Source organism: Prinia subflava, chromosome 1 (genome assembly GCF_021018805.1).
Source record: "Prinia subflava isolate CZ2003 ecotype Zambia chromosome 1, Cam_Psub_1.2, whole genome shotgun sequence".
Lineage (NCBI taxonomy): Eukaryota > Metazoa > Chordata > Aves > Passeriformes > Cisticolidae > Prinia > Prinia subflava.
Window position 1 is genome coordinate 90,989,276 of NC_086247.1, and position 65,431 is coordinate 91,054,706.

At 39.8% G+C, this 65,431-nt stretch overlaps 1 protein-coding gene across 5 annotated transcripts; it reads left to right on the forward strand.

The window, feature by feature from the left end:
- Positions 1 to 20,657: 20,657 nt before the first annotated feature.
- Positions 20,658 to 50,022, forward strand: RNF182 (ring finger protein 182). 5 transcript variants are annotated; one of them, XM_063403078.1, is made up of 5 exons: positions 20,658 to 20,877; positions 34,496 to 34,689; positions 39,404 to 39,467; positions 41,350 to 41,430; positions 46,862 to 50,022. In XM_063403078.1, the coding sequence occupies exon 5, from the start codon at positions 47,069 to 47,071 to the stop codon at positions 47,804 to 47,806; it is 738 nt and encodes a 245-aa protein (XP_063259148.1). In that variant the 5' UTR covers positions 20,658 to 20,877; positions 34,496 to 34,689; positions 39,404 to 39,467; positions 41,350 to 41,430; positions 46,862 to 47,068; the 3' UTR covers positions 47,807 to 50,022. The 5 variants fall into 5 exon arrangements, with proteins under 5 accessions (XP_063259148.1, XP_063259139.1, XP_063259120.1 ...); XM_063403069.1 differs by lacking the exon at positions 34,496 to 34,689; XM_063403050.1 differs by lacking the exons at positions 34,496 to 34,689; positions 39,404 to 39,467.
- Positions 50,023 to 65,431: the final 15,409 nt, after the last annotated feature.

A 65,431-nucleotide genomic window follows, 5' to 3' on the forward strand; every position in this document is an offset into this window, starting at 1 on the left:
AGGCATACACTGACACCTCAACAGAATACTCGTCGAGCCTGAAAAGAGTTAAGGCAACTCCCCCCTACTATGTGTAATACCTTTGTGCCTTCACCAAACTGTCTTCTCACCATATGCCTTCTTTTCCATTTCATTTATAAATAGGTTAAACAGCAGGAGCCCAAGAACAAAACCCCCTCAACACCACTAGAGACCTCCCTCAAATGTGGACGATGGCCATTTACCCTCCTTTTATAATGGATTATTCACGTGAAGGCTTTTTAGGAGTCCCATGGTGCCTTAATTTCTTTCACACTCCTTACTGATGGACAATTTCTGATATCTTCAGAAATTGTTGCTGGGTTTCTATATGGATGACCTTGTTCTGGTTTTCATTTAACTTGCCAGAGTTTATGATCCTTTCTATTTTCCATTTTTGGACACAACTTCTATTTTGTGAAGAAAGTCTCCTGCTTCTAATAAATTCCTTTATCCTGCTGTTAACTGTGTCAACTTTTCTTTTCCAAAGTCTCTGTCCATACACAGAAGAGAGAGAAAATGTACTCCTACATGCTATGTTTAAATAGCCCCTAGGCAAACTTTTAGCCTTCAGGCATCCATTTTAGCTTATTTTTAACAAAGTTCCTTGCTCTTACGTAATTCTATTGCAGTTTAGGCTTGCTTCTTTTTTTTTTTTTTTTTTTTTTTTCTTTTTTTTTTTTTTCCATTTTATTTTGCCTTTCCACCCCGCCCTGTTTTTTCCCCTTTATAATTTTTTTTATTATTATTCCCTAAGTATGTTGAGCAGCAGCATTTTAAACCAGGTTCTGCATGTTGCTCTGGGCTAATATACAAGTTCCATCTTCTTTTGTATGCTCTTTCATGCAGAAACAATATTTTCATTTTATGCAGCATCAATCCCCTGGGTGACGTTTATCCAATATACAAGTAGGAAATTGATACCTGCTGCTATTGTTGTATTTCTTGCTCTGTCAGCAACTCTGATCTCCCTCAGCATGTAATAGATACAGACATTTGATTTAATACTGATATGATATGGCATATTTCTGACTTAGGCCAGGAATGTCAGGCTATATAGGTTTTGAGCTGTTTGTAAACAAAATTAGCATCTTACTTTGATTTGGCACAAAGGTTTCTCTAATATATGTTACCACTTCTCTACTGCTTCTGCCTCCTGTGTCTCTTTTTTATGCTTTGTACCCCAGTTCTAAAGCATCTGATCAATTGCCTTCTTCCCATCAAGTTTCTGTTTAAAGTCATCTTGTTTGTTAAGCCTCTAGCTTTCATAAAAAATGCATCTTTTTTTTTTTCTTTTGCTATACTATGAGATTCTTCTTGTTTGGTTATTCTTCGTTCTCCCTTTTAAAGTTTCACAACTTATTGTTATTCAGCGGAGGATAAAGTTTTCCTGATTTCCTGCTCTGAATATGTGCCATCCTGAATCATGTTTTAGCACTTGTCAGCTTCTCCCTTCCTTCAGTCTAAGAAAAAATCTCCTAATATCTTTTTAGGTGTCATCCCTGGTTTTATTTTAGTTTACCTGAACCTGACTCATGCATAATAGAAGTTTTCCCTTTTCCTAACAAGTTCAAATCCTTTGTCTTCAGCTAGTTCTTAGCCAGTCATTGACAGCTTGTCTCTGCTTCTCCCAGTTCAGCTCTGCTCATCATATTGGAAGCATTTCAGATGAAGCTACTATGGAGCTCCTGGCCTCCAAATTACCATCTGACTGCACCCATTTTGTCCCCAAAACTCCCTCTTCCCTTCTTGGGCCTTTGCTCCATACACTGTGTCTGGAGAGCTTCTCAAACCTCCTTGAAAAACCTGCCCAGATTTTCCACATCATCCAACAAGCAGGTATTGCATCCAGCGGTCTAATCACCATGCAGCTCTTTTTGGTATCACAGAACCACGTGGATGTATGTCTGATAGGTCACATGGGGTCCTCTAATTACTGCATCTTCCTGAAAACTCACTGCAAAAGTGAATGTGGCCTCCAGATGAGATCATTTCTGTCCCTCCCCCAGATAAGACTGCCACTCACAGAGCCTTCCCCCATCTCAGCAGCTTGGGATCAGCCTGGAGATAGGTGAGTGATGATCCTAAAGAGATTGTCAGTGCATCTGTGTGTCACCACGCAATCCTTAGTTCAGGTGTCCCGGCCTAAAGGCCCGGGATGCGGGGCTAGCTGCACTGGATGCACATTGCTGTTACCTGTGCACGGAAATGATTCACACTGGAGCAAGTGGGGCAAACTGAGAACTCCTTGCCCACTCATCCTGTAAACAGCCACTGCTGATTTACATTAGAATGGGTCCGATGGGCTCCATCCAGCTCCAGGCTCAGATCCCTGGGGGAGGAGCCACAGGCAAAATTCCCCTGGCAGATCTTTTATCTCACCCAGCGCCACTGGTCTGGACTTGCTGTGATCCCATGGCAAATCTTTGCTGTCTGTCTTAATTCCTTGTCACTGACATCCAGAGAGGGAAAAGTGCAAGGGATGCTGGAATATACTGGTACATTGCTTTGGCCTCTGGTACATTTTGCATCTTCATTTTTTAGCTTAGAAGGACATTTTTACAAACACTTCCATTCAACTGCCCTGAGCAGAAGCATTCCACAGGAGTCAGAAATGGTTACTTGGAAACAAGAGACCTTATACTATAAGCACTGCTGGGGGTGAAGTGTGTTCATTCCTTTTGGTTACATTTCTTCTGTATACTGACAGTTACTCCTTCATTCTGTTTTAGCTTTCAAGGAAACATCTACTACCTGAGAGCTCCACACTCGTGGAAGAAACAACACCCAGCAAAATGGAGAGCAGCAACAGCCAACAAAGACTGTGAAGCACGGTGTGTGTGGTTGCCACTGGAACAGCAGCTTTGTGGGAGGTAGCCTAGAATGGAGCCTAGCTTGCCTGGAGGTGAGGGACAAGGACATCTTGACAAGGGAGCACACTCGTGAGAGTTCCCATAAAGTCTTCTTCAAAACAGCAGGACACTCTTCCAGACACTCAGCTCCTACACACTCCCTCATTCCTTCAGCCTAGGGCTCTGCTCACAAGCTGTCATCAGCAAAACTATTGCAACCCTGCTGGTGCAGGGATGGAAAGGGGAACCACTCTTTCTTGAGGGGGAGGCTGAGGAAACAGGTGACGACATGTCGTGGGAGGATGAGCAGTGAGAAATGGAGAAATGAAAAATGGAAAGTTTTCACTAGAGCTGTGACAAATACAACTCCTCTAATAGAGCTAGACTGCAGAGTGGGCAGAGACAACTTGAAGGCCTTTTAGAAGAGGAAGGAGTGACAAATACATGAAGATACTGAAGTAGCCTGTGTCCTGGGAGCCCTGACTCTCAGGCCCTGGGGGTTCATTCTGAGGTGATTTAAGAAGTTCCTGGTCCAAGTTGCTCACCCATTACCACAGGTTGTTGTCCTGTCACTGACTAACCAGAATTAGTGGTGTTCCCACACCATATGCACCAGACTGATATATTCACATAACTGAGGTGTCTGTGACTAATTCAGTTTACTAGGAGGTGGACGGTGGTGGCCAAGGCATCTTCCTCTTGATCTCTATCAGGTCTGGTTGAATAGGTGACCAACTGAGGTCAGAAACCTCCGGAGACACCATAGCCTAACCAGACAAGTGACCAAGAGATCACCAGGAGAGCCTTGATACAAATTAATCCAATTTTCTTGTCTTTAGACATCATTCTCTCTGCTTTTCACTAACTCCTTTGTTGCCCCTAGCTTGCAGAAGGCATTGGAGAATGTTTTCAGAAGCCCTGTAAAGTTGTTCTTGTGGTGTCTCCTTTCCTCTAGGGAGCTGAATGCCAGACTGAGTGGTACAGGTGGGAAGTGATTCCATGACACGGTTCAGAGAAGAGCACTGGTAGTTTTATAGAGTGGCTGTAAGGGTGCAACGAGGGGTGGGTGGGGAAAAATCCTAGCGTGGCAGCAGCAGGGTAGCCTGAGGAGAGGCAGCCCCAGCCCCAGGCAGCCCCAGCCCTGGCCCCAGGCATCCAGCATCTCCATGGGGATGGAGATGGGCCTGTGGCCAGGCATGGCAGAGCTGTGGGGAGCTGGAGACTGGTCCTGCTGTGACATTTCTGGGGCAAAGATTCATAGTTCAGGGTCCTGGTCTCTGGTCATGGTGGGGTAGAGCCCTGGAGGAATTGAAATGGGGTCCTGGCCTCTGGTCAGAGTTGGGAGAGCCCCAGGGCAGTTGGAGCACAAGCAGGGCTGGTGGTGCCCTTGGTATCCTGACAATGTCATTGGCCAAGTCTGACACTTTGGATCATCTCTGCTCATATTAAGGAACTGGAGAAAAACCTACTCCAGCAAATGAGTTGCAAAATAAAGCTTAATTCCCTGTAATCAAAGTCCTCATTGTTACCATGGTCATGTTCTTTGAATATCCACAGAGCAAATGACCACTGCAGAGCATAAAAAGATGTCAACCTTACAACTTGTGCCAGCTTTGGACTGCTTCTGGAAATTTGCTTTTCTTCTGACTACAGCAATCCCTGCATGTGCTGGGAGGAGCAGCTAATAAATGGCAAATAGTCCCATGAGAATCACAACTAATGACTGCTGCTCAGTGAAATAATCACCCATTTAATGAAGGGTGAGCTTCTACATCTGCACTTCCATGGGGAGCATTAATCCATTCTTTTCCCTTCCTTAGCGACTTATTCTCACAAAACTGGTAGGAGTTCAATGTTTTTGAGACCACTCTTCCTCTATTAATCATAGCTGAAATTGCCCAATGGATTCAGAAGTTATTAGAAATAGCTAGTTGGTTGTACAAATGTTGACAGAGAGAGATAATGCATTATCCTATTAAAAAAGCACTTGGGTTTATAAAAACACAGATTTTTAAATCACATTAAAATCAGGGAAATGTGTACTCTAATGAGGATTGTGTTTCATCTCTGCACAAGTCTGCCTCACTAAGAGCCAGAGAAGGTAAAGGTGCTCAGAAGGAAGTGGCCATTGCTTAGACTTTATGCCTTGATACTCTTCTCTGAGAAGGAGTGATGGAAGGGTCAGGATTTGGCAGGAGGACTTACATAAATATTCTTTAGAGATTAAGGGTTTTCCTTTGCACATCCAGTGCTAGATCTTTCAAAGCTGCAATTACCATCTTTCTCTACCACAACATTTTATAAATTAAATCCCCTCTCACTCTGTCTCTTTCCCCCTTCTTTTACTTTGTGACTTGAATGTGCATAAGTCACTAGTCTTATTCATGCTGAGGTTCTCAATAGCAAAAAAGCCTTATTGTTTGATGAAAGTATTTGTTTCTCAGGCGAGTTCAAGGTTTAGATATAAACATTTGTGAGTAATTTCTCTTTAGGACTATTTAAAATGTAATGAGATCTACATTTTTTATTGATTTTGGTTTTGTCTTACTTGTTCATACATTTTTGAGAAAGAACAGATGCTGCTTGAATGTTTCCTATGAGGCAGATTAAACACACTCTAGAGAGCACACCTGAGCCAAAGGTCAATCTTCCTCAGCAAACCAGCCAAACAAACTGCTCCATGAGTTCTCAATTTTGATAATAAAGGCTTATAAAATGAACTGTAATTATATTTATTTTAATTAAAATTTTACAAACTACTAAAATACAAGTTTTGAAAAAATTTGCTTTGGTGGCCTCCAGAGGATAGCAGCTGGTTTTCTACATACAGTAATGTATAATTTGTAAGATTCCAAGTCTTCCAATAAATTGGTCTGGCAGTTTTCAGTGCAGAATTACAAGTTGAGTGGTTTTCACTACCAGCCATGCCTACAGTTCTGCCCTTCTAAGAAGTACATTTCTCACAAGACTTAAGATTCTTTCCAATTAAAGTCTGAAATGGCTTTGTCGTATCTGTGGGTCACTGCACTCTTATTGTAAAACACCTCATTTAACTAATCTCACTGCCATTGGCTTTAAAATTATGGTGTTCATGACAAGGACAAGAACTCTCTTTCTTCCTTGGGAGGTTTGGTTACCTCAGGGAATTGTGCCAATTATGTCAGTAAAAAATCCTCCCTTCATAATGCTCCATGCTGGCCTTGAGCAGAAGAGTAAAAACAGATCGGTGAAATAAAAGCTGTGATCTGTCACTGTGTATGGCTAGGAGGAATTACTGAAAAGCTCCTTGTGCTCCCTGGTCACCCTGTGAATTGGTCTGGGTGTTACAATTTACTCTGTGTATTTCAAAGGCAGAAGAGAAACTATTTCACAAGGTTCAAAATTACAAAGCCACCCTAACAAGCAGTGGATGTGTGATTTGTTTGTGATGATCTCTCCTTAGAGATTATTCCGTAAACTGTATCATAAACTAAAAATTTAAGTCTGTGGGTTTTTTCAGCAAGAGAATGGGCAGTTTGAGAGGGGATGAAGGGAGAAAAACAATGAAATGCTTTTTTTCCTTTTTTTCAGGAAGAGTTTTATTGCTATTCATCAAAAGATTGAGCAACATTTAGCTAGTCAGTGTGAGTGGTTTTCTTAAATGAACATGGGGAATTACAAGTCATAGGAAGCCTGGCCCTATTTACAGGAGAGAGCAGAGTATTTCTCTACAGTGAAAATGTCAACTTCCCTCAGCAAAAAAGCAGAATCACATGAATATAAAAATATCGCAAATATTTCAGTACATAGCTTCATATGCCGTGACTGAGACATTTCTTCCTAGTGATGGAAGCAGAATATTTATATTATAAATTATTTTTGATAGTTGTGAGTGATAAATGTCATTAAAAAGTGATCCCAGCTGGCAGAATTCTAAATCTGCTCTGAAAAGCATATTCAGCCTGAAGAAATTGATGAAACTAATATTTTTCATAAGTCCTTGGTTTTCTACTTTTATCTACAGTTTCTCAATACAGATCTGTAATATTTTTCCCATGCATTTGGAAACTCATCCTGAGATGACTTCCTAAGTTTTTCACCACCACTTCACCTTTATTATTTATCTGTCCTGCTAGTTTACCTTTCTAAAGTTTTGAGTCAAGGAGTTTTCTTTGTGAAATGTCTGGTCAAGCAATTATAGATTACAAAAGTTCACTTTTGGAGCTCTTTTTCTAGTAAAGATTATTAAAAATGGACACAAGAGAGAGCAGTGAGAATAATACTGGAATCTTCATCAAAATTCTGTTCAGTTTCTGTTTTCCAATTAGTATGTGAATAAAATGAAATAAAATAAAGAAGTGAATAAAGCTGATTTTGTTTCATAAGAGTTTTGTTGTCCAGTGTAGAAGTGGATGCTCTATGTACATAAAAGAAGGGTTGTAAATGTGCACATGTTGTTGAACCTTCACTGGGACTTTATTTCCCACCAGTTTCCATCTCCACACTTCATTTCCTTCCTGACCCTGTGTGACCAAAAGCAATGATATGTGAGCTATTTGGTTTGAAGATAAAAAAGGGGAGAGGGATGGGATGGGATGGGATGGGATGGGATGGGATGGGATGGGATGGGATGGGATGGGATGGGATGGGATGGGATGGGATGGGATGGGATGGGATGGGATGGGATGGGATGGGATGGGATGGGATGGGATGGGATGGGATGGGATGGGATGGGATGGGATGGGATGGGATGGGATGGGATGGGATGGGATGGGATGGGATGGGATGGGATGGGATGGGATGGGATGGGATGGGATGGGATGGGATGGGATGGGATGGGATGGGATGGGATGGGATGGGATGGGATGGGATGGGATGGGATGGGATGGGATGGGATGGGATGGGATGGGATGGGATGGGATGGGATGGGATGGGATGGGATGGGATGGGATGGGATGGGATGGGATGGGATGGGATGGGATGGGATGGGATGGGATGGGATGGGATGGGATGGGATGGGATGGGATGGGGGTCCTAGCTCCTGAGTATCCACCAGCAAAGCAGCCCAACACCTCCACATTTAGCCTTGGCACAGCATCCCGTGCACTTGTCACTCCTGAAATAATTGGTTTGATTTAAATCCTGGTTAACTGAACAGGCCAGAGCTGTGCTTCCATCTTCAAAGGTCAAGACTCCTGAGAGGTGCAAGTGGTCTCTCTGCAGACCCTGATGAAAGTAAGGCTACAGGCTGCCTTACTCCATTCTCCATAAATCCACATAGAGGTAGGCAACTTCTTGGAAACACTCCTCTATGTTTTTTAGATTTTGGATTTCGGGTTTTTATGAGTGGGGTTTTTTTGTACTGGAAAAAAAAAAGGGCTAAGTGACAGGGGGATAGGAGGTATCTGGGTATGTTGGAGGATTTCTTCTGCTTTAAGCAGAGAGGAAAAAAACAGAGGCAGAACTCCTGTTTTGATTAACTGACTCTAGGTGGCAACAACACCCTGTGTAGCTTTATTAGAGGCTAGTCAGGCAAAGACTAATGCTGCTTACAGAGAAAAAAAAGTAGCATTTTCAGTACTGCTTCTAGAAAATTTTACAGCTGATCACACCAGCTGCTCATTGCTAGAAACATTTCCAGATTCTGCCAGTTTTCATTGTAATAGAGGACTTGGTTTTCAACACATAATTTGAATAAGATGCTGCATGTTTCATTTTGTAGCCATAATACTGCAGGTGTGCAGAGGAAAATTAGCAAATTATTCTCTTTCGGTTATCTTGCTTGGATGGGCAATCTCAGGAAGCATATGTATCATCCTGCTTTGTAATGATGCCTGTAAAAAGTGCACAGATGGATAAGTACAACTTCAGTTCTGTAGCATTCACTAAGGATGTTCCCGAAATGCCACTTCACCACCTCGTCAAGAAAACAGCCACACATAGATACCTATGAAATGCTTGACACATATTCAGTGCAAAACACTCTATTATCTGCCAAGAGATTTGTAATGCCCTATGTCGTTCCATCTTCACTACATATCCAGCCTCCTGGGTTTAGGAGTAGCTAAGCAAACACTTGAACAATATAAAAATTCTTACAAGTATGATGGCCTGCAGTATTATCACATTTTTCTCTAAAGTCAGCTTAACTCCACTGACCTTGAAATATTTTAATCTCTTATTGATGTATTCACAGGCAAAGGGAGAAAGCAGAGAAAAAGATATTAGCTTTGATTATACCTTGCAGAAGAAAACCCATCATTGTAACCACTCTGTATACTCATAATGCTCGTAGAAAGCCTTTCAAGTGTGATTACAACGTGCTTGTAGCAGGCCAAAGTGTCTGATGGCACCTACAGGATATGATAAACTTCTTTATTATTCTGTCAAAGTGACAAAGCTGTAAGCTCCTGTGATTAAATCCGATTGTTTGTGTAATTGACCCATTCACCTGCATGTTGTCAATTAATCTCCTCTGGAGCTACCTCCAGTATTTCAATCCTCTAAGCTGTTTTCAAAGATAGGAACTGTCCTTTAAAATGTTAAAATGCGTCTCCTGAAAGCAATTTCTTCCTTTCTTACCAAAGTGTGGAATTTCCCTTTAAATTATACTGGATCAGATTTCCAGATTCACAGATCTTAGGTATCAGATTGATATCTAATCAATATCTTATAATACTCAATAGCCCTGTAAGGCTGTTTTTTTTAAATATAGATTTATAAATGAATCAGGATTTATTCTTACTAGGAATATATAAATATATATATGTCCTATCCTATCTAGGATAAGAGTGCCCTAAAAAAGGAAAAATAGAATTCACTAACCCTTATAGGTACTTTATGTCAAGGTACATTGTGTGATGCCTGTTTTTATTAGTTGTTTTCTTCCTTTCAATTAAGCAGTAATTTTATTATAGGTTTTTCAAAATGTGGGGACATGATGGCAAAAGTGGTGGAAATGCAGTTAGAAAAATTGGTTGCATCTATGACATATTGTCCCTCCTCCTGTTTCTTACTTCCTCCTCTTTCAAGACATCAACATTTTGAACACACCTGGCATATGAGGCCAAAATAACAAGAGTGGTATATTGGGACTAGCACGTTTTTCTGCCACCAGCTAGGCTCTTTGGAAGCTTGGGAAGTGCATTGTCAGTGCCTATGGCAAAAAAGGAGGAAGGTGTTGCTTGCTGAGAGCCCAGTGGGTTTCCAGCTGGAGCTGGGTAGGACATATGCCACAGTCTTACCCAGTGTTGATACAGGCAAAGTCAATGTGACTACAGGCAGTGAGAACTCAGGTGTAGGAACCAATAGGTATTAAATCATGTGTTCTCTAACTCTTCCGTATAAAATTGTGTGGGGGTCTGTTTCACCATTCCTTTACCCTGTGGGCATCCCTCTGCTTTGGTTGTCATCCACATCAGTGAAACTTTCCCACTGATGACTGAGATGTTCCCTGAAACCTGCAAACCAGCGCAGTAAGCAAAGTTTGTCATCCACCTAAGCTAAAAGTGCCATGCATGAAGTTGTAAAAAATAGCCATGCCTCTCCAACCAGCCAGTGAAATGTCAAATCCATAAGTGACATGTCAGATGCCAAATTATGTTTTAAAATGAGGCATCCTATAACAAATAATTTTCAGAACTTGCTGTTATTTGTTGTAGTTTGTTAATTTTTTTTCTCAAATAGGGTCAGACATTACTTTGTATAGATTAAAGCATTCTATTTTATAAATTAAACTGTTTCACATTTACAATGCAAGAGTTTGGGTGTGATATGGAATGTCATTCTCTACCAGCAGTTCCAGAGAATCCACACAGGAAAAAATACAAGATTTAAAACAAAACTAAATGTCCATGTGTCCCATAGGTGTTCCTTATTTTTGACCCACCTAAGGGAAGCCACTCCATTCTCTGTTTATCCTCAACAGCTGTATCCATTTCAAAGTAAGTTTTGTTTGGCAAAACAGTTATCACCTTTTCAGAGGTTTGCCTCCTACCAGGTTTACCCAAATTTTATTTGGTAGAGCACCACAAGCATGGAATAGAATAGCTGTCGGTGGCAATGGCACAAGTGTTAGGAGATATTTGGCTGTTTGCATGTGGTTCTATTTCAAACAGCTACTCTCTTCTTCCTTCCACATTACAAGTCTCCACTGTGATTTACAATCCTAAATACAACCCTGGTTACTGAAGATGAGTTGGAAAGTAAAACCACTCTATAACTGATCTATACTAAACTCTCACCACAATCTGTAGAATAATGAAGACCAGAATAAATCAGTCTTAGGCTTTTATTGATTATGCAAATAAAAACAGATTTTATGTTTCGTGCTTATCAGGTCAATTAGAGTGAAGCAAATGTCTTGGTTTGGAAAGACAGGTATCTGTCAGGGAAAACTGGAGTTTCCCTTGAATGGAGAATGTAAAAACCCCCTCCCTCCAAATTTTTACAGTTTTGCAATTAGGAGCTTTCAGGCAAAAATATGGGAATAGGAATAACAATTCTTTACTAGGAATATTAAAAAAAATACCAATGCGGTAGTACAAAAAACCAAGCAAACAAAATTCCTAGAAAACCCTGACAGAGTCATTGATATGAGCTGACACCCTGTTGTCAGGGTGTTGGAAGCAGTCCAGATAAGTCTTCCTGGAGTAACAGATGTTGTTCTGTGGAGATGATCCTGTAGAAAAAAAGGGTCCAGTGCTGCCTAGATGGGTCCAGTCCTCTTCCGAGAATTCAGTGGAAAAACCAGCTGATCTGGGGTCCCTGTGTCCCTCTTGTATCTGGGTAGGGAATGGTTGGCTCCTCCCACTGGGTGGAGCATCTCACAATGGAATGAGGTGATGTTATCAGTCCTGTGAGAGGCCTTAAATGGCCCATTCACAGGTGATATCCCTCTGAGCAGGGTGGGTGGAGGAAGAGATAAGAAGGCACTGCCTTATCTGGTGTTATCAGGTGTCCCATTAACAGAGGGCATCCGCCCTCTTCCCCCCCTAGAGTAACAAGAGATAAAGAATAATATCTCCCAACTGGCTTCAACAGGTGAAAATAGAATACACATTTTTGGTTACATTTTTCAACCCAAGACAGCAAAACTCCAAATTAAATGTAGATCGTACCAGTTGACTTCTTTCAATGATAAATAATATTTGAAAACTTATTTTTCCCAATGAAAGCCTATCTTTCTGAATTGTTTCCCTTTTAGACAAGTTCCCTTCAAATTCTGGAGTTACTTTCTCTTCAAACAAATTTATTCTGTTTGCATTTTTTACTTTGGCTCTCTAATTGACTTTAACCATAAGATAATTTAAGGTTTGGGTTTTGGGTTTTTTCTACAAAGTAAGGAACATTTCACGTAAGATTTATATTTATTATATGCAAATTTGGTTTTAAGACAGTAATCATTAATTAATGGTAAATCATTGATTCAGATATTGAAGTTACTATTGAGGCTTACAGATCTTAGTGATGCAGGAACATTAATTCAACCCATTCTGCCTGTAGCAGCCTTCTTGCTGTATGCATCATTAATTCCTTTGTGTTCAGTTAACCAACAGACAAGAAAATAATATATTCAAAGTAAAGAGGAAGTTGAAAGGAAAAGCTATAGTGTCTTCCTTTAACTTCTAATTTTTGGAGGCTTTAAACCTAGAAGCTGCAGTGTTTTGTTTTCTTGGTTTGATTTTTTCAAACTTTACAGAATCACAGAATAAACAAGGTTGGAAAATAGCTTTGAGATCATCAAGTCCAACCTGTGACCTAACATAATGTGAATGCTATCACTGTCATGCTACTGATAGACACAGAATCATATCCCAAAGAAAGCTGAGCTACTACTAGATTGCTGTTTTCTTCCTTACTATTGCTGAGGCAGGGGTGGGGTATGTAATGGTTCATCAACATTTTTATGAGAATTTGTCCTGACTCTAAAAAGCAACAACAACAAAAAAGACCAAAACGTTATACACATAGTGTTGATGGCAAAAAACTATTGGAATGTAATTGTTACAGTTTTCTGCCATTGCTTTAGCTGTGCCATCACAGTTTGTGACGTGGATGGGAAATGTGAAGGGGAACAGCCATTGCTGGTATCAAATTGCTGCACAGACTCAATCTGTGAACCAGCAATTGGGGGTTTTTTTATGTAAGGCAAGAAAAGATGGGCACAATTTGAATCTGTTGAAATGTAGTACAGTTTGGTGAATCTATTGAACAATTCAGACTGGTCTAACACACAAATAAGCATTGAAACAACTGTGATTTCCACATACTAAACAGAGAGCTTGAGCCTGAGTATTTGCTTGGATGATGTAGCTTATAAAAGAGTGAGAAGGTGTCGTGGTTTAGGAATGTATTCTCCAATTTAGTATTCCCACTAAAACCACACTGCCACTCACTTCTCCTTCCCTTGTCTCTGAATGAAAGCATGGAAGGCAAAAATCATGAGTTGAGGTAAGAACAATTTACTGGAAACAACAATGAAATAAGAAAACAAACAGTAACAGCAACAATATTAATAACAAAAGTTATAAGACAATGAAGCTATTTACATGGAAAACCACAATAAATACTGACCAGCTCTTCCAGACCCTGTTTCTCACCCAACTGGAAAAGGACGTCCTTCTCCTTGGAAGCAAAAGAGATTCCCTTTCCCCAGTCCCTGGCAATGATGTGAGGTGGTACCAAAAAATACTAGGGTCTGGCCATGCCCCTCTCCAGATGACTGAAAAAAATTACCCTGTCCTGGCTGAAGCTAGGACAGAATGTCACAGGTGTAGTAGAGCTCTGTCCTGCATCAGAATTCACTATCAAATTTAAGCACAATTCATGTTTATATATAAGTAAATCTCTGTGAGAAGTAGTTTTCAGTTGGCTGAACATCTTGGGATATGAGTGTTCTTATCACATTGTCATCTTTCCCAAGATATATGAAGTCCCTGCTCTTTTTGCCAGGCACATTTAGCATGTTGTTGTACTGAATATGAAAAATTTATATCTAAAATGGGTGAATCTATATTATTATGGGGAGGAAAAACCTCTCTTAATGTCTCCAGTTGGGAGTTTTGTGTTACTAATGACTGCAGGTCTTGAAGCAAAAATTTTGTTGACTGGGGATTGTAACATATTTTTTAAAATGGAAACATTCTGCCTCTGAGGAACCTGGCTTCTGTTGGTTTTCACCTAGTAAGTTTGCATCTATTTGAAGAAACACTAATGGGTCACATATTCAATTTACCCCTGAGCTGGGCTGAGAATGAACCACACAGCAAGCTACCAGCATCAATAATCAAGAGGTGTTCAAACTGGAATGAGAGGGTGCTTTGCAGGACTACTTAGATCATGGATCATACAAGTACAGACCTACACTTGTCACATGGATGTGTCTCTCGATATCTGAGTCCCTGAAGGGAATGAGTTTCATGAAAATGAGTTTAAAAAGAACATTTTGCGGTTTCCCAGCAATGTTATCCTGGGCAAATTGTAGAAAAAGGAACACCCAAGTGTGCAGTTGGAGAGGATGTTCACTCAGGCACATATGGGTGTCCGTGGCTGTGGGACATTAGTGCTTCCTGGATGAAAAATGAATCTGCATCTCAAATGAGAACTACTATCATTTGTTGTCATAACTTCTCCCTTTAACCATCAGCAGTAAATGCTTCAGAAGAAGCTTCAAGAAATTCAATAATTTGCCTTAAGATAATTTTCTGTTAATGATTCTTTCCCTGTCCCTCTGGCTTTATGACAGGCTTATGCATTAAAATATTAATGTTTTTATCCCTTTACACATTTTAACAATCTAATCCTTGCTCCAAATTTAATCTCATGTAACAGTGAATGCTTTCACTTTAGTAGCTAGTATTTCCTTTCATCCCTTTCAAATTTATATCTTTTTAATTCCACTGGAAGAACTCTTGTTCTTAAATTATGAAAAAAAAGGTGCCTAGAAATGCAGGATTTATCTTCTTTGTTCCATTCATTATTTTCTATAAAGCTCTATCATGTCCTTTCCTCATGCCACCCAGATACAAAATTTTCTCTCTCAGCCTCTAATCATTTGCATTGACTGTCTACAGATGATCTCTGTGTCCTCTGTATCTATTTTGCAGCTGACTTCCCAGAACTGAACAAAGTACTCATGCTGTATCAAATAACCAACCTTTGGGAATTACAATATTTCCAGACTGATTTTTAATTTCCCACTAGCATTTTGTTAAACAGTGATGTCCACTGAGCTTTCCACAGTAATGCCAGGATTTATTTTTTTTTTCCCGAAGGAGTTGTACTCAATTAAGGCCCCAGTAGGTTGTGTGAGTAACCCAAAATATGCCATCCAGTGTTATGCTAACCCAGCATTAATCCCTTTGTCTGCTGTGGTGTTTATTCAGCTCCTTAGGTTAGGCTTCCCTTTACTGACTCAGGCTTTTCAACAGTAAGGAAAGTTAAATAACAGTGTGCATTCTGTATGTTGCCACATCATTTTACCCCTTTCCCAATCAATAATATTCTTAACAAGCCCTTCTAACTCAGATGTTTCCTCAAGATGGCATTTCCTCCTTCCTCACGGGAGGCCACCAGGAGTTTAGAATTGGGATGCAATTCTGTTGACCTATAAGAATTCACTGCCCCACACAGTTGGGCATGTCTGTAGTGGCCCAACCCACGTATTGTCTGTTTCTCTGGAGGCTCCTTCACTGCTTTGCTGTCTTGGGTTGTGTAACCAAAAAAATGCGTATTCTCTTTCATCTGTTGAAACCAGTTGGGGAGATACTTGTTTGTTTTTTTTTTTTTATCTCTTGTAACTCCAGGGGGGAGTGGGGCGGATGCCTTCTGATAAGAGGCCAGCTGTTAAAACCAGGTGGGGTAGTGTTTCTTATCTCTTTCATCAACTTTGTCCACCCTCAGAGGGGGAATATCTTCTGTTAAGGGGCCATTAAGGCTCACCAATGACATGACACATTACACCATCCTATTGTGAGATGCTCCACCCAGTGGGGAGGGTGCCAGCCATTCCTACTAAGATAAAAACTGAGATGTAGGAACACCAAGCAGCCTGTTTGCCACTGGATTCCCAGAGGAAGACCAGACTCATCTCATAGCCACTTCAGGATCATCTCTACTCCAACAGAATCACATCTGTCACTCCAGAAGGACTGATTTGGACTGCTTCCAACACCCTGGCCGACAGCGTGTCAGGTTGTATTCCTGACTCCATCAGGGCTTTCTAGGACTTTTGTTTGTTTACTTGCTTGTTTTTTTGTATTACTGTATTTGCATTTTTTTAATATTCCTAGTAAAGAACTATTATTCCTATTCCCATATTTTTGCCTGAAAGCTCCTAATTGCAAAATTGTAATAATTTGGAGGGAGGGGGTTTTATATTCTCCATTCCAAGGGAAACTCCAGTTTTCCCTGACAGATACCTGTCTTTCCAAACCAAGACTTTCAGTGGCTGTGGTATCTCAGCACAGCAGTACCTGGTGAAGGGTGGGCATGAGCCTGGCCATGTCAGAAGTTGGCCACACACACCGTAGTCATATTTGCTTTTTGACAGTTTTGAATGGTCATCAGCGCTTTCTCAACCACCAGGAATTTGAATAAAGGCCTTTATAAACCACTGATAACTGTTTTGTTAAATGGTCAGCTGCAAGTCTAGATGTATGTGTATGTGTATGTGCATGTGTATGTGCATGTTTATGTGTATGTGTATGTGTATGTGTATGTGTATGTGTATGTGCATGTGCATGTGTGTGTGCGCGTGTGTGTGTATATGTATGTGTATGTATATGTATATGTAAATGTATATATATATATGAATACATACTTGATTTTCCTTACACCAGCATCTTTGCAATGTGGTTAAAAAAAATATATATATACAGAAATAGGAAGGCTGTGAATCTGAGAGTGCCCCAGATTCCACAGACCAGGTAAGTACAGTGCTTCCTCTCACGCCCTCTTCACCTCAAAAAACTTTTTGTGTCCCTCATCCCTGAAAGCCGCTTTGAGCTGCTGCCGCAGTGGCTCTGCCCATCCTCAGCTGCCTCTGAGAAGCAGCTGGCAGAGCTGGGAGAGGCCTGAGTCCTTTTGGCACTCCAGTCCTGTTGCACTGCTGGAGCCTTGTCTCCTCAGGACATCCAGAAATCTCAAGCAATGGTTTAAAATATGCATTTCTTCCCAAGTTAAAGAAAAAAAAGTGGTCTGGAGAAAGCATATTTTCCTTTTACAAAAGACAGAGCCTACAAGTTCATCCCCTATTTTAGCATATCCATGTTTTATTGCTTCCTTCAATTATCATGTCATCTCATTTTCCATGTTCCAAAGTCTCTAATTTCCAAAAGGACTGCTAGCCTATAGACACAGAAAAATGGTTTTGCACTGTCTCCTGTCAGAATTATTATTACAATTATTACATTATTTAAAATTTATATTACACATATCTAAAAGGCTGCAATTAAATTAGGTCCCACTGCACTTGCCACTACCCAAATGTGTAACTAATGGCATTTCAGGCCCTCAGGAAAAACATTTAATTCTAAGGTAAACTCTTCAGGGCAGGAATTACCCACATTTTTGTTCTGTGGGAAAAGAGTGCTTAGTGTTTGGTACAGCCTAGAGGCTGTACCACAGTCTTAAGAATAATAGTATTAATGCTAATTAATATTACTATTAAATGGTGTTACTTCAGTTTTATCACATCTTACTCCTATCTGTTGTTTTCATATGAAGTGATAAGAATGTGTTTCATTCCTTCCGATGAAGAATTCTTTATTCAAGGCTTTGGTGCTGGTTAAGGATACTTTGCTCTGCTTCCAGGGAACAAATAGGCCAATAGAATAAGCGTTTAGTGGGATGAATGGTGTTCAGAGTGAGGACAAATAGTGAAAGAGAGGGGACACCCTCAAAAGCTGTTCCACTCCACATGAACGTTAACACTTGTTCAGTGTCCCACGATGAATTCCTTCAGTACACCGAGTTACTGGAAAAAATCCACTGCACTGAGAAAGACACACACGTCACTGCTGAGTCAGAAGATGGCCATGGTCATATCAGCACTCATTTTTTTCAGTGTTTGTTTTGGGGAGTTTTGTCACCCTACCCCAAAGAAGTGGATGCTCATTAAAAATTGCTGCCAAAAAGGCATTCCAGATGTAGATTTTAAACATATTTTCCTTAAGCCAAAGTGGGAGATACAGGGGCAAAACATCAAAATGCAAAGGCAGGATAGCTTGGTGTTAAAATGTTACAAACTGCAATTGCTGATTTAATACTGATTTATTACTGCAGTGCAAGGGTTTAATGTTTGTATGTTTCGTTCCCCTCTCTGTAAGTATAGACTTACTGTGACTGCCAAGCAACAGCTTGGCATGGTTGCAGCTAGTGCCCCACTCTGTAAATGCTATTGCAAAAGTTAGGTTCCAAATGACATTAAGCCAGTTAAAATTTCAAACAGAGTTAAAAAATAGAACAAAAGACACACAGAAAAACCCTCTTTTTTCACACAGAAAGACACGAAGTCACAAAAAAAAGAAAAAAAAAAAAAGACACACAGAAAAACAAGCACTAGAACAGTGAACTAGCTAAAGTTTTGTCCTAAAGATACAGGTGATATCCATCTACAAAAATGGCTCATCTTTGTGACTAAAATATCATTGTAACCTTGACAGGAAAAATAATCTAGAAGGCATGGATATCTGCACAATGCCAAGGTATGTTCAATTGAGTGTTCCAGCTAGTTCTTTAAAATATCACACAATTGTCTCAACTGCCCCTTCTGGAAATGCTATTCTTTATCTTCAGCCTGGAGAGGGAAATGTTTAGAAGCCTGTGTGTAAAACTGCATTGAAGATTAAAAGCCCCAGGAACACATGAAATGATATCTGTACTCAGGTGCTTTGTATAAGTGAAGACCAGATAGTAAGCATGCCTTTCCTATCATTTTTCTGTCCCTTCCTGTGTTTCCACCTGGGAGAAAGTGCTATGAATTTATTTTGTAAGAAAAATGAATGGGCATTTTAGAAACAGCATTGCTTTCTTGCTGTCAAAATAAGGACCATTTCTTTGAGCAACGTTTTCTTTTTTAGATGCATCTTAAGTTAAAAAACATTCTTATTCTTCCAAAGGATTTTAGAATATGAAATGCTTTCCATCTTTTAGAGGGTTTTTGAGTTTTGAGGGGTTTTTTAAAATTGTATCTGTTATGAATACTGACACTCCATTTTATTAAAAGGATGTGAGCATTCTTTTATATCAGGTAAAATAGGCAGAATTTCTCCTATGCTATGAGATCCAGGATGTTGCAGATCTTTCATTTCTCTAATGTTACTCTTTCCTCCTCAAAGAAAGCAAATTTACTATAAGGGAAAACAAACAAAAAAATAAGCTCTGCTATGCTCTGACTGGATTTGTATTACTTTTTCTTCTTTTTTCAAGTCTTGAATTGGTACTTAGCATACAAATCAGGTAGATAAATACGTGGTGAGTCCCCGTTTCATACTCAACCTTCTCTGTCCCTCATTTGTGCTGCCACTGTCACTTGGCTCTGCGATGGCCTGCCGGCAGCTCTGCTGTAAGCTGGGCTGCTTTGTGAAGATCTCCTGTGGGGGTCTTTCTTGTCTTTGGCAAACTCTTCCTAAAGAGTGTTCTCTGCAGTGTGCCAGCAGCTCTTGGCGCAGATTCATCAGCTCACAGTGACTTGCAGTGCGGATACTTAATAGTCATCCCCTGTAGCTTGGCAGTAGCTGAGATGGATAATGCAGCCTCCAAGTTGCTCCTTGCATGTTGGGTTTCCTCTGCGTGGCAAACTTGGAAAGTCCAACTTAATCAATATAAACCAGAGAAAGAGAAAAGGGGAGATCCATCTTGCACTTCAAAGGATGTTTTATCAACTTTACTACTATTGAGAGAACAAGAATGTCTCAGGCAGAGAAATTTTCAGAAGATAGACCCAACAAGCCGATACTGCTGATCCTTCAGTTCAGGAGGAGGAAAGAGAGAACGCAGGAACTGCCTCAGCTTTTGTCAGTCTTGCCAAGCAGGGAGAAGGATGTGAAGATGGGCATCCCTGGCACACCTTAGGCTATTGCTGTAGGAAAGCATATCACTCCCCAGACCCAGGATAACCCTAAATCTCAAACATGTCAGGACACAATGATATTTCTCACACACCTGGCTGCTTTACCCTAATCCATTATCAGCCTTTCCCTCCTCTTCCTTCTAATCACCCATGCTTCCCTTCCTGTTTACAGTACGTAGGACGAGCCCTTCAGTTCCTAGACCCTTAGGACCTGCTGCATCATACTAAATGCTCTGCAGAAAAACCCCATGGCACCCTGGGACCACGAGCCGCCGTCCAGAGGGGTCCCAGCAGCAAGTTCCCACAAAAAAGCAGCTCATCATCAGAGGATGTGGAGCTAAACCACTTGCACAAAATGAAAACCTGTTTCTAAAAATTATGATTTTTGACTTCCTGGGGTTTTTATGGTGATGTTCTGGGACCAAAAAATCAGCAAAGGCAGGAGGGCGGGAGCAGGTGTGCAGGTCAGCTCCCATGGTCATTTCATATCATGGGTGCTCCCTGTATCCCTGCTGCCTCGGGATCCCTTCTCGGAGTGGGAGCGTACCCCTGTGTGTGCTTTGGAGACAAGTCTCCCTGAGGAGGCGGCGGAGCTGGGACGGGGATGCTCTGAGCCGAGAGCCCACATCCCAGTCCGAGGATGCAGTCGAGGTGAGGTCGGCGAGGCGCCCTCCCAGCCTCCGGCCGGGCTGGGCGGTGCCGGGGGCTGGCAGCGGGCGGAGGAGGAGGAAAAGGCCAGGATATTCCTGAATGAACGGCTCGCTCCTCACCCCACACCTCCGCCCGGCTCCCGCCTCCCTCCCGCCGCTCGCCGGTGTCTCTCCGAGGCGCAGCCAGTTTCTATAGCGACGGCGCTGAGCCGCGGCTCTTCCGAGTAGTAACAAAGCCGCCCGCCCGCCGCCGCGCCGGGGCTGCGGGGGGAAGCGGCTGCCGCTCCCGAGGACACCGCGACAGGTACGGAGCGAGGGGACGCCCGCCCCCGCCCAGGGGCTGTGCCGCCGGGGCAGCCGCAGCAGGGACGGGGAAATGGGGAGGCGTCCGTCCGTCCGTCCGTCCTTGCGTGGCAGGCGATGGACAGCGGGGAGGGCTGCGGGGGGGCTGCCGCCGGTGCGCCCCGGGTGCCCCTTCCCGACTTCTCCCGGCGCGGCCGCGGGCACCGGGACGGGGCGGCCGCCCCCGCGCACCCGCGGCCGGGGCGGCGGCACGGGCGGGCTCCGCGCCCCGGTGGCAACCGGTGGGCTCGGCTGGCCCTTGTCCGCCGGGGACAGCGCTGCTCCTCGTCCCTTACCCCTTCATAGTAACACTCATAATTTGGCTGTTGTTGTTGTTATGAAAAAAAATGACCCCCTGGAAATTTTGGGGTTACAGAGTTTCGTTTCTTCAGCTTGATGAAGTAATGATGCATAGGGTAATAGCCTTAAATGCGCTACTTAGTTTAAAAAAAAAAATCTAAAGGCTTGGTGTTGTAGAGTAAACAAGACAATTAGTGCTTGTTTTTAGGAGTAAGTGTACCGAAAGGTTTTAGGTAAAATGAGTCCGTAGCTTTCCGAGTCAGAAGGCTGAGATGGTAGAGGTGATAAACGTTTGCTTATCTCGGGCAGCCAAGGTTAGGCGAATAAGCCGCGTTCACCTTCGGAGATACTAATGTCAGAGAGTGGATGGGAAGGTCATTAGCAGGTCATTAGCCTGAGCAATGCTTGTGGTGACTGTAATCAATAACATCCGAATGGTAGTGGCTGTGCGAATAGACATGGATTTCTGCAGAAGTTTAAAATTCAAAGGAACTTCCTGGTGATAAGAGGAGGCTGACCCCTCGTGATGAGGTGCCAGGGAGCAGTCATTGTGGTTCATTGCCGAGTGATTTAGGAAATAAACGAGATCCTGGGCCAAAGCAAAATAGTGCTGTGACATGTATGCAGCCAGCAGCACGTTCAAGACGGGAATCTGCCTGGCTGTGAACAGGGGAAAAAGGGAAATAGTACGTGAGATGAGGACACTGTGACTGAGGACATAGTTATTGAGCAGGTGGAAAAAACCTGACATTTTAAGTAATATGTAATCTAAATATCTGATTATTTGAGATTGAAAACGCTATACCTAATGTAATATCAGGGTATCAGAACTCAAAGGCTAAGCATTGACTGGAAGAAGTTTGAGAAGTATATAAATGAAATGCTGAGTGAAAAGTGGACCTATCAATACCTTTAAGCAAATGATGTGAAAACAGTAGAAAGAGAAGCTACGGCTGTTCAGCAATCATGAACACAAATAGAAAAGAAAATGGATACAGGCTTCTCTTGCAAGAGATGTAAAGGTAAAATGAAGTTTTAAATGAGTGTTGATCAAGTTTAAACTTCCCTCGATAAAAAATCAGTCATATCGTAAAAATATGTGGAGTGGAATTCTAGTTTTTTTAGAAAGAGCAGTCACAGAAAAAACAAAAAAGAGTGGAATTTCTTAGATATGTTGAATGCAGTGGTTTGCCCTGTGTTTATAAGTGCTTGTCCTTCTCTTTCAAAAGTGTCACAACAGTTGTTTTCTTGAAAGAGTTATAACCTTCTGAATGACCTCTGGTTTTTTTATGCAACACTGGAAGGTAAAGTCTTGAGTTCGTAAAATGTGTAAAAATGTAGACCTCAGGTTAATTTAGCATGATGGAAAATAGCATTGCAAGACCACACTGTGGGCTATCTGAAATTGAATGCACTTGCAGAAAATAAAAGGTCATCTGTCCATAATAAGGGCCTGGACACTTCTACCCCCTTAACTGCATGGCAGAGAATGAGAAGGATCAGAACTCAGTATCTTGCCTTAAAAGTGAAAGGGTTAAGCAAAACATTTATGGTTATGCTACCTTGTGACATTTCAGTCCCGAAACTGATCCTTGTGGAACAATTGCAAATTCCACTAGACAAAGTTTATCAGCGGAAAAAATGTAGTAGTTGAGGCAGTACCAGGAAAGAATGCAGTAGTTCAGTATAGATAATACACCCCATAATATAGCCTGACATGCATAAGGGCTTCTAATGGTCAGCCGTTCTAGCAATTAGATCACAGTCTCTCAACTCTCACTTCACACCTCTCTGGTGCTCCTCAGTCCAGACTAGGTTTATAGGAAGCCTGTTGTCAAATTTTCTTGAAAGCATCATCTGAAGCTGTGCACTCTGTGCATTGATAAAAGGCCACTGCAGGAGTGTTCTTGCCACTATTCCTCTTGTTGTGTTCAGTCTTAACATTTTTTCTATATCCTAGTTCAATGACTTGCTATTAAATATTTTTTCTGGAGATGTACGTGTGCTTGGTGTAGCCAGCAGCTCTTTCAAGTATACGGGGACGCTTATCACCTGCTGCCTGGAGGCTGTGATTTCAGTCCTCCCAGCAAGGTTGCTAAGGAGTACTAGGGATCCTTGGAGAGCAAAGCTCAGGGAATTCTCCTGTGGCCTTTGCACACATTGTGTGCTGAAGCAGTGCCTGTCCAATATAAACTGCTGTTCTGACAGTAATATATAGTATGGCCAGATGTGTACCTTATGTATCACACTGTAACATAAGATAATTGTGACTTTCTAGTAAAAACACAACATCTGCAAGTGTGAAAGTGCTGTGATAAGCTACAAAGAGCTCAGGCCTCTTCAAAATGTACCTTAGGTTTAAAATTCATTTGCAAAAACAAATCAAGAAGTACAAGATGTGCAGCTTTTAACCTGCTACAGCACTACACTTTTTAAAACCAGATCCTGTGTGTTTCATTCAGGTTGTTTTTTCCTACAGAGATGATGCAGCCCAGCATGTTAAGCATAATAAATACAATTCAGTATACCTTTCCTTTTCCCATTTTATCTTTTCCACCATCAATGAGTGGACACAAACGTTCAGCAGAAGTTGAAATAACTCAGCAGCACTTTTAGTCCAGATAGTATGAAAACCTGAGACGTTTCCAGCATCTCTAAAGCATTGAGCAGAGACTTCAAATCCATTTAGGTTCTGTCTGATCTCTCTTGCCATTTCCAAGAAATTTAGCCAAAGTGTTACAAAGCTGTAGTTCTTTGAAAGATGCAGGTTCACAAGTGTTTTGTAGATATATATTGCATTTTGAAAGTAACATCTATAAAAATTACCACCACTGGTGGTAGTTCAGAAATTGGAGAAAGGAATAGGGACAGACTGTGTTATCTCTCAGCTTTCCTACTTCAACTTGGAATTGCCCAAGTTATTTGCAGAAAGGCGGGCTTGTAGAAAGAAACGGATGTGACAATCTGGTTTTGAGAATAACTGTAAGGAAACCTGACGGTGTATGGGGCTGTAGTGAGGAAGAAGGTGGGGGCTGATGTGCAGCCCATGATGCAGACATAGCCCTAGAGTGAACAGCTATGGTGAGAGAGTACCTGGGGCTGGTATGAGGAGTCAGGTTGACATGGGACTCAGACTGAGACAGGCTGGTGGAGACCCAGCTGGGAAAATCTGATATTAGACTGCGTGCATCAGCCTCCCAGCAGATGGCCCAGCTCAGGGCTGAAGGCTTCTTTTAGACCTCCTTTTGTAAACCTTCAGGGCTGTATTGGCAATATCCATGGCAGAAGGTGTTGGTCAGGAAACCCAAACCTTTCCATAATAGTTTCAGGGCAGGTGTTGTTTCAGGCAGGGGAACTGATCTTGGCAGGCAGTGCATGGCAAAGAAAGAAAACTCCCGTTTTAGATGGATAGCCAGTCTGTACTCAGGCAGGAGATGTTCTCCTGTGAACAGAAAGAAAATATTCCCCCCTTGGTGACTCACAAGCTGATCAGAGTCTGCTTGAAAAAGCATCTGACCTTGAAGGTTTTGCTGTGGAATAGCTTTATGAAAGTATGGCTTGACCAATGAGGAGCTACACTGCAGGTGTTTACCAAGAACCTGCAGATGCCATTTGCCTCCCAATACATGATGGGGGACCTGAAGTATTTCCACACAAGTATTCTCTGTTAAAAACCAACATGCTCAAAGCTCAAGCTGATACTGGCTTTCTACTCTTTAAACAGTTCCTACAAGTAAATCTCAAAAAAAGCTTTAAAAGTCTTACCAGTGCTTCTGACAATATTGAAAATATTTAATTTATTTAGGTAGAATTTTATAAACATCTTAAGCAGAAATTTTGAGTAGTGTTTGAATCACCAGGTGGAGTGTTGTATAACGTGTGTGTAATGAGGGCTTTTATCTTCCTGTATCTTTCAGTTCACTGAATTATACTTCTGTGCTATTAAAGTGACAGCTAAATGAAAGTCAAAAAAACAGTGCTGTGTTTGGTACTAGGTTCAAATGGTACAATGAGTGAACTGCAGGGCCACAAATTGTACAATGAGAATACACCAAAAAAATTCCCTAAATGGCTGCTGACTATACTGCAAACTCAGTGAAGCTTCCTGTGGAAGAAAATTATGAATTATTGTATGACTAAAACTGTATTGTCATATATATATTCAGTTGAATGCTGATGTTTTGTAATGTTCTAGTACTTGGATTTGCTTTCATTATATTACAGACATTTTAGTGTGTCCACTGAATCAAAGAGCACTTTTGTAGCTGGTGCTTATTCCTGTAATCAAGTTGCTTCTCTTTCTCTGACAAACTAAACAGATTGAGCTCTTTTAAGCTTCCCCTTGAAAGAGATTTAGGCAGCTCCTGAATATCTTTTTTGTGACTATCTGCGATGGGTTGAGTGCCCACCCAAATTATTTACTCTATTTCTGCTGTGAGGTAGGATTAGGAGAAAAGCAAAGCAGGCTCACACTGTTCCTGTGAGAAACTGTTCAAAATCCTGTACAGATTGTGAACATTGTGACCGTGCAAAATATCTTAGTTTGTCTCTCACCAGAGCCCAAAAGGTAATGGTATCTCAGCTGTCTTTCCCTCCTCACCTATATCCCGTGTTGCTAAATTCATGTTGCAAAGATCTCACACTCAGAGCATTTGTCTCTGTGACTTCTCTCTGTTTCTGCTCACTACAGGGGGGTCGGACTAGACAACCTTTAAAGGTGCATTCCAGCCAAAACTGTTCCAATCTATGATTCTGCATTCACAGTGCAAATTAGGTACCCAGCTTACCTGAGTAGCCATAGCTTTTTCTATCGGTGTAATCTGGTACACTAACAATGCAGCTAGCAAGTTCTTAAATGTTGAAGAGAAGAGGGGGTTTTTGTGTGTGTGTTAATTCCTCATTTTATTTGTATCACTTGAGCGAAGTTGTTAGGTAAAAGTGCTCTCTGTCCTTTTCAAGATTCTAATGTAGTTCTCCTTTCTTCTCTGCCATCAGCATGGCAGACCTAAAGCTGTCTTTTCCTTCTAATAGGCCTCTCAGATAAGTCCCTGATGTTTGTGCTATTAAATTCAAGGTCAACACCTTGAATAACACTTGTTAAGTAAATGGAAATGAAATGTGAACTTACTCATCAGATCTATCTAAAAAGAGCAAAAAGGGAGAGCATCTTCTGACACTATTTTCACTCAAGATGATAGGCATGGGTAGCTGCTCATTTGAAGATCAGCTAGCAATGAAAAATTTCATTTCTGTCCCTCTCTGTCTTCTAAAAATTAGGAACAATTATCTATCCAGTAATATAAAAAATGCCCTCTTTATACTGTAACTTTTTCTTAGCTTGAAATTTATACCCTTGGCCCGTCTGACAAATATATATGTCCATATATATGCATAATTTAAAGTACTCTAGCTGTCTCGAGAAGGTACCACGTATAAATGTGTGTGCATGCACACTTTAATCTTAAAATGCCATGTCTTCCATTGGATAAGGAGAGAACAGAAAGCATACCAAGGATGAATCATCTGTTTTTGTTATCAGTCATTCAGACCCTTTGGTGATGGATGGGTGAATAGATTGAGCCTAGAGCTGTAAGCCAGCCTGGCAGCTGGCAGGTAAGTCCCTGGAAGCTCACCAAAATGCTTTCTTAAGCACCACACTGCCTTTTCACTCGTGGTATTTAGCTAAATCATATCCTAGACTATAAAGTATCCTCTTAAGACAATAGGATCACACTTAATCATATATCTACTTTCAGTGGAACTTAAGCATATAGAGATTGTACATGTGCTCTGGTAGGAACCTGAAGAAGGATGCTTTTTTGGATGGGTACATAGAGAAACAGCTCTTACAAGACTCGGAAAGAGCAAGTCAGAGCTGAAAACGAATGGCGTGCAGGTGCTGTGAAGGTGAAGTAATAACATTGCATATTGATAAATCTCACAAAAATCCCAGGTGAAGTAAGTTTCCAGTAAATTTTGTGTCATTTGTTTCTTAAGGATTAATGAAACTTTCATACATGATGACTGCTTTGCCCAACGATGCCACCTGACAGGCAAGTTAAAAACATTTTATAAGCCTGGAATGGAGAAACACTGAGTGCAGTGGTATCTCCCTTCTTCCTTCCTCTGGTATACTTCCCAAGACAGCTTGTTCCAAAGCAGTGTGCTGTGCTAATGGCAGCATTTGCATTAAGAAGATTCTTTTTATGAATTTATTGTAACATGGCCAAAACATCTGCTTCACACTGAGGTGTGGTTTTCAGACTCTAAGGGTAGTTCTCTGTGTGTTCATCAGTGTAAATGTAAGGCTTCAGTAATGCATATTGACACAGATTTATTAAAATATGAATTCTCATTGACTTTGTGACTGAGAGGAGGGAGGAATGGGAAAAAAACATACACATAGAAAAAAGCTTTCTGGGCTGGCTCTCTCAAGTGCAGTTTTGATATTCAGATATGGCTATGAATAGATTGAACAGCCTTCTGAACTTTATGCCCTTTTAAAAATTAAGTGGCCTGCCTATTTTCTGTTTCAGTAAAGTAAAATTATTCATGAAGAGAAATGTCAGTTGTGTCAGTCTTATAATTAATTTTCATTTTAATAACATTAACAGGATGCTTCACTTTCTATTTGTCATTTATATAGATAGCTCATATATATAGTGCATGTGTGAGTTTGAAATTCTGTAGGTATTTGAGAGTGTAACAGCTTTTCTCTAGTTGCAGAACACACACATATGCATGCACACACATTTATACGTGGTACCTTCTCAAGACAGCTAGAGTATTTTAAATTATGCATATATATGGACATGTATATTTATATTTGTCAGACAGACCAAGGGTATAAATTGACATCATATATACAGGTGTGGAAATTCTCTGCACGCAGTGATGCAGTTTACTTTAAAAACACATTCATCCCTGTAACCTTTTGTTTGCCTTTTGCTCAAGGAAGAGAAACAATTTCACACAGTATGATCAGTAAAGTGCAGCTGTGGGTGTAATTCTATGCAGGTGTGCAAACCAGAATTATCTATCCACTGACTGTAAAATAGTAACTTGTAATAAACAATCCTGCTGCATATTTGATGCCTCCTCCTTTTTACTGTATCACTCTGCACTTCTTTCATTAGTAATGTTACATCTTTATGCTTAGCTTTTTCTCTCTTTTATTTCACTTACAGTCTTGTCTGTCTGCATGCAAGAAAGCCAACCTCATTGGAACAGACTTTTTTTTTAAAGTTGTTTCAAAGAGTTACTCTATGTATTTTATTTTGCTGCTCACATAATAGCAATGTCAACCGAGGCATAGATAAAGAGCAAAAAGAGGCATGAAATAATGCTATGAGAAATAGTAAATACTGGGAAATAAAAAGTATACAGTGATCAGCACATGGCTGTATACACTGTATACATGGCATTGAAAAGTAAGGCTCATATCACTCTGCTACTGCTAGCCCAGAGCTTCTTTGATCATGTTTGAAGAGTTGCACTTGTCTGGGAATGTTGGGAGGGTTGATACAGGTCAACTTCAATCAACACTTGCTTTTAAGTTTGTAAATTCATAAAATTTAAAATTCAAATATGTGTGTGTGTTACAGTAATGCGCATAGCTGATGGATTAGATTCATTATTTGCTGTTAAAACATTAGCAATAACTTTCATGGACAAGGCACAGTAACAAAGATTTTGCTGTGCAAAATACAGTGTCTAAACAGACAGAAGTGCAACAAGTAGGGTATGTCAGAAAATTCCAAAGGAGGAGATAATAGTATTTGGCATCAGTTTTGATTTGCAATGGATTTGAGTGGTTTGCTGTGTTTTGCGGGGGTTTTTGTTTGTTTTGGCTTGTGTTTTTTTATGGTGGGGAAGATGGATGATAAGGGTCTTTCAGGAAGAAATGTTAATTACGAGTGGGATTTCTGCACTGGCATGTGGATGAGAAGAAATTTCTGCCCTGGCAGTATGCCTGCTAAAATACCTAATTTTGCACTGCCAGGCACACTGCAATGCTTATATCAAATTTTCTAGAGAATACACTGAAGGAGTGCGGAGCACTCAGACAATGGGCAGAGCCTGAACGACTTGTGGAAAAAGAAATCAAACTGAACCCATGTATTACAAGATCATATTGTTCTGGGAGAAGAAACAAATCTTCGGAAAGCAATTTCATTCAGCATTCATAGCACTGAGCAGTGGTCCAGTTCCTGTGCTGCCAGCTCTAGAACTGACGTCATCTGTCCACCATGACATACTGGACCACTCAGACTGGCACACAAATACTGAGCAGCTGCCTCACACAAATCCAGTTGCATATATCTAGCAAAAGAAAGCCTCTAGTCAGAGATATGAATGGTTATTCACCCAACTGCAAAAAGAAATGCAGCATGCTAGGCAGCAAACAGCAAGCATCATACGTTCACTGATGAGCAAAGTGATAATGGGGAAACCACAGGGAATTGTGTTGATAGGAAATGGGTAAATATTGGGAGTCTGTTCAGCTCAACGCACTGGTTCCAGGGAGGACACTTGACAAAGCTCACATCTTGCATACAGCTCCAGATATCCATGAAACTTGGGGATTTTTTTTCCTCTGATTTTTCTGTCTGCTGCAAGCCTGAGAGAAAAGGAACTGAAGTCCTAGATCTCTCCTCTGCCTCTCCAGAGTGCCAGCTGCCTGGAAAGACTGAAGTTAAGTTGTTGTGTTTCTGCAGCTGGCTTTTAGGTTCTGGGATATGACATGCAAGATATGCACAGGTTACACCAATTTTTGGGTTTCTTCCAGTTACACAGGAACCAAAAAAGGCCATTGTTAAGGAATGGACAGTATAGAAACATCTTTGATCCCCTGCCTAGACTGAGTGAATTAGCTAAATGGTGAATATCTCACATTGTGCAATCATTATTGTTCATCATTGTGACAGGCCGGAAAGAGCAAACATAATAATTAATACTTGGCATTGTGATAATGCCTTTGTGTCCCAGCTTTAAACTGTTTAAACAAAGCTTCTCTTTTATTTAAGTAACTCCTTAATAATTATGTTAAATCTTTCTTCAGTCTTGAATCAACTTTTCAATAGAGACATCTTGTATCCTCTGGTGAAGTGAGTTTAAAGTTGGGGAATGACTGTGTTATATGTGTGTCACTTCCCTTCAAGTACTCATTGTAGAGCACAGCTATGACTGAATTATTTTCTTCAAACATCAGGTAAAATTATCCAGCTAAATATTATGTTACACATGTGTAGTGTATATGTACAGTGTATTTTCTATTGTATATATGTAGATTAAAGCATTAATCTATTAATGTAATGTTTAAAAATATAAGTTGAGCTACTTTTCATGGAATCATAGAATAGTTTGGATAGGAGGGGACTTCAGAGATCATCTAGTTCCAACTCTCCTGCCAAGGTCAGGGACATTGTCCACTAGACCATGTTGTTCAAAGCCCCATCCAGCCTGGCCTTGAATTTCCACTCCTTTTTTTTTTCTGCATTTTCAGAAATGTTGTGTTTTATTCCAGTTGAACAGCAGTCACTAGCAACAGTATTCTATCTGATGTGGTTTCTTTTATGAAGAGATACTAGTGCTCATTTTCAATGTGAAAATTGCAATTTCAGCTTTTATCTATGCATTTTCCTGAATATATAGTAATGGATTTATAGGTATGGAAGCATAGTGTGTAAAACAACACACTCCCTCCTTTATAACTTGCTGGGGAATGCATGGTGTATTAGACCTGCTTTTGAAAATAAGAATAATCAAATATATACTATATTACAAAGAAAACTACTGAAAAATGTGAATGTTTCTTTTAAAATATATACATATAAATTTTATCTTTACTTGATAGCGAAGTTCATGAGTGGTTGAAATAAAAGTACATTCCTCACTGTGAGTCACTGCCTGGGGGCTTTGTGAACCCTCCAGCATTGGGAGGGTTCATAATGCTCAAGTGGACAAGGCCCTTCAGACCTGTCTCTACTTTTGTTGAGAATTGTAGTGGGCACCTTGGTGAGAATGGGGTTGAATGGGTGTAGAAGCAGCAAAGTAGCCATGCAAGAAGGGCCATGAAAATAGCCCCAGATGAGGTCATCAGGATAACAGCAGTGCACATCTACATGACCTTCCAAGGACACCCACCTCAGAAGACAGGTCAGTCAGTAAAGCCTGATGACTCACAGAAGTGGGTGGGAAGGATAGATGGTTTGCTGTTGCCTGAAGACAACAGAAATGCACATCCAGCAGCAGCGCGTCTGCCAACCTAAAAAGAGAGGAGGATGAGGCATGTCCTGTTCGTGTCATTGCAGGGATTGTATCTCCATTATCAGTGCTGAACAGACTTTTGGTTACCTTTGTCTTGGTGCTTGTGAGTGCATGGAATGGAGTGCTATCAGCATCCTCCCACTCTGTAAGATCTCACATTGAGCTCTTCTAAAGTTCTTGGTACACAGTGCTGCAATATCAAGATGTGAGGTTTAATCCAGATGATTTACAGAGGTTCCTTCCAATGTAAATGGTTCTGTAATTCTGTCACTTGAAAGCAAGACTATGTCCCTTGAACTTCACTGCACAGGTAATAATATTAGTATAGTATAGGTTTATGGTAATTTCATAAATCTTACACTTTTATCTTCATTTGTTTGAACTACCTATGTTTTGTTTTTTAAAAATGGTTTCAAGTCACCTAGGTACAAAAAAAAAAAAAAAAAAAAAAAGGCATTTCTGAGCATAAAAATTAGTTTTAAATAATCTTGCACTTGAAAAAATTTCATTCAGAGTATCTTTCTGATCAGAAGGCTGTAAACCTCTGAACTTCAGGGACGTGGGATTGAAATGTCATCTCAGTTGCTGTCTGCGACAGGATCAGTCACAAACAATGAGGATTATGTATCCACTTAAAAATAAAAACACAGTGCCCAGACTGAACTGTCCGATTTGCAGACCTCATCTTGTCGCATTCTTTATGGTGCTAAGCTGACTGTATGAGGCTGGAGCCACAAGTAATCTCTCTCATTCAGCTCTGTTGCAGTGTTGCTGTACATACAAAATGAAGACATGTTGCTCAAAACCATGCACATGTGTCAGCTCTAGCGCAGGGCAGGAGTTGTGCTTTTGGTTTGCTATTTGTCTGAGAAAATACAGTTTCTTTAAAACACTGAAGAATCTGTTGTGAACCTCTCCAGCCTTTACTCTTAGTAGACTTCTCTGTTAAATGAACAGAGCCATTTGTCATGGTGGTGGTCTCACAATTCAAGAAATAAATGTAAACTAAATAAAACAGCTTTCTCCTGAACTTTGCTATTTCACTGTAGCTGTTTTACTGGTATTTTCAGTATCAAAAAGAATGCTACGTTTTGATCCCAAATACTTTTGTGTTCTGTCATTCTATTATTATTTGTCTTATTCATTCTCGTCAGTGTGGTGGGCAATAGAAGGTTTATTTATTATTCCATTTGTTTTCATATTCAGATTGTATTTTTGTATCATCTCTTCTTGTAAAACACACATTTTCCTCCCTCCTACTTCTGTCTGTGCCTTAATACTTTCTTAATTTGATTCCTGTCACTTGTAACATACATCTTGTAACTACACTTTCCTATTTGATTTGACACTTCCATTGCTTCCCTTCCTCTTACCTAACCCCCTTGTACCTTTTTTTTTGGCCATCTTCCTAAAATGAATAATTCTGCTTCTTTGAAGTCCTCCACAAATCCACCTTGTGTATCAAACTTGGTTTTATTCCACTCAGTCCTTCTCCCCCTGTACATGCTTCCTCTGTGTTTCCTTAGCATGCTAAGTTAAAAAACTTGTTCCTAAATTTTCTTCACTTGCACTTAGCCCTCTCTGCCCACTCCCTACAGCAAAGTCTTTCCAATTCATCATAGTGCTGCTCTTGTTTCTCTGATTCTCAACACTCCTCTGTAAGGATCCCAAGACTCTCAGGTAACAATCACAATAAATTGTGTTCTGTGATCAGTTGCACTCTGGCAACATCAGTAACACAATGGAATTGAGCCCATTGTCTTTGTACAAGTATAAGCAAGAGAGAGAAGATAGCGAGCATTTACTTTACATTTACTTTTTTGCTCCATTTAGATCTTGTGCTTAACGATGTGGTTATTAGGGTGTGCTGTAAGATGCCTAATAGGCTTTAAAGAATTACAATGTGTAGTGCTTTCGTTTGTTTCTCTTAAGTAGCTGAGGTAAAATCTTACCATGTGAAATTAAGGTTAAGGTTAAGGATTGCTCTGGATGATGAGTGGGATCTCAAGTTCTTTCATAACCACTGGTGTAATAAGCCAGCAGTTCCAAGTGGTATGTTCACAGAATATGAGACACATCTGAGGCTGCAGTGTCTCATTTGGATGTGATACTGAGACTGTGTGAGTGCATCAAATACTTCATTCACTAATGTTCGATCAGTAAGTCCTTCAGACTTGATATCCTGCCAATGGGGCTGCCACAATTCGTGTATTCATAAACAGTGTCCTTGAGATCTTGTCTGCTCCTTTCTGCACAACCCAGTGTATTAAAAGAACTTTTATCTTTTTGGGAAAGGGAACAGTATCCTGTGGGTTTTATGAATGACTAGATGCCATCATAGTTGTTTACTGATGATGTTCCCTTGGTTGGAGTTATATATTACGAAGCATCATTGTTTCCAAGATTTAATAATGTGACAATTAAATTTATTTTATTTTTCGGTAGCAGAGCCAAGGAGAAATTAATGGTTGTTTGTGTCAGTTTTCTAGTTAATTCAGCATGACTTTTGCCTTAGCAGGGATTATAGATTTAGGAACTGAATAAATGAGGCAGTAACAAATGTTAGAAATGTCAAAAAGGTGTCCTATGAAGTAGCAATCAAAAAAAGCATACACTAGTAGTTTAATTCTACCATCTTTATCCCTGTTACCCAAATAAATAGGCATTTTGCCTGAGAAAGGCCTGCATGTGCATCCTAAGAAAATGCTTGCATACAAGATTCAATTCCTGCTGTCGTTTTACAAGCTAAACTCAGTGACAAGTTTTGACAAACAAATCCCTCAAGTAAAGTTTTTCTTAACACATCTTTAGAGCTACAGGCTACCATAAGCCAAGCAAGAGGAAAGCTACTTTTTCCCTCAAACAAGGGATTTTTAAGACAAGCCAATGTGATCTGTTGAGATATTTGTAAGCGTTTTATCTTCTTTGGTTGAATCACTCTTGATTTACACAAGAGGATCTTTGTCTAATGAATTATCCATATGCTGTGTTGCCATTTTTCTTACCAAAAGGCTTGTGACCACTCTGACCAAAAAGGAGAGAATGCTTTTATCACTGTACGATACCATAAATGCATCTCTGAAAATGCTGTGCAGAGCTTTTGGTTTTATGGGATCATTCAGTGGGATCATTGAAAGCTGAAGATTTGGGCATAGACAGCACGATGGACTACCACCTTTTGCTGTGGACAAGGAATGCCTCATTGGTAAGACCAAATGGGCACTAGGGCTGTCTAGTGAATCAACATAAAATTCACTGTTGAAGCATCTGCTTCTCCCTCAGTCCACCTCTGTCTTGAGATCTGTCCATATAGCAGAGTTCTGTGAAGCTCAGTCAGAAACAGGAGTGTCTCAGGAGAAAAACCATGAAAATTTAAGTTTCCCAAGCCTTCTATTGCAAGCCTTGTCACTTCAAACACACAAGGTGTTTATGGGCAGAAAAAAAAATTAGAAGACATCTGTATGGAGGAGCACTGACAGACATTGTGTGAATATCAACATTTGCATAAACTTTTTAGTAAGTAGAGATGAAAGTCTCCATTTTCCATGGATGCTGATCCTCAGATATTGAGTTCAAACAGACATATCTGAGAATGAAAGGCACAACTTCTGCAGTCTTTTAGGGTATCTCCTATCACATTTCAAAGTGCAGTCTCCTGTAGCTTAACACTCTACAGCGATGGCTTACAGATAGGCAAGATATATTGGCAGAGGTTGTAGACAAAGCTCAGCATATTAGCACAGGATAATAAAGTGGGAAATGGTACATAAGGCTGGCTGATTCTCCTACAAGCCAGATTAATTTAGCTCATCCAGGACTACATGTTATTATAGCTAGGTTGGTTCCAGTACAAATCCTGCTCAGTTATGTCAACACTGTGCTACAAGTTTAAAGTGTAGATGTACTCACTATTGCAAAATATATCCACCACAATTACTGAGAAATGCCCCTCAGGGTGCACTTTCTTTGGGTGCACTTTCTGAAAGAGTCCTCCAGAAGCAGAGAAGGACAAATCTGAGCTCAGAAGCTCTCAAGTAATATTGCAGTCATTTGACTCTGGAGCAGAATTGGATTTTAATCAATTTCACGGAGAGTTCTTTCTGTCAAGAAACCAAGCCCAAGGAAAAAGGTATATTTTAACTGGCTGCAAATTATGTGGTTGGTGTTTGCAGAGATGTGGAAAAGTCAAATTCACAGTGGATGCTACCTTTTGCACTGATTATTAGTGCAATTGTTGTTAACTTTCATAAACTTTGGTTTAGTAGGCTAACAAACAGCAGTGTGCTGTCCTGGTTCTTCAAACATGGAGCTTTCCATGAAAAAGTAATAACATAAATAAAGGCTAATGCTTCTGAGCTTTTGAATAGAGAATACATCTATATAGGCTTTTTTCCCCTAGATCTTCAGTCTTTGCCAATTATATGCATTCAGCACACCAGAAATGAAAAAGGGTGAAATATGTGTTATCCTCTAATGTGTCTAGGTAATTAATTCACTTCCTAGCATGTCTTTCTAGTATCACTTTTTGGAAAAGAGGCTTACACAGTGGAACATTCAGAAGCCTTATATTCACTTGCTTAAGTGAAAGCAAAGCAGAGGAGTTTCCTTATTTAAAATAGTTTAAAGAAAGCTGATCTGGATTTCTAAAAGGTTTCTGGATATGTTACTGTACGATCAAAAATATTTTCTTACTTAGTGGAAGGCAAGAAATGTTTTTAATTTCCTACATTAGTCCATAAGCCTTAGCCAAGCTGCTCATTTGGGATATTGTATAGAAAACCTGATATCCTTGGGAATACTTGCTGAAGAGCTGCTGAGCTGATGTTGGGATTTTTATTACATCAAGTGACATTCATAACCTGTTAGTGTTCTTCTTTCTAGTCTTGTAGTACATGTTGCAAAACACTTAAAACTAAAATCCCCATTGATTATTACCAGTTAAGAAAATACCAATACCTGGTCTCAGTTCTTAATTTACACTGAACTAAATTTATAGGTTAATAGGGAAGTGTCTCTCTATGGACTATGTTGCTTTTTAAACCTTTAGAATTCCATTTTATGTACTTTCTCTCTGTTTTGTGTGTTGGTTGTTTTTTGGTTTTCTGTTGTTGGTTTTCTAATTGGTTTAATATACAAGCTGTGTTTTTGAATACGCCTTGATTACTTCCAAAATTTCTGAAGCAATGCTTTCCTCGCATGTGTTTTGTATTTTGAATGTGCTGGACTGGCAGACTTCAAATATGTTCATTTCATTTAACCTTTCAACCACTGTAGTTGCAAATGACATCAAAATGCTGTAGCTCTGCTCAAAGAAGAGAGAGTTTCCTACTCTTCATTGAGTTTGTGAGACTTAACCAATGTAACTCTTTTGAATGATGGAAAAATTTGTAAAGTCCAGGCTGCCCTTGTCCCAGAACCGAATTATGCAGCTCTTACTGAAACACATTTCCTAAGGGCAGATTTTCCGATTTTTTGCAGGTTCATATTGATCCGATTTAGACCTGATTGGATTACCTGCTGCTGTGGCAGTATATTTCTATCAGAAACACATTGGAGGGAGATACATTGCATTCTTAACTGGATTCTGATACATCCTATGAATAAATGGCAGCTTCCTTCTGCTCCTCTCTTATACAGTCCAAAGGGCACTGTATATAGAGTCTCAGCTCTTAAGGATTCTGTCCTTTGCTTGAAATATTCCATCTAGTAGCACTTCAGCTCTTTCACTGACAGTTCAGAATGGGTAAAAAAACATACCACACTTCACTGCTAAATAACATGTTAAAGCTGAACAAATCATATCAGTTCCCGTGAAGTTTAATTGCTTTATAAGCATTAATCTGAGTTAAGCAAGTCTCACCAGCAGAACACTCCAGCAATTTTGTCATTGGTGGTGTAGCAATTTATGGATCTCTGACAGTCCCAGATCATCCCCAGTAGCTACAAAGATACCTTTAGACTAATACTTAAAGCTGCTCTTGTTTCACATGATTCCTGTATTCCTTAAAGGAATAGAAAAAAAGCTCTGTGTATCATTTGACACAAATTAATTTCACTCCTTCCATCTGCTTTTTCAATGCCTGCAATTTCACGTACCTGCATCTGGAATGGTGGGTGTGCATGCAGTAACTGTTCTTTGCATGTTGTGTATAAATCAGGCTAAATGGAATTTTTCTACAAATCTTTTGGAAGAGAGCAATACCTATTGCTGTCGAAGTTAACATCTCCTCACTGACACTCATCTGCCAGGATTGTTCATTTCCCATGAATGCAGTTGAAGACATACAACTTTACTGCATGTCAACCACATCTACTAAATACCGTATTTTTTTATAGCATCTGTGTGGTTTGTGTTTGCTCTTTTTTAAATACATCAGTAAGATTTTTTTAAAAAAGAATTTCTTAGTTACATTGAAATTCTAGTGATGATAATGATGTTATAATAATAATAATAGATATAATAATGTCAGTTGAGGAGAGTTTATATGGCAACTTTTCTGTACTGCTAAAATAAGAATAATCTTTATCCCAGAAATAACTGGTTGTAGGTGCATTCTTTAGGGGAACTAAATGAAATATTAAAATGACATAATTTTACTGAATCCAGTTTAGAGTGTTGTTTCCTCAGACTCCTCACTTTTCAAGCTATTGTCCAGTTTGCAGAATCAGCTGTATCAGACTTAGTTGCCAGTGTTTCAAAAAGGACAGGATGATAGAAGACCAGGTCTGAAAATGTTATTTGTAGGTGGAAATCTGTATTGATTTGAATTATTTTGATGTAGACTTTTCAAATATTCTTGTGATTGAAGTAACTGCAGTTGCTTTTTACCATGTCCTTTCTGCTCTGGATAAGATGCAAATTCTGAGCAGTAGCTAAAACAGAAAACCTTGTTATCAAATTTATGCAAAGAATACATAAAATACAGTATCATTACTGCCCTGTATGATATCCACCCTTTTTATTTCCTGTTTGCACTACTGACATAAAATAGGTGATACAGGAAAATCTTTGTTATGTAGTCATATCGTCAAAAATGTCTAAAACAGAATATACTAAGTTAAAAGTACTTGTATTGGTTGGATTTCTTTTGATGACAATAGAAAAAGCAAGAAGTACAGATTCTTTTCTAGCCTTTTCTGGGATTGTTTTCATCTCCATTAGGACAAAGCTAATGCCACACTTACTTTCTATTAAATCTTATTTTGAAGGTTAATTGGAACTTATTATAATGCATTAAAATGATTTCCCTGTGTAGAGAGGAATTTTTCACTGAATTATGTGATCAAGATGAATTTTCTGTCATTTTGTCTCACCTGGTCTCTCCCAAATTATGTAACATAGAAAATATGCCGGAAGAGGGAGAATTCTGTTATATTTGGGGGATGATACATTTTGAGTATGTCACTTAATATAGTCTAATAGAAGTAATTTTTATTTAAAAAGCAGCAGTTATTTTCTTGTATTTCTGGACTTACTGCTTATAGAGTAGCAAGCAGAGCAAGGATGTAAAATTCTATGGTGCTCTCATCATGTGTTCTGAAACTAATACAAAATTGTATTGGCTTTTAATAGTGTCTAATATAAAGATAAATGCTAGACATATCTGTAGGCCATATGATTAAATATTTATGCCTATATTAAGAAATACTGGGAAGCTTTTTATTTATTTATAATTTTGTATCTTTTCAAGTCATATTCTAGAACCAATGTTCTACAGACTGTTGAGCTCTGAGAAGAGCTCCTAAAGGGCACAAGCACTAGAGCAGAGAAGCAGAACTCTATCTTATTTGATAAAGCTACCAAAAACCATCCCTACTACCAAAAAAGAGAATGTCTAACCTTTCCCTGAAATAGAAGTAAGGTAACAAGTTCTGTTGTGAAATATGTATTAACTGAGTAGATTGCTTACTGGTTTCAGAGGCATAAAGGAAAAGCCATTGGCAGTGAGAAAACTGTGCAAGAGAAAATGCCTAACAGCCCAAGTAAGTAGGTCGTGAAAGAATTAAAAATAATTTTAAAGGAATTAATTGTGTTTAACTAGCATATTTCCAAAATTAAATGTTACCATTTTAGCTACAAATTTCAAGCAATCTCTTTTTACTTATCGATTTAATCTAATTAAGCCAATTTAAATCAAGATAGCTAATAAAAGCTCAGATCCTTTGTCCTTTATTAGTTTTATCCTCAAACAGCTACAAAGCAACCCACAACCGTATGTCACATTGAGTAGTCACTTGGCATATTACTATATAAATAGCTCATGAATTCTATATGAGGGAAAATTTCTTCTTAAGAAATATTGGAAGAGGTTTTGTTTTTGCCTGCAAGCCTAAATAATAAAACATTTTTTCCTACACCACGGTTGCAGGATTCATATCAATACTGTAGTAGCCTGTAGCTAGAAAGTAAGCAATTGAGAATAGTAGGGTTTCAATAAGGGATTTACTGTGTATTCATACCATTTTCCACTACTACCTGACACATAATGTGAGTTACTGGAATAACAAAAAAGTATTGCACATGATATTGTTAATAGGAAATGGCGTCTGATGATTTTGAATATGTACAGGCAAAGGATGTAAAAAGTACCCTATGAGCCTGTGTCGAACATGGAATTAAGTGAACCCTGTTACATTAAAATCTCCCTGCTTACTTAACAGGATGGGGAGGAGGAATAATAACAAAGACTGTTTATTTTCTTTTTTTTTTTTTTTTTTTTTTAGTATGAGATGGCATATTAATATTACATGACCTCATACTAAATAATTAGAGACCCATGAATTCCATTTCAAGCACGAAAAACTATAATTTTCTGTGTCTGGCATTTTTGTGCAGCATTGTAGAGGATTGAGAGAGATCAAGCAAAGACTCTAAATATTGTAACAATAACTTCAGATAAGAATGCTTCTCTTTTCTATTAGTCTCAGCAGTCAATAATACACAACTTTTTGCTGTATATATTGAGGGGTTACTCTTTCACACATAGTTATTGGAGGCATAACCTCATCACCTATGCTGTTGAAAACTAAGCTTTTGTGAAAAGAATGGAGGCATTTTTCATAGGAGTTTACACAGCTGACCATAAGCCGAGCATGGATCAGTACATCACATTCTGTAACTCCTGTGCAAAGTCTCTCATTGATTGGAGTTGACAGGGAAATGCCCATTGTTAAAACCCATCCACTGTTAGCAGAAATGTGGCATGAAACAGGTTGAACATGTGATAGCTGCTGGCACTTTGGACGTTTTCTATTCAAATGTCAGATTAGTAAAGCACTTTGGGGTGGGGTGTTTTTTTGCACTGTGCTTAGCACAAGCTGGAAAAGTCTAGTGCGATGGTCATTTCCTGCTGAGTCAGAATGCAGCAAAGCTCCTCCAACATGAATGCAGCGGCCCACAGGAGATGGAGAAGAGACTGCACTGTGTTTGGAAATGTCTAAATGATCAAAGAGCTTCTCTGACATTTGTGAAGGAAAGTATTTCAGTATGTCTTTACAACTCTTCTTTCAGAGCACAGTTCATCTCTTCGGATGCTCTGCCTTTAGGCTGGTTTTTTTTAGTGAATTGCTAACATTTGTGACTATGTGGTTGCTAGAAGAGCTAGCACTTCAGAGTGTATAGCACATAATATTGAAAGAGGCTTGAAATCAACAACAGATCTGTAAAGATAACTGGATTATGTTACAGAAATAATTTTAGTAAATGAGATTTACCCAATATATTTCTCTAAACAGAAATCTCAACATATGGCTATTTCTATCCAAACTAGAGAAGTTGGACTCCTTCCTCTCTTTCAGAGAAAATAGACTGAAAAGTCTCCCAGCTGTATTCCTGCTCTACTAATTTTGTTTCCCTCTCTACCAGTTTTTGCCCATGTGGAGAAGAAAAGGCATTTCTTGTGTTCCCTGCAAGTAAACCTTTGCAAGAAGTTCTTTTTAATGAAAAGTAAGTTTCTCTGTATTTATTTATCTATCTATATTTTTTCCTTCTCTTCTTTCCTAAATATGCTCAGCTTGTATTTTAGGGAAACTTCTAAAACCTTTGAAAATATCACGTTGAGTAGCTCCATGGATGATATCTTATGGGAGTTGCTGAGCTCATATATTCATTTTAGATTATATGTGAAATATTGGCAAATTCCCTTCACAGAAAAAAAAAAAAAGTATGAGAGATGAATGATAAAAGATTGGTTTGATGAACTGGGCAAAGATGATCTTCCATTAGGGAAGAGAGGCACAAGTTTCCCATCTACTTTGCCCTGTCAGCATGACTGAGCTCCAATATTGAGAGTTTCATCTACAAGTAATTGCTTCTGGCCTCTCATAAGAACACTTTGTCTGCACAGTGTTTGATAGATGAGTGCGAAGAAGGGCCATAAGATGTTGCACAGCCCCTTCACCTTTCTTTCCATGCCTGGGAAGAAAGTTTGCAGCTCCAGAGCAGGGATTAGTACCGATCAATGGCCAGTGGCCTGTTTGGGCTGATGATGCACTGCACTCTGGCCATGTGGGGGGTCACACATAAGATCTTGCTATTATTGATTCAGTCTGGTCCTGTGGGTCACCTCCTCTCGCCCTCAAGGCAGGTTATTCCCCCTCATTCTGGGTCTGTCCTCCAGCAGTACATGGAGCACTGCAGAGCCTGTGTCTTCTGCCATCCAGAAGATCCCTTTCTGTCTTCAGCTTTTCTCCCCTTTTAGTAAAAGTTTCAAGTAGAGGAATTCATCAGGTACAGGATGGGTGGCACTGGGTCAGAAAGGGAGGGAGTCAGAGCTCAAGCAGCAACAGGAATGATTGATTCACTCCTGCAGTGCTTAGTCAGGACTCTCACAAAAGGCAAGTGCTTGTCATAGGATAACAGATGTGCTTGTTCTTCAATAAATTGCAGTGGATACTGTCATCATTGGATGTGTCTAGTAGTTTATATTTTGTTCATAAAGCTGCTGTGTGCTACATAATACTCATGGGAATGAAATATTCTGCAATTGTATTGTGTTGATCCCATCAGATAGATTCTGTGGAAGACAGGATAGCAGAAGGACTCTAGGTTTTGTAAAAATTAATTCATATGTTAAATGAAAGAATTACCATCTAGGAGAGCTGTTTATCTATGTGAACAATTGTCAGCCTGATTCTTTATTGAGTAAGAGATAAAGCCTTTCAAACAGATCACATAGAGTCACGATAGCAAAACATTGAATCATAGAGCAATTTGTTTTAGAAAGAATCTCCAGGAAGATCCAGTTCCTTTTGCTCAAAGCAGAGCTCAGTTCCAAGGCACAATGGCCTGACCAGGGTTGTATCCAGTCAAGGATATCTGTAAGGTTGCATGTTTCATTTATATCTGTCTTGAGTACCTTGTGTACTATTTGTTTTTTCTAATCTGTAGTTGAAATTTCCCTAGTTACAACTTGTGTCTCTTGGTGTCAAACAAGCAGGTGAGACAAGGCTAAGTTCAGGTAAAAAACTGGACATAAGAAGCAGTTTAAAGTCATGACAAATACCAGAATTAATAAAAATACACACTATGCTTTAAAAATAGACATGGGACTTCACTTTGATCTCCAGTCACTACAAATTTTGTACTTGAAGTGAAAGAGGTTAGATATGTCATGACTGCCCCTGGATTTCAAGGTCAGAAATAACATGCAGGTTGCAGCTCAATATTTAAAATAGCCCAAATATTAATGGAGCACATAATAGGGACATACCTTCTTGTGGCATCATAAAAAAAAAAAGTGTCTCAAAGAGGAAGATAAAACATGAACGTATTGAGACAATCTCATTTTTTTCCCTGCGTAATATTGCTTTTAACACTCAACAAGTAGAAGTATGTGAATTGTGATATTTTTGGTGAGGGAGCAGGATCCAGAGGAGCAGTAATTAACCTTTTCCTTTCTTTAAATCCTTATTCTACCTGCTTCCAGTAAATACTCACCTGGGAAGCATGCAAAAGACCAGCCAGAAAATCATTGATATAGAGCAGAATTTCCTTGAAGGAATAGCTGGCCATATTTCTTAATAAATGTTTCATTTTATCAAGAAATAGGAATAATTTGAAACCAACTTTCTTTAAACGCTTCAGTTTCCATATATTTTTAATAAGTCTCTAATCAAAGAATTTTTTAGTGTATGTGATGTATATATAATAGAAGGGCATCATTAATTATACCCAAAAAGGTGGCAGTTCCCAGGAGAGAAAAAAAAGAGCAGGAAAGCGGATATTGAGAAGGAAAAATTTCCATAAGAAATCAGGAAAGCGAAAAAGAGAGGAAGCATCTAAAACCACCGTAGAGCTGAGAGGGTAAAAAATGCATGAAAAGCATTAATAGGAACTAGTGATTAAATTTTAATTTTCAAAGGAAAGGATGTATAAATAACAAAGAGTAATAAGCAGTATTCACACTAAAACACGTAAGGAGAAATCCAGCAAATAGAGTTAGCTGAAGAAAATACAATCAATAATGTTTTATTACAGACAGACTTTTTTCAGAGGCTCTGTGGAGTGAGAAAGATGATGAAAGTAGTTCTTTCTTGTCCAATACATTATATTAAAAAAGAGTTTCAAAAAAATTGTAGAATAGCTCATGACACAAACTACAATAGGAAGATCACTGTGCTCAGGAAATTGAGCTAATGATCCCAGTTTAGCAACTGGGACATTGCTACTCCTAGAGACTTGTTATTCCGTGTATTAATGTCAAATTTTGGCACTAAAAGAACATGGAAAACGCGTTCAGTTTGAAAACTGGTTCAGGGGGTTGTGATCCATCTCTGAATAGAATTGGTTGGAAAGTGGGTTGGGTTTTGTAAAAAGCCTGTAAATATTAATTAGAAGAATAAACACACAAATATCAAGATTTTTCGAGTTGGAAGTTTTCAGAGAAAGGTCATAAATTTCCATGAGAAGCAGACTCATATTTTAGAAGATATTTGGTTAATCAGAAATCTAATTTTGAATTGTATGACAACATTTGCCAGCAGATTACTAACAGTACCTTGTTAGTAATCCTCATTCACCTCAGGTACGGAAGGTAAATTATAGCAAAGATGTAGAAGTTCAAAAGCATTGCTTTTTTGTTTGGCTTCTTAATTTTACAGTTCTTTGCCTTCCTCTAGGCTGGCATTTCACTTTTTTTGGTCCATTTTGTGGTTTGTTCATCCTTTGGAAAGTTAGCATCTCGTGACATTTATATCTACCTAAAAGTCATCTAGAAGATGATATTTGAAATGAAATAAAAAGAGTAGCAGAATTTAATAAGGAAGCACACAGTGTAACACAGTGTAAGGATGAAGGATAAATTGTAAGTTCTGTAAAAGATGTCCCTTTTGTGTCTTAGAAGATGCCTTGCTTGGACACTTTGAAAACTGTGGATTGTCTTATGTTTGCTTTGCATGATGCAACATGCCACAAATATATCCACAGTACAAATAATAAAAACAACAGTGAGGCAGAGATGAAAGCCTTTAGAGCACTGAAGACATAAATTGGAAGAGGCAGGAAAGGAGTTATTGAAGCAATTGAACGGGAAGGGGGCCATGTCTGTAACAATTCTTTGAGAAATATGTGTGTTTTTTTCATTGTGTTGTCATGGCTTTTTCATTACTGCCATTCACTGAACATGCCATTCATTACTTTTTCATTACATCATTGTGTGATGTTTACATCTTTGTTTTAAAATCCTGGAGGTGAGTTTTACAAATTACGTTGCTTATAGAAGTTATATATCCACCTCTCTCATATCTCGCCATCTTTTCCTGGATATGCAGAAATGGAAAATACTTAAAGCACAGTAAGAACAGGAGGCCCATGAAAGAGACTGCACTGATGGTTGGCAGGTAAAATGTATTGACAGAAGGGGCACGTTGCTTAAAAGAGTTGCTTCCTGTCTTTTCCTCAAAAAAAAGAGCAAAAATCTGAATGCTAGGAGTGAGTAGTCACTTCCCAATGGAAAGGGAAAGAAATCACATATTTACTAAAACAAGTAGTAAAGAAATAAGTTTCTTGAAATAGGCCACTTTTTAATATTCAGTGTGCCTGATATTTATTGGTAATACAAGAGGCAGCTGGACACAAGTGCTGACTTTGTCCATCATTTGGCTGTGGCCAATTATTTGTGACTCTAGCAATGAAGGGATGAGTTTGAGAACCTGCAAAATGCAGTTCTGCCCTCATTTCTGTGAGCAAGCATGTGCCTGAATCTGGAAGAATTTTTTATCTTCTGGCAGATAAGAGCTGGTTTTCTAAGTGCTGGCGATTATTGATCCCCAGAGCACAAACTCCTGGTTAATGCTTTGTTTATAATACCTGCACTGTTTCCTGAAGTCATGTTACAAAATATGACAAGGCATTTGTTTAAGAGAGGCAGACATGTCTGGTGGCAGAGCCGCTGCGCAGAGCGGCAGCGCAGCGGGGCGAGCGTGCCACGGACCTGTCCTTCGCTGAGGTGTGAAACAGCTGTCACAGCCGTGACACCCTTGAAAACCAGAGCATCTGGTGAATGCCCTTGGAAGACACATCAGCCTTCACCCCAGCAGCCACATACTGAAGGAGACATTTGTTGCAAGCTGAAGAACTCTTATTTTTGTAATCACATGTCCAGCAGCTGAGTGGAGAAAAAGAAATGGGCTACTCCACAAACAGAAAAATTAACAAAGCCTAATCCAGATTTGACCTAGGGTCCCACATAACTCTTTGCAATAACCCTGGACCTCTTTCATACCCATTCCACTCCCCCAAACTTTTTATTTCCCCAGAGTTTTGCCAGCTTTCCCCTGGGTTGCCCTCCTCTCTGGCTGAGCTACAGGCAGCATGCTGCCCATTCAGAGCAGAGTTTGAGGTGTGCTGACCACCTGTTCATTGCCCTCCAGGATAACTGGTACTTAGTATAAATTTCTCTCCTCTACCCAATTGCCAGTGTTCATTTCTTTTTAGCAGCTTAATTATCCTCAGTACTGCGGCCCCTCTGCTGGTTTGTTTGAAATTGGACAGCAGGTTCACAAGTTCCCAGGAAAGACCAAGAGCTCCAGGTGTCAAGTCTCATTTCCTTGGGAAACCAGAGTTTAAATAAATGGTCACAGATCAGTGATTAGATTGCAGCTTCTGCTGAAAACTTCATGGGCTGAACCACTCAGAGCTTCAACTCTAAAATAAATCCATACATCATGATGCTAAGTTTCATCAGCATGACTGTTATACAGGCCTCGCATGCCACAGAAAAAAAGCTACCTTAGAGGTAGTTTTAGCAAAGGAAACTGAGCATATAAAAAGTAGAACTTGCATATTTAATTTGCTAAAGCTTTCCCTTTTCTTTTCCCCTTCCCCTTTCCTGTTTTTGCCTTTGCTTTCAACAAAAATTCCACTTTGGCTTTTTCAGATGGATGCCTGGCTCAGAGTAAAGGACATACAGTGCACAATCCCTAGCAGAAGCTGAAAATGGATGATGTCTACTGATGCTTTTCGATGATGTCACCTCCTCTTTTTCTGTTTGAGATGGGTGATAGGAAAATGTTCTAAAATAAGACTCAGTGACCTTTTCATCCCTTGACTTCTCTTTCCACAAGTCTAAAAACCATCTGAAGAAATGACCACCCAGCTACCAGAGGAGTCTGTGGAGACCCAGAGCTCAGATGAGCTTGAGTGCAAGATCTGTTACAACCGCTATAACCTGCGACAGAGGAAACCAAAAGTGCTGGAGTGCTGTCACAGAGTGTGTGCCAAATGCCTTTGCAAGATCATAGACTTTGGCGATTCCCCGCAAGGAGTCATCGTGTGCCCGTTCTGCAGGTTTGAAACGTGCCTGCCAGACGATGAGGTTAGTAGTCTTCCTGATGACAACAACATCCTCCTGAATTTAGCTTGTGGGGGAAAGGGAAAGAAGTGCCTACCAGATAACCCAACAGAACTGTTGCTGACTCCCAAAAGGCTGGCGTCTCTGGTTAGCCCTTCTCACACCTCTTCTAATTGCCTGGTTATAACAATCATGGAAGTACAAAGAGAAAGTCCCCAGACTCTGAACTCAACCCCTGTGGTGGAATTTTACAGGCCTACAAGTTTTGACTCTGTTGCAACTGTGTCCCACAACTGGACAGTGTGGAACTGCACATCTTTACTCTTCCAGACCTCGATTCGGGTGCTAGTGTGGTTGCTAGGGTTGCTGTACTTCAGCTCCTTGCCTTTAGGGATTTATTTACTGGTATCCAAGAAAGTCACCCTTGGGGTTGTCTTTGTAAGCCTTGTTCCTTCGAGCCTTGTTATTCTCATGATTTATGGCTTTTGCCAGTGTGTTTGCCATGAAGTTTTAGACTGCATGTCATCTTGATAACAAATGCAGTAAAATAAGGTGTGTTGCCGGATGTGTAGCATAGTTGATTTATCCTGGTTTTGTATTCTTTGTATTCTTATTTATTTTTATTGTCCATCACACTAAATGGAAGCAGTGGCCCTAGTTACATGGTCCCTTTTTTACCAACTGAATTTGACCCCCCTCACCCCCAGCTTTTTTTGAGCTAAGAATTGGAAATAAAAACTCCATGTTGATTTTGAAGGGCTGAATTTTAGAAAGGGATAAAGCAAAATCACCAAACTTGGTGCCTGCTGCTGCTGCCCCTGTTCAGATGAGTAGGACTTTGCTTTGTATTGGCTTGATCAAGTCAGTTCAGGCTGTAAGATTCACCCAAGAAGTAATTACTGTAGCAGACACCTTCCAGATGAAAGTACTGCATCTCTTCACCCAAAGCATCTCATGCTCTGAAATATCTGTTATTTATAATCCGTCATCATTTATGATGAGGAAATTAAGTCACTCTATTAGTTAACATTGTAAGAAGAATAAAATAAACTACCAACATTTAGTTCTTGTTGTAGCAAAAATACTTGTGGGAGGCCAACATTTTTTTTAATGTTAAAAATTTGTCTCCAGAACACTTTCTCCAAAAAGAAGCCCATTTTTTCTTGTCACACAGTTACAGCTCACTGTGAAATATTCTTGCTAATGAGTACTTCTGGGGACCCAGTCACGTGTTTGCTGTTCTCCAGGTGCACTTATTTCAGTGTACACACCTTAAGCTTCCCTCTGAAGGTTCAGTGTTCTGTAGATTTCTCTAGCTATGTCCTGTTATGTCTCCACTCCCTCACAGCATTTCCACCACCACTAGTGACATTTCCAAGCTACCAGTCCTTCCTAATGGATGACCAACCTCATGCACATGTACTCTGTGGTAGTGTGCTGGAGAATTTGGCTTATGTGACTTTAGCTCTCAAGATAGATTTTATTCCCAACCATTAGGAAACAGATCTTCAATAACTAATACAAATTCAAGAAAAAAAAATCTGAAATGGTTAACTGGGGTTTTGTTTCGTTGGGTTTTTGAGATTGGGGTTTTGTTTGTTTGTTTTTGTTCTGAGTTCACAGAATGGGCATTGTAAGGAGATACTGTGACTTTGAGAAGGTTTCTGTTTAAGGTATAGTCCTTCAAAATGTTTAATACTCTGAACTCCCCCCTGTCACCACTGTGAGTTGATGGCAATCTAGATGTGGTAATTAGCATGTCTCCATTAGTGGAGCTCAGAGGAATTGCTGATACTTTACCATTCCACAAATAGAACCAGGCCCTGTAAGGCTTGCTTGTATGTTGCATGGTTTAGGCTACATTTTGAGCTACTGGAAGAACACAAAAATAAGTAATATTTAATGTTTATATGTATAGCTAGGTCTAGAAACACCACAGCTGCAAACCGGTTTTTCTTGTGCACAGCAGAGTGGAGTTGAGCAGTGCAAGCCTGGGTTTGGGTCTGGCACAAGATTTAGTCATTTCAGGGCAGTGTAAAAGGGAGAGGGGTTTGTTGCATGAAATTTGAATGTATGGCCTGACAATATACTTTAGAATAAACAGACTTTGGTAAGAATGAAAAAATGACAGTGGGAAAAGCAGAGCCTATCAAGAGTATTTGAAGTTAAGCTGGTTCAATTTTTGTGGATGGCACAGGTGGTATCTTCAGTTTTATTGCTATTGCAAACAGAGAAAGTGTGGAAATGTAAAGGTCCTGCTTTTCTTGACACTCATTTTATAGTAGTGCATATATATGTGTGTGTATGTATATATAGACACATATGTAAGAGGAAAACTTACAGTGACATTCTAGTTTTCAAGTGTATGGAGTTATGGAGCTGTGTATTTAATGATTAAAGGAAATATTTCAGACTTTTCTGTAATGACAATAATTATACCTAAAATATTTTCAGAATTCCTAGAAAATACTATTCCTAAGTAATTGTTTTTAATGTTTGTGAAAAAGCACATGTAGTTAGAAGAGGAATCATCTCTAGTGAAGGTTTGACTCATCTATGAACTCATAAATTTTAAGTATCCATCAATAATCATGTCAAAAAGAAAGAAAAACAGAAACCTGCGTGGTTTTAAAGAACTTCATAACTTTTGGAAAGATGTATTTGTAGTGTTAGGGGTTTATATGTTTTAGCATTTGTTCAATTTGTCTGAATATAGTGTGTCTAATAAAGGGCTGACTAACACAGGATATAGGTATTGCAAATGTGTGATATATATGAATTACCTCTGCACAACATGCTCTCAGTGCTACCTGTTGTCTTTTCCTTTTGATTTTCAGCTGATTATCTTAGCTCCAGCACCAGGTATTTTGTACTATTTTGTTTTAAAACAGAGCCTAATTGTAGCAAAATTACAGCGGTATCAGTTACACATCACAGCACAAATTGATACACCTGTTGTTATACTTCTCTACTTTTCAGACTGCCCATTAAATTTATACTGTTATTTCAGGCTGTGCTGCAATACAAACCTGCTCAAAGATGCAGGCCTGCAAAAGCATATTGATTGTAAAGCTATGCTGCCACTCAGCCAGAGCATGCTATTGCAGCTTTGGGGTCATAAAACACCTATATTACTGACAATATGGCCTTTGAGAATTGCTGGGAGATAAATCTCAATTGTTTGTGGAGAAGAATTTTTGCTGTGTGACTGAGACTAGAAGACCTTCAGATATTACTCTTTCCTTATTTTTATTCTCTACCATCCTTTAGGCTTTGAACTGAAAACTCTTGTGTCCTCTGCAGTGGAATAACTGTGCTGAAATCAATGTAAATGGGGCTAAAATCAAGACTTGCATACTTCTCTGCCTGCTTTTCCTTCCTTTTTCTGACTGTTTTTCTCTCCTTGGAAAGTAATGGCTCCTGGGGTTGTAAAATACTGCCTGCAGACCAAGGCAATTCCCTTCCAGTGGGATTTATTCCTGCTATGCCCAGACATGACTCAACCAAGTACAAAGTGCTAGAAATGCATTACTACAGGATTAATTTAGTCCAAATGAGAATTTTTTGTTTTGTTTTTAATTCCTGCTTATCCTGTGGATGCAGACTGTGTCCTCACCACCTGCTCATTTGCAGTATGATATCATGGTATCCCCTGAGGGCTGGGGCAGGATGCTGCAGGAGCAGCTGCTGGGAACAGCTTAGGAGGGATGTGCTGAGCTGGACCATCCTGTGAGCAGGACTCAGTGAGGGCTGAGGCTCTGCAGGTGTGGCTCGAGCCCAGAGCCCAAAAGGCAATTAACAGAGCGTGGGTTAACAGAGTCTGTGGGTTCTTACACAGGGCGTGGGGCTGGGGCTGGGCTGACTGGGAAGCTGAGCAAAGCACACAGGGGGTTTTGTCTATGCCTGGGACAAAGGGGCTGTGTTTTCAATAAATATTTGAGGTAGAGCTGCTGCAAACAGTTTAATGTTTTTCATACTGACCCTTCTGGGATTTAAAATTCATTTGGTAATTAAATTAATTCACTACTGTTATTACAATTGAGTACATTTACTTTCCAAATGGCAAAGTGTTGAACTTCATTCTAATTTAAACAGATCCTTGGATTTGGGCATACTCCCACTGTTATGTTAACTATTTAAAGCTATAGGACGGGCCAAAGTGAGGGCTTTGATGTCTTTGATTTAGCTGCATTGTGAGCTTTGATACATCCCGCTCTATTGATTATAGGCCCACAACACTGTATATGCTAATATAAAACACTTAAAATAGGCAAACACTTGTCCTGATAACATCCTTGGCAAACTTCAGGATTGCCAGTATTTTACAATGTATCCAAAAATAGACTCTTCCAAACAGACTTGATTACCTGAAGATACAGAGAAGTTGGTCAGTGCATGATGCTGATAACACCAGTGTCATGGCTTCAATCCCTGTATGGACCATTCCCATAAAAGTTGGACTCGGTGATTCTTGTGGGTCCCTTCCAAATCAGAGAATTCTCGGGTTCTCTGGAGTCCAGCAGCACACAGCTAGACAGACAAGCACAGAACAGGAAAACACAGCTTTCCACCTAGTGGCTGCACTTCAACTTGAGGAAGAGGAACTGAGGAGGTTCACAGGAAAGTGGATGATGTTTTTGAGGCAGTTCCTTGTTTTTGAGTACAGGGCCATTGTTTTTCTTCATTTTAACCAGTTCTAGTGGTAGATTCGACTCTCCATTCCTCTTAATTTTCTGTCCCCTCTCATGAAACAAGTCTGAATGAAACTGTGGATAAACAGTATTTTGAAATAAGGCAATCTTTTCTACTACACTGAGTTTGCAGCCCAGTCCAGCACAGCAAGGTTAATACCGAAAATATGGCGAATTGCAGCCAGGATGCGAGAGTGAACAGGGTGCAGAGGGTAAACAGCAGCATGTTGTTGAAACAGTTTTGATCTCAAAGCAAGGAGAACATGTGGCTATATCCTGCCTTGTTTTGCCTGTTTCAAAATTACTGAGAGGCTGTTCCAAGCCTGAGGGCCACCATGGCTCAACACCCACCCCTGCATTATATCTGGGACAGTTCCCTTCAGCTGTGCATCTTGATGTCTTGTACAGGAGTTCTATACCATTATTTCATCTTCCTACATGGATGATGGGTGGAGTTAAAAATTCACAGTGCTACGCTCTTAAACATTTTGACTATCCTAAGGTTTCTCAGGGTTGGAGTTTTTTCCATTTCTTCATATTTATTTCTACAAAGACAATGCACTTCAAATAGAGTAGTGCCTTCAAGGACTTAAAAAAAAAAGAAAAAGAAAAAATCTGGTGAAGAAAAACTGAGGATTTGAAATAATTTTAAGATGTTCAAAGAGACAGAAAGAGACTGAGAGACTTTTTACTTTCATACTAGCAGACTAGATGTTACCCTTTGAGTGACATCAGTAAATATTTAGTGCTGGAGAGTCCTGAGGGAGTTGATGAGTCTGCCTGACCTTAGGCACAGACCCCATACTCCACCACCTTTCTGTAAAGCACCATTCTTCCTTTTGCATCAGCCACCTCTGTCAAAGTTGAACCATCACAGTCCACAAAGAGTTCTGGCACAAAGAATAAATCCCCAGTCTGGGGACAGTAAATCATCTTTTTAGAGACACGTGTGACAGTAGCAAAACTTTCAGTGTTAGACCTTAAACAAAGAGAAGTCATCTTGCAGTCTGAATTGCTATCATAAATTTAATTTTAAATCAAGTTTCATTGTGCTGGGCAACACCACAACTAGAAAACGGGTTTTTTTGTTTTTCTGCCTTTTGCTATACAAATGTGGTTTGCATTTTAAAAAATGTATTAATTTGTAGAAATCAGAGATGGATAAGAAGAAGCCTAATAAGTAATTGTATCCATTTTCTCTGCCCCTGTAGAGATGAATGCTTTGTCTAGTCTGGTTTTAAATATCTAAAGTGATGAGGCCTCCACCTCTTCCCACAAGGGATTTTTCAGCCATTTAATAGGCTTCTTTGTTAGGAAATTCTTGCCTCATACTGATCCTTTTTTTTTTTTTTTTCTGCATAATGTAGTCCCTTTCTTCTGTGCCCACTATTTTAACTTGTATGAAATCCGGGAAATGTATCATATTTATCCATTTCATACTGTAGCTGAATAATTCATAATCCTTGTTGTTCAAGTAACAGAAGAGATAAGCAACCAGTGGGTGAACAGCTAATACTTCTCTGAGATGGTGTACCATGTACCAGAGGGTATATTTCGTGGCAAGTCCTGGCTGACACTGCTTTCTGCATTAGGGAATGAAAAATGTCAAGAATGTCAAATGAAACTGAAGAAATGCATCTTCCCAAGTGCATGCACGGCAATATTGCTGAAATTTCAAGAGGTGCTGAGGCAAACAGCCTACTTCTTTGGATAGAGCTTTTCTTTCTAAAAGTGGATGATTTTATTAAAAGTATGCTTTTAAAAAGCATTTTAATTTTCTTTTCATAAGCAAACCTCTAGATGAGAAACACACTATGTCAAAACTCTTTAACTTGTTGAGAGACAAGGCTGGATTGATTGCCACTCACTGCTAAGCAGTTTTTGCTGACAGCTTAGCTCAGAACAAAAAATAATCCAGCATTACAGAGTTTGAAAAGATGCCTTTGCAACTGTGTCACTGGAATCAGATCTGTGCATGAAAAAATGACTCATGTCTTCACAACAGCAACTGCATTTCTGATTTAATTACAACATATTAGATAATCCTCTACCTCACTCAAAGGACAAGAAGGAGCAGTGTGACTAAGGAAATCCTAGATGGACAGCTAGATTTTCTGTGGTTTTGCATTCAAAAGCTACTTGCTTTAAAAAAGTGGTGCTATGCTTTATGCTGACCCTGGGCCAGGTGGGAGGTCTGCTGGGTCTCTCTAACCTCAGAGCTGTAGTGGATGCACATAAAAAAGATATATGAACAGCCCACATGGAGGTAGAGCTCCTCATATACCTTCTAATATATGGCAATCCACAGTTTGGAGATCTCTTGAGATGGAGGTTTTGTCTATGGGTTTGATCCTTGCCTATGGACTTCTTTGGATTCCTTTAAATGTTGTGTTTAATCCACTTACCGTCTTGGCACCTATAAATTCCCACAGCATAGAGTCCCACAATTTAATTCTATACTTAGTGGAAAGGTATTAAGACTTGCTTGTCTTAAAAACCCCGAGATACTTGTTACATCTGCCCTACTTATTCCAATAAGGAAAGCAGTTCTGAGGTATGATGGCACATTGTTTCCTCTACACTCCTCAGAGCTTCATCTGTCCTTGGAGATGTTAACATCATGGTTTTATCCCTCATACTACTTCTCAGCTGCCTTTTGTGCAAGCTGAACATCCTAGTCTATTTGATCTCTCCTCAGCAGCAGGCTTCCCATGCTCACCACCAGCCACTGCATTTGTCTGAACCTTTTCTGCTTTCTTCTTTTTTTACTTTAGGATGAAGTATTTAGAAATAGATTCTAATTAGTGCCATTTGTTGATCAGCCATGTGACCACCTGTACTCCTACGGCCATGGAAATCACTTTGCCATTTGTATTTGTCCTGACAGCACATCTGAGGGGTTACTCTTGATTATTGCTGGTTTATATACTCTATGGATGTGCATCGATAAACTCGCTAACATGAGTTTACCCTGCTTGTTATAACATCCCTGTTTGGATCGTCTGGTTCACATGGGTGCAGGAGACAGTAGATTCCAGAGAATGTTTGATTTAATCTCAGCAGAGACCATACAGATTTTTGCTCTATTAAGCACATGGCCTGACCTTACTGGACTGAGAAGCCACTCATCATCTCTCTCTGCCATAGTGGTGGCACCTACCTCACCCACTTGCTGCAGCCATCCCAATCTACAGCCTAGAACTTTTTTATTGCAAAAACCGATTTTTCTTTTAAACACTTTCAACGAATCTTTTGTTTCTTTAAGACCTGTGGCCTTCTTCATCTCCTTCTTTCTTCATTCCAAGAAGAGGAGGTGCTCTCATATAGAATTACTAATAATGATGCTGTTTAGTAAGCCCATTACATTGGATTCTTCATATTGTCAAGTAAGGCAAAAGTTTGGGGTCTCTTCCTTCAGATGTTCTTCCAGATATAAGCAGGGACCTCAGCATCTTGCTCTCCTGGGCCTCACAGAAGGCTCCTTGCAGCCCCTGGAGTTCTTCATGCTGATGCTCTTTACATCAGTGTCCCATTTTTAGTTAGAAAAACTCAGTGACTCTAAGGAAACATTATCATTGCATTAAAATTAGATAGAGCTTATTTTCTTTTGTCAAAGAATGAAAATCTGAGGCTGAAACTTTTGGGGGCAATTCCAGTGTTGGCTGCAAATCTCTCATGACTTTTTTGTTTGTTTTAGTAATTAAATACAATAATAAAACCAGATAAGCAAGGCTGCATGAATCATGTAGTTGATGAAATTTCACAAGTAGGTGCTGAAAATTTGGGGGGGGTTAAAAAAATAAGAAAATGGAGAAAAAGGCTCGATCACACAATAGGGCTTGGGTGGAGAGGGCAAACAGCTGGAGATCTTCTACAAGAGATTGCAGAAATAATGCACAAAGACAGGTAGAATGTGTGTGTATGCTTCAGTGAATTATGGACACATTGTAGACTGATATTATCAATCCAACTTGAAAAAAGGAAGTTTTAATCATATATTGCTTTATTTTTTACTTTGTCACCAAAAATCCATGGGTTTTAAATTCCAGATCAATTTGAGTCTTACCAAGTGTAACGTGAGTTGTATGAGAGGAGTTTGGCTGCTGTAACTTTGCCTTCTATAACTGTCTTTTTAGAGTTATGAGGAAAAGTCATAATGTGGGAACTTCTTTTTGTTTGTGTTTATTTCATGAGTGGAACGATGAAATCTACCATAATCTTGCAGACAAGGAAATTGGGCTGGGTGACATGGTAGCAAATGACAAAAATATAATTATTCCTATCTGAAATAATGAAGTACTAATGTAAAAGCAATTGTTTCACTCAATAAAACTTTAATTTTTCAGTAAAAATTTGTCATGATAAGCATATTTCTTAATGTCTGGGTTTGAAGGTCTTTCAGATTTTATTCCTGTTATTCATTGGAACAGTTTAAAAAATAGACTGAAGGTGAGTATGTGTGAGATAATATTTCGCAGTGTTTTAACCAAAAAGACAAAATATTTTTGTTTACTGCACAAGTATGTAAAGTGGTTTTTTGCAAAGGAAGACTGCAAAAAAACTAAATGAAAACTAGACAAATTTCTAGATGATCTCTCAGCCATGTACTTTTAAAATAAAATAAAGGAGCATTCCAGGTAGCAGCCAGAAAGCAATTTGCAGCATGTACTTTGCATTGGAGTCCTACCTTTTCTGGCCTTGCCAGCTGACTGGCACTGGAAACACATGGCTGATCCCTGGTTTAGAGAAGGATGTTCTTGCCTGGAAACCCTTAGTCCAGGCCCCTCTAAGGCCTGAGTGCACCAGTGTGTGCTGCTCTTGGAGGCTGCGAGCTGCAGGCCATCCCTCCCGAGGCCAGAGAAGGGTCAGTGGAGCCTGGCCTTAGGGGACAAGGATGTGATTTGCACACACGTGCCCAGGGAAATGGAGCTGCTCAGCCAACACACACTCCCCTGGCATGAATTATTCCTTCTTTCAGCAGGACTGCAAGGAGTAAGTGTGTTGTGTAACTCTGCTGGCTTCAGGTGCAGCTAGACCATAAAGGAGTGCAACTCACTGGGGCACATCTTGTAGATGTGGGTAGAATAGGAAGATTTAGTCACATTAGCCAGTATGTGGCCACTGGTGTAATTTGCATTTTGAATGGATGAGCCTTTGGTTTAGTGATGGCTAGATATAAAACTCATGCATTGCTTCTTTATTTTTTAAATTGCAAAATCTTCCCTGCCATGCTTTGCTTCCTTTTCCTCTGTTAAGGTGAGGGATAGCCCAGAACTGATCTGCTTTCTGATATCCAGATCTCATGAGCCTCCAGGCTAGTAGATATTTGAACCCTGGATTGTAGGCCAAACCCACTCTGAGCTGAAAGTAACCCATCCTTGGAAAAAGGTGGAGGTGTACTGTCTATCTCTCTTTCTAGTGTAGAAATAAAAGCTAAGATTAATATGTAGGCATTTGTTTTGTTCCATGATAGATTCAAACATGAAATTTCTTTTAAACTTCATTTTTACCACCTCAGAATTTCACATATTTCTCCTGGTTTTTTGTGACAAAACTTTATACATAGGTCTAGAAAATCAAGTGCAGTACATAAACAATTGAGAGAGAATGTGATCTTCGCTTGCAAGTTCTTTGTTTCTTTATTGAACAGTACTCATAAAAGCAGCATAAAAATAAATTGGGCAAATAGGCAGCATTGTTAGATATCCAGACTGAACTTCTATCACTTAGCCAGCATTGCTGGAACCTCCAAAGAGGAAAATAAATGAAGTTTAGATCAATATTCTTGATATGTTAAGGCTAAAAGTCAGCTCTCTCCTCAAACACAGAAAATATCAGCAATTGCTTATGCATCACAAAGGGATGCAAACTTGCTCCTCTTGCCATTGACACATTGTCTGAAAGGTGAATTATCTGATGGTTAGCTTTGCAGGAGGCATTGGTTTTTTGACCTGGGACCAAGCCTCTGGCAGGAGCAGGGGAGTACACCTCAACATCACCTGTTTGTCTGTTCCTATGGCAACAAGGGGTGGGGGGACTGGGAACACTGTGACTCCCAGACCTTGAAGGATGATGGCATTCAGAGATGCTTCTTGAAGGATGTTACCTGCCAGCTGTGCCTGCTTGTCTGCAACGTGAATCATGGCTGTCTTCTTGACCAAGGAGATACAGCTGAACCATGTGGTGCCAGACACCTCTGGGAAATCCTACACAGCAAATTGAGCTGGCTTCAAAGGGAAAATGCCAGCACCATGACTCTCCTTGCCTCCCTCTCCCATCTCTCTTCTGACCCTACCTGCCTCACTGCTGGGTGTCTTTAAGGTTGTATAGGATTGGAGCAAATTTATCTGAAATGAGAATGATTATTCTTACAGAGAAAAAAAATCTTTGCAATTTTGACATGTATGGAGGCTTCAGGTTTCTGGACATCATAAAGTGAGAAGAGTAAGGTATATGTCCCATGTCATCTCTGCAGGTGGCTGTCCCAGCAGCCTGTGCCACATGTGCTGCTCTTCCTTGTGAGCACACCCTCAGACTACAAGAACAACTCCCTCAGACCTCCTTGGGTGTTGGTCACTGGTGGCTTCCAAACCCACACAGAATAAACAGGGCAACGTGGATGCTGCTGCTCCAGTGTTTTGCTACTTGGAAAGTGTAGGGCAGCATCTGTGGGGAAGCAAAGGGTGTAGCAGGAGTGGGGGCCCCCAGAGGGGACAGTGATGTGTCATGAGTAGGGAAGGTTATGTGGTAAGGAGGTGAAACCAGGAGGTGGAGGCTAATGAAAACTCAAGCCCCATTCTGAACTGAAAAGCTTTCTGGAAAGACTCTTTATGCATCAGTCTTCCTTAAGGAAAATTTGTGAGCAAATGACTCGTGAAGTTAATACCAGTGACAGGTAAAATTGGGCAAGAAAAAGTAAACCACCACTGGTTAGCTTGGAGGCTTTCCAGTTAGGCATGTCAGATGAGTTTTTCCTAGGCTAAAAATCCCACTTAAGCTGTCTCAGACCTATCAGTGTCCCTCTTTAAAAATTCAGGAAGGATAGAAGAAATATCAGGAAGAAGGGAAAAGACAGGTATGTTTATATTTTTTCAAAGAGGAGTGGGTAGGAGCAGGGAATTAGTGACTGGTCAGCTCTCTGCAGCTCTCTGTGGTTCCCCTGATGAAGCCACTCTTATACTTGAAGGTAGATGCAGGACTACCCATTGCTCCCACCATGACTGTGTCTCTGAAAAATTCCATACTTGTTATGGTAAAGGAAAAATCCAAGGTGAAAGTAAAAGCATAAAGGCAAATATCTACTATAAAAAATACACAGTGGGAGTTGCATGCCTCTGAATCACCTAGGATACATTTAATAACAATTGTTTCAGTAAAACTGTAGTAAAAGAAATTTCCTATTGACATGGGTTTACTTCAACAGCTGCCAAGTACAAATCAAGGAATGTTTACTTTGGTGCTTTTGTCTGACAGAGAAGGATTGTTTCTGGCAAGCACTTTATATTGTATTAAGATATCAGTCAAAACAAACAAGAATGTGAAAATTGCATTTCAAAAGTAATCTAAAGCCACCATGCAGAGTCTCAAACATTAAAGGACACAGTGAGGGTGGGAGTGTTGATATATTCAAAGAATGGCAATATATTTGCCTCTTTTAAGTTCTTGATGTGAGTGAAACTCTTCTTGCTCCATGGATCTATTCTTTTAGCACAGAGAGCAGTGCTCAGGCTTTACAATGGAAATGAGTGTTTCTCCCTGCACCTGGATATCCCAAAACACAAACAATGGGTTTGTGCAAAAAATTTTGATAGGTAATTTAGCTGCAGGCAAGTCACAAGTAACTGCTGTATTTCCACCGTCAAATACCAGAAGGGTGAGAGAAAAGGGAAAACAGCAGAACAAAGCACTGTCATTAATATATTTTAAACCCTTTCCAGTTAACAATTTATCTACTGCGTATAGCAAACAGCAAGTTAAAAATACTTCAGGTTCGTAGTAATTTCTTCTTTCAGCTTTATATAGTTTTCTTAACACATGACTGTTGAAAGAGATTTTCTTGAGTAGTTTTTTTCCCAGTTGCTTTGCTGTACGACTTCACCTTGAATCCTTCAAGCTGATAAAAGCTTTGGTAGCTCATTGTGCCAGAAGCTCCTGCTGTTAGTCCCACTACAGCATCTTATGTGCAAACCAGAGATGATAGCTCATGTCCAAAGAGCACAGACAGAGGTAGGACCCGTGATCTCTCTGAGCTCTGTTACAGTGTGAAGTCTTTCTGGAATGCTGCAGGCTAACAGAGAGAGAACAAAAATAAAAATGGTGTATCAAGAGTGATCCCCAAACCAAGGGAGGGGTGTACAATCTCCTTGGGAAAAGCTGTACAATCCATCTATCCTCAGGCACAGCACCACACCAGGATGTGCCTGTATGTGAAGTGGCTGATGTTACTGAAGTCAGTGAAGGGGTTTTCTCCTTTCTTTTCTGTGGGTAGGGGAATGAGTGCATAGGATGCCTCCTACATCTTGTGGATGACAATGAAACCCACCAGCATGCTTTAAAAACATAAACATATAAGATTGTCATCACATTAAAGGTGACAGAGTCAAAGAAATGCACCTTGCAGCTGCAGCAGCAAGGGGTGAAGAATGAAGATGGAGGATGGCAAAGTGTGTTCCCAGAGCAGCTTGTTAGATCCCAGAAACAGGTGCAAGGGAAGCTTTGCCTGCCACATAGGTGAGTTCTGCTCCTACCTGAAGCTTCCACAGTGCTTGAAAAGGAACCTCAACAAACTGGTCTCGGATAAACTTCCAGATACCATAAACCATGGGGTGGATGAATGCTAAACCTAGAAATCCAACACTCAGGAAAGTGTCTTAGAGAAGGCAGCAGAGAGGTAATTTAGATTTGCTGAGGGGACCTGCTGTTCTAGCATGATGGCCCTAAGGAGGCTCCCCAGCCTGGAAATCTCTGATGTCTGCCTCCCTACCTGTATCAGGTAGCTACAACTCAATGAATACAGGGTTGATTGGCTGAAAATACATCACTGCTCACCAGAATGGGGCCATCTTTGAGCCAGAAGTGGTGGAAAACAGGAAGCACAAAAGCCGCAGCATGATGCAGCAACACACATACAAATGCTGCAATGCAAAGTGACGCAATTTAGGAGCAGACTTGTACTGTACAAGCTGAGGCAGTAAATCAGTGAGGGCAGCACTGTAACAGAATGATCCTCCCTGAAAGCTTCCCACTGCAGTGTCCCCTCTGACACAGGTATTCCTCTTTCCTGTTCCAACCCCACAGATAAGTACAGGACCTTACTGATAATGGTGGTCCTTGAGCCTATGCTGTCCAACCAGCTCACCCTGAAACTGCAAAGAGAAATGAAAAGGAGGTGGAGACAGATTTGCGTCTTCATGGAGACAGATTTGAGTCCCGGGAGTCTTCAAGGGTGAGTCCTCCCGCAGCAAGGATGGTCCCTGTTAAGCACTGAGGATTTTATCTTCCTAAGTTACTTTGCTAAAGAGGTCTGCATAGCCTGCCACTTCTCTCAGGCAAATGGTGCCATGCATTGGTCAGCAGTACTGAAGGCCCACGGCAGAATCTAGAAAGGTGTCAGAGATGGCATTTCCCTGTGGAATATTAATTTGAATTTGGGGATTGGACAGTCATTAGGTAATCCTGCCATCGGCCTCCAGCTGTCTTTGATGAGCTCCTCTTATGATCCTAATTTGTTGTTCAGCTTACAAAATCAATTAAAAAAAAAAAAAATCAACTTCCTGTTAAGACTGGTATCCCTTGCCATCTTTCTAAAATACAATTTGAAGGTCCATAAAAGGCAGGCAATTCACAGTTTTATAGAACCAGATCAGCCCTGAATCTTCACAGTAGTCTCCCCATAGGGCCTGACTACATGTGAATAAAACTGGCCTCCCTTTATTGGATTTGTTTTGGAGAATAGTGTGGTTTACATTATAAGATTCCTGTTTGTGAGGTGACTCTGAATTCTTATTTGCCTTGCTCAGAAGGGGTTTAAAATTAAGATTGTATCCTTCTGGCTCTAAGTCAGGAAAATATTCACGTGTGTGCTGCTATAAGAAATGGGGTCTTAGCACACACTACTGTCAGGCACACATTTAGGAAATTTATTTTTAGACAGAGGTGAATTTAAACAGAACGTTAAAACCTGTCTTGAACTAGGACACAGTAGATAGCATTAACCTGGCTAGATTTCCCTACTGACATTCAGTTTATCTAAGCAATTTGAACCACTAGCAAAAAGTAAAGACATATGGTATTAAAACTTTGCTACCAGTGCTGTTTGTATATACTGTAAATGTGTCATCAGTTGCCTTTTGATAGTGTTTGTAACACTGAACTGTTAATTACAGTCTTGTGTAATACTGAATTAGTAATTACAGTTTGGTGTAATCTAACTCTTTAAAATGTTGTTTTCTTGTTTGTTTTTTTATTTGTATTTTTATTTCACTAAATTCTCTGGTGTTTTATAAGCTTTTCATTAGTACTAGTCGCTGTTGACATCAAAATTAGTAGGTAAATTTAGCACAATACACTCATGTGCAAATAGAATCCTTCTTAATGAGTCTTTGGGGGATTTTTTAGATCATCCCCTTTTTCCCTCCTTAAGACTACAGCAGCAACACAAAGCATCGCATCTTTACCTTCTACAGGTGCTGACTGCCTTCATGCATTCGTGCAGCCTTCTGCCGTGTTTCCACAGCAGCAGCTTACCCAATAAAATTATTAAGTAAACTGTCATAATATTATGGTAAGATAAATCTATCTACCTGGCCACAGTTCATTTGCATTTTACAAATCATCAACAAATTTTATATGGAACATGTGAAAACAAAATGCTTTTGACAAGAGATGGAGATGATTTGGGAGTTCTTTATTAGTGTGAATTATGGCAACAGAAGAGGTGTAAATCACTGATATACTCCTGCTCATTATGGAGATCTTTAAAGATGGTAATAGACACATTTGCAGCACTTAGCATTGTTTAAATCAGCTCAAATAGAAATCAACCCATAGATTTCTGTGACATTCTGTCTTAGGTGCTTAGAATGAAAATGATAGAGAATGAGGAGCTGAACAAAGGGTGGTTACCTAACCTCTTGGGGTCCTGAAAGCCTGTAAATTGCAGGTTGTTACAGTACTTAAATGATAGGAATATTTTTGATAAAAACTTTTTTCTATCTCACAGAAAAGCCACAGATCAAAAAGCAATGCTGGAGCATAGGGGATCAAAGCCAATTTAGGCTGGCTGCTTTGCTTATTTTTATGTCTCTGCATTTTCAAAATGCGTTCTAATTGTTTCTTGAAATGCTCCTGCCTTTAGCTTTATACTTCTGAATTCAGTTTATTTTAAGAATTTGGTCTGGTTCATTTACCAGCAAACTCCCAGACAAAAACAATGCAGGATGCAACAGTAACTCTTTATTTCTAGAACATATAATCAATACAATTCTTAGAGAAAGGAGAATGTATTTTTCTAACAAAAATTAGAGAATTATAAACAGGAAAACCACACCAAGCTAAAAGTGAGTAAGTTTGAGCTGGGTGTTATTCTGTGTTTGCAACTCCCTCGGGCGTGAAGAGAAGGAGATTCATGTTTACCAGACAGCAGGGTCTGGTCCCATTTGAACAAAACATTTACAGCAGTTGTCACAATGTCTACAAAGACTGGTCTTGTGTATGAGTTCAGTGATAAAATACAGGATTCAAAGGGATCTACTGAAATAAATCACAGCTTCTCTGAACTACATTTTACATATAATTTGAAATTACTGACTGCAAGACTCCAGTCACTGGCAAGTTTCTGACCTCTGTGTCATCTTTGGAGTTTCAGCAGTGTAAGTGAGGTGAGCTTACAGCTTCTTTTCAGCACTAGGCAGAAAGCCATTGTTGTCACTATCTTCATGTTATTCCATCAGCTCCCATTTCTTTGTGTCACCAATATTCCTGACCCCCTGACCACCTTCTCAGAAGCTGGACTGATCCTGCCTGCTAGCAGAACACACACATAGGCCTTCAGAGCTGTCAATTATTCAGTGTGAACTGCCCGATGAAAAAATTGTATCAATTCACCCCTTAAGAAGCCAGTTCATCAAAGTGATTTGAACCATACCCAGACACTCTTCCAAGATAGATTAATTTGGAGGCAACTTCATCTTGTATTTCAGATTCCCAGCTCTACCTTTATTTTTTGTTTAAATTACTGTTTTTTAAAAAATAATTCTGTAAAAGAATTGCATCACAGAGGATCCAAAGTCGACAGAAGCTTCTGCAGAAACAGAGATGGGACTTATAGGAGCACCTACACTGCAGGGAGAGGCAGTATGTAGTGGAGGAGCTGGAACAGAAACTGGGGTTGTTATCTTGTTCTTACTGTGGAAGAAGATGGAACCAAACTCACATAAACACCTGATGGAAAAACAACAACAAACAGAAGGAAGATGCTGATGATAGGCATGAATTTGAACCGTGGTTATCTGCAGAGCTAACAAAAGCCATTTCTTAAATGAAAAAGAGGAAATACTTCATATAAAGACCACTGAAAAATCTGTGCAATTAGCTTCTCAGCACAGATGTTACTCAATTGAATTCAAATTAGGGAGTACCAACTCCTAAGCTTGCTAAGATTCATCTGAATTTGAAGTATAAGATTTCAAATGTAGATGATCAAACAATGGCGTGATTTATCTGTTAGATGTATCAAAAGAACTGAGCCTGGGGTTTGAATGCACGCATGGCTTTAAGCCACTTTGTGCAACATGGCATTTCTGCTCTCTCTGATCATTTCTTCATCATTCTTTTTCATTTTTTTAAAGATTTTTTTTTGTGTCATGAGCAAAGTACACTGCTCATTCATAAGGGGATTGCTCAAATCCCAAGTTCTTCTTTATTTCTGATTTCATTTGTGTGAATGTTTCACTCAACTCTTTCTCATTCTGGAGACAGAGGAGCCATGTGGAGATTCCTGCTGTCTACTCCAGCTGGGTCTGGATCAGCCATGATCCAAGCCTTAAACTCTCCCTTTCTGCTCTGCTCTCAACTTGCCACTCTCAGAAATGGCCAAGCATCTTCCACAAGGATGTGAGCCACTTTGATTCCTACCGATTTCACAACACAGCTTCTTCTCCCAAGATTTTGCCCTGACATAATTCTGTGCACAAAGGGCATTAGGAATGCATTATTGTTGCAAAGTGTTCCTCCTGAGACATCTGTGGAAAGTACTTTTTAGACTTATAAGGCTGTATTTCTGAATTGTAGAAGAGTGTTTTCCCCTAAGTATTTGATTATCTGTGTAAAAAATGCTGCTTCTCTTCTTTAGTGTCTTGAGGGACAAATGCCTTTCCTCACGATAATTATTTATTATAAACAGAACTTCCCAGAGCATTAGAGAAGATGAGAAAACAAACTTGGACCAGATGTTAGTCATACTATT

Coding starts and splice junctions, on each gene's coding strand:
- RNF182 (XM_063403078.1), top strand. CDS start 47,069: ATGACCACCCAGCTACCAGAGGAGTCTGTGGAGACCCAGAGCTCAGAT.